Here is a 72,089-nt window from a genome sequence, read left to right as displayed (position 1 = left end):
TAAATTCCATTGTGTATTATTTTGTCTGCTATCAACTTAAAGCAATATGAGCTGTATTTTTCAGAATTTTATTTTGCTGCAAAAACCTGCTAGTATGATAAGTCTGCATGTAAAATAAACTCTTATGATAAATAAGATTTTAAAGAATCATTAATTTTTGTCAGAAAAAAGATTTTGTTTTAAAGGAATATATAGCAGATATATAGCAGATCAATTTTTGTACAGGATTTCAGTTTTGCTTCATTTAAGGCTTCTTTATGGCTTTTCCAATAAAAATGTGGCCAACAGAACTTTAAAAACTATGATATTTTTGTAATTTTAGTAGAAGAAAACATTTTTCGTAAAACAAATTTCAGCATGAAAATTGCAGCTCCTATTGCTTTAATTCTTTAATTGTTGTACATGTACATGTATAAGGACTCCTTTGGAAATAAGCCTTAAACAAACTTAAATTTATGCTATCCTTAGGTAATATTTATCGTTTGTATGTCATATAATCTACAAATATTAATTGAACAAATTGATCACTGTGAAGTTGCATATAGAGAAAAGTTTAAAAAGTGAGGTGCCTATGTATGAAATTGAGGAGCATAAATGAGAGAAGAATCACGTACATGTATGATGTACATGCCCCGGTACTACCTTTCTTCGGCTACTTCCGAAGATAACGTTAACACTTTTACAAAAATCAAACTGTACACTCTCTGTTAAAAACAAAATCTGCGCTCGGCCGAACGGCTACGCCGAAAGGCGTTTTTAAATATGCTATGTAAATACATGTAACTAGATGATATATATGATTTCTATAGCTGTCTGTATTCTATAACTAAAGAAATTCAGATAAAAGAAAAACAATCCTGAGAGAGGTATCCCTTTTAAACTTTTATGCGTACATCATTTATCCATACAATAGCAATCGCAACTTCCCGAGAAGTTGCAGTTGACAGTATATAGACGTAGTATGCATTTATCTGTTCATTAATGTTTAAAGTGTACAACCAATCTGTCGTGGGATAAAAAAGTATGAATTCAAATTAAAACACGCTAGGTTATGCTTTAATATCCATTTGCATGCATATTTTAATCCAAAATTGTCAGATTAAAAGTAGCTGGTCAAAGCCGATGGTTATTTCGCCGTACACTTTCCGCCAAGATGTCAATTGGTCAACCCGTTTCTAGGCACCCCGTTCTAGAAAGTTCTTTCCATTCTGGCATGTAGCATCGTTTATGAAAGGGGGGGGGGGGGAAAACTCATCCAAAAAATCTTGAAAATCCTAACGGGGGGGGGGGGGGGGGAGTTTTCCTTTAACATCAATTACATTCTTTATTTCCTTGTTTTTAATTCAATATTTACATGGCCACATCAAAGTGTGTGTGTGTGTGTGTGTGTGTGGGGAGGACTCCTTGTTCATTTAATTTTTAAATGTTAATTTTAAAAAAATCTACCCAAAAATATAAAGAGGAGGGGAGGGGGGAGGGGAAGGGGAAGGGGGAGGTAGACCCCCTGCAAAAATTACAAGACATTTATCAAATTAATCAAATTTTTATGAAGCAATATTTATACTCCTCCTTTCCCTATTCCTCCAAGCCAACCTCTGCCATGGATTAATTTTGTTCAAATTAAAATGAATTGTATGGACTATTACAGTTCATTACGATATGTTTTTGATGTTTAAGGGTATATGTTCTTTGGATAGAAAATTTCTCTTTCTCTCTTTAAAGCCTGTTTACAGAGGTGAATGTACATGTAAAATAATTTAAATAGAATGACTAGGACAAATGTAAACTTTAGAATTAGTTCATTAGCATCATTTGAAATTAATAACATTCCAAGTGCCTAAAATTGAATAAGGGTTTTCTTTTCTAAAAGAGCAGATTTGGAACACAAATTTAAAAACAACCCCAAGAATTATATCACAGTTTATTCAACCTAGTACTTGATTAATATATCAATTTATATTTCAAATTTCAATTTGTTTTTTTTTATTAAACCATTGAAATATAATGGTACATGAGGTAAAAAATTGTGTATAAAATTTATTCAAAGGTAAAATAAGATATATGTACAAATGAATGTAATTATATTGTAATATAACATAGTAATACATGTGTCAATAAACATAGGTAAAAAAATGTAATACATGTAATACAATCATAAAAAGTGTATAAAAATACAAAAAAGTGGACGATCATGTAGAATACCGAATTTGATTGACATTTAGTACATGAATAATAATGAAAAGTACTTATTTGAGTGAGGCTGGATGTTTGAAATAATTATGTTTAGATAAAGAAAGAAAACTCTTGCTGATTGAAGCAGTAATGTATGTGCAACAAAATACTAAACTGGACAAAAAAAGCACCGCTTCATTATGTTTTGTAATAAGAATTTACAATGTATATAACTATATATTATTTTCATATGCATTAAATATTTTCAATTTTATGCTGCGATAGTAATTTTGCTTTTCTAAGTTTTCTTTTTATTATGATTAGACACATTATCAAATTAAAAAAGAAATCTAGCAGCGCTTCATCACTTCAACTTTGTTTCATTTGAATCTAATGATAAAAAATATTGGATGAAAATCGTAATAAATTCCTTTTTTCTTTTTTTTTTCTTCTTTTTTTTTTTATAGAAAATACGAGTATATGGTAAATTAAAAACAGAGGGACATTACATCTTGTATACATTTACCCGTCATATCTAAATATACAGACAAAACCCCATGGACGACTACATTTACACATTGGGTGGCCAAAAGACACATCATTTTACATATATGCTCAATTTTATCGAGCGCGGCAACGGCCAATCAGTCTTTATATTGATACTATTAAAAGCGGGTATCCTGAACATTTTCCCAGGGAGTTCCGAAGAATAATTTTGGGAGGGGGGGGGGTTCGATGCCTTTTTTCGGTAATTTTTCTATGTAGAATTTTTACGCCCCCCCCCTCCCGATAAAAGACTACTCTATGTATTTCGATGTTAAAAATCCCAAATTGAATTCTTCTTGTAAAAGTGGTTTAAATATTCAATGAAACTACATAAATAAATCCGAGTCTGACTCTTAAAAACGTTTGGGTTTGGTCTTAATTGTTATTCAAGAATAATTGCGTATTTGAATATCATTCGGTTAAGCACGTGGAACAAACTTATTCGTATATATGTGTATTTTCATCTACCTATTGCCTCATCGCTCATTCATGCATTTTGTATGACTTAGGATTTCAACGATGTCGACCGGTACATATATCGATGAAAACAGCATATTTTCCTAATCGAAATACATCAACCTTCTTGATTGATGTGTTATGTTGTTTTGAATGCCCTCGTCAAGGAGAAGATCTTTTTTCAAATATTAAGTAATGGGAATACCGGCAACTTAAAATAAGTAATAAAAAAACAACCAGTTAGTCTCGGTGAGTATTCGTTCATCCTGCTTAAGCGTAAGAAAAAATTGCAATATTCAAGAAATTGTCTGGCTCTCATTGACCATGTCAAATTAAATTTGTTTCAAGTAGGCAGTTGTTCACAACAGCAAGGATTCCCCTCTTAGATAAAGACAGTAGTCGGTCACATTTTTCAGTTTAATCCTTTTAGTTACAATTCATTTAATAGCCTAATAAAATTTGATATGAAGTCCCAACATAAAACTCTTCATTGCGTTATAAAAACGAAACGCAACATGGAAAAAAAAATTACAGTGCATTCTTTCAATTATATATTTTTTGATCTGCGACGGCTTTATTAAAAAAAACTGTTAAAAGTTGCTAAGGCAAAAGTGCAAAGATACAAAGGCAAAGGAGCAAAAGTGCGATTATAGTTTTAAATGCTCTGAATTTTGAAACTTTAATGTTATTAATTTATATCCGTTGTAAAACGTTTTAAATACAGTAGTAAATCCTAACGCACAAATTCGTCTTGAAACCCCCCCCCCCCCTTAAGTCGTGACAGGTACATAACAATCTACTACAAGACTCCAGCCAATAATAGGTGCCTTTGGAAAGTGGTTTGTTTATTTGTGTCAAAGTACGGATGCTTTGCCTCTATTTCCCCCCTAATTTTAAGGGTTTGATAAGATTGCACGGCTGTGAAGGGGTTTACAACAAAGTAATTTTGTTTTTTTTTCTCTCTTCAAATTCTTAGAAAGTGTCTCATAGAAAAAAACCCCCCAAAGTTTACATGTGTGATAATTATACTTTGACAATTTTTGACAAAAATTCAGTCCAGGAATAATCGCAATCAATACTAACCAATATTTTTGATGGGTGATTTTAACATTTATATGTTAGCTGATGGCAACCATGTATTTAAGCATATGCTCCAAAACTTTTCCCTTACAAATGTTATAACCCAATTAACTAATTATACCACCAGAAGGGGTACTTGTATAGATCTTATTATTACTAACGCTGTAGAAAGAATAAAGAACATAGATGTATTAACCCCATTTTGTAGTACACACGGTCCAGTAACCCTTGACATTTATTTTAAAACCTACAAACAAAGAGCATACAGAAGAATACTTACAGACTACGCACATGCTGACTACACCTCACTAAATAGTGATCTACTACAGGTCAATTGGGACAGGGATGTATTTAACTCTACAAATATTAAGGATGTCTATAGAAACTTCCCAGATGTATTCACACATCATGTAAAAAGAAGTTGCCATTCGCCCTTCTGATAAACCATTCATGACCAATGCCATAAGACGTAAAATGCGCCAACGTAATAAGATCAATTATAAAGCCAAAAAAACTAATAGTGACTACCAATGGAACAAATATCGTTGTTTAAGAAATCAGGTCATTGACATGGTTCGTACTGAAAAAAAACCCAAGTATAAGCAGAAACTTACATCACAAATACTAGATAAATCAATTCCTCCTGGTAAATGGTGGCGAATAGTTAAATCATTATCAAAGTGTAACAATAAAAAAAAAGTACCACCTCCAATAAAATCAAATGGAAAAATATATATACACCCAGTAGATAAATCATCAGAACTTAACAAACATGTTGCAAGGATATCACATATAGAAACAACTAATGAACCCAGGCTTCCACCTCAGGGCCCAGGGCCCCCTCACAACATAGAAAGGATTAACATCACAGCACAAAATGTTGTTGATCAATTATCAAATCTAAATATCACCAAACCTCCAGGCCCAGACGGTATCTCACCTAAGATTCTTAAAAATATCATACCTTCAATCAAGCATCCAATCGCTAAATTATTTAACCTTACACTTCAAAATCAAGAAATACCTTTTATATGGAAATTGTCACATATTACACTTGTATATAAGAACAAGGACAACCCAGAGGACCCCTCAAACTATAGACCAATTGCACTCACATGCACCTTATGCAAAATACTGGAAAAAAATCTTTTCAAAAACCTGCACAATTATATGAAGGACCACAATCTTTTATTTTAAAACCAATCAGGATTTCAGCCCTCTTATTCCACCATAAATCAGCTTACTGAAATTTATAATATTATAATATCTAACCTTGATAAAGGTAAAGATATTATGTTCATATTTTGTGACATATCAAAAGCATTTGATAAGGTCTGGCATAAAGGTCTCATCTATAAATTACAAAAATATGGAATCAGAGGAGAAATCCTTGGATGGATAGAAAACTATATTACTGATAGAACACAAAAGGTTGTCATCGAGGGCTATTCCTCAGGAATTGAAACCACTAATGCAGGAGTACCCCAGGGGTCAGTGTTAGGACCCTTCCTCTTTCTTATTTACATTATTGATATTGTTGAAAATAAATGCAACCAAATAAGACTCTTTGCAGATGACACATCACTTTTGGTAGTAGTTGATGATAATGATAATAATTCAGCTAAATCATTAACAGCTGATCTTGAAAAAAAAAAAACAGTTGTCTAATCAATGGTTGGTGGATTTTAATCCAAACAAAACAATAAATGTTAACTTTTCTAGAAAGAAAAAAACCCATCCCCATGTCTCTTTTGGTAACACTTTAAACAATATAATCCAAAAAAATAATCATTGTCACTTAGGACTTACTTTGCAATCAAATGGGGGATGGTCACATCATATATCAAATATCTACGAAAAAGCATGCCAAAGATTGAACATGCTACACATTTTTAAATTTAAAATAAATAGGGAATCATTGATTAAAATTTACTTTGCCTTTATTCGCCCTGTGTTAGAGTATGGTGATGTAGTCTGGGACAATTGTACAGATGAACAAAGTAATTTATTGGAAAGTATACAGATTGAAGCTGCACGAATAATTACTGGTCTTAGACGAAACTCTTCTAAACAATACCTATATCGGGAATTAGGCTGGGAAACACTTACGAAACGTAGAAATAACCATAAATTAATATCATTGTTCAAAATATTAAACAATTAAACCCCTGAATACTTATCTAATATTGTTGGTGAATGTCTACCCCCACATAATACCTACAATCTTCGTAACAATTTCATCTATCGTACTCCTGTTGCAAGAACAACATCTTACTTCAATAGTTTTATACCATCTACAATTATATTGTGGAACAATCTACCTCAGAATACAAAAAAATATAACTACAGTTTCAGCATTTAAGAACAGCCTCAAAATATTAATAGAAAAAAACCTGAATATGCATAAATTATTTTACCATGGCAAAAGATTAGAAAATATTTGGCATGGTCAGTTGAGAAGTAACAGTAGTAACTTAAATGCTGACCTTTACTCACACCACCTTATTGCTTCTCTACTATGTCAGAAGTGCTTTCTTGAAGTGGAAGACTCTTAACATTATTTCTTACACTGTCCATTATATGCCTCCCAAAGAAAATCTCTATTTGATTATATGAACGACAATTTTATACCAATCACAATTAAGAATCTACTTTTTGGAAGTGATAAACTAACATTTCAAAATAACTTACTATTTTTTGATAAAATTCATTTTTACATAAAAAGTACAAACAAATTTTAGTAAGTCAATAGGTAAAAATGTACACATTGTATAAAAATGTATCAAAATGGGTACCACTGACTTTGCTTACACTACCTCTTTTCATTTTTTATTGCTTATTTGTTCTCCTCCTCCCCCTCCCACCCCCCCCCCCCCAAACTTTCCATTTTTTCCTACTCTGTTATCAATTTTTGTTTTGTTTTTATTACATGTTTTTTTCTTTTCTTTCTCATTTTTTTCTCTACACTATATATACTTTTTTTTATTTTCAACCTTAGCAATTAACCATTATTTTTCAATTTTTTTGATTTTCATTTTCCTATCATAAGCTATTTGTTTTGTTTATTTATTTGCAGTGTACCTCCTTCCAATGCTATTCATAATATTAATCTATAATACAAAATTCAGTTGCAATATATATGTATATATATATCTTATATAAAATTATATAATTACTCATATTATACCTTGACTACATGAGAGAACATAAATAGACATTATGCCTGCTGTTCAATCCATTTCAATGTATCTATATACTTGAATAAAATACTTCTTAAATTAATGCTAATTTAACCACTACATGATGCAATGCAATTTACTTACTATTTTAAAATTCTTATGTTTAGGATTTTAAAATATATCATTATCACTTTCATTTTCAATATTTTGTTTAGAAATTATCAACTGACATTTAAGGTATGTTGTTTCAAATAAACAAACAAATGTTTTTGTTATCTCTTTGTTGTCATCAATGTCATTTTTATTAGAACCATTTCAACAGGAGCTTGGACTTTCGGTATTCGTGTCAAACAGCAATGTGACGTAGGCCTGTCTATTTCATTGCTGGCCACTCAGCCATGGCTCTTTTGAATTCAACAAGATTTGTCCTGCATTTTAGTTTAGACCACGCAATTGGTGTATATTTCGCTTGAAACCATAATCATTATCAAATTATTAAACTGGTTCTAATTATTAGAATAACGGTCAAAAGGAATCCTTAACATAGAAGAATGTGTACAATGTAATTGATCAGGCAATAGATTGGTATGGTATTTCGTGTAAAACACAGGGAAGCGATACTGTATACCTACATTTTACTGTATGCTGTGGAACATTTAATTTCGTGGGGGGCAGTTTTCGTGGATTGTGGGTTTTTTTGCTTATTCGTGGGGATGATATTTCGTGGATGAGTCAGTTTTCAGTTTCCTTTATAACCTTTTATAATTTGGTTTCGTTTAGGATGTGAATTCATTGGCGAGGGTTACCCGCGAACACCCCCAGAATTGGGCAATCACGTATTGTAATGATTCCACAGTCAAAAACTTATTTTTAAAAATAATTCAGATGAAAAATGATACCAAACTGTTTTCTGTAATCCTTTAGCCGTTAAGTGAGCGTACAGAATAGTTTAACAGCCAATTATAAAAATGAAGCAATGGGATTGTGCGAAGGAAAGTCTTATCTTTCATTTGTTTATGTTTCCGTGGTGCAAACCTTAAAATAAAAACCTCTTAATATTCAAATTTACATTTAAATCACCTTTTTATAAACTTTAACTTTTAAAATTAAGTTTTTAAAAAATGTTACAATGTTAGTTGTGTCTTTCATTAAAAAAGTAAAATATAGAAATAAGACTGTTAATAAACTAGTAAACAGACTTAATACCCAAAGAGAATAATTTATATTTTTTTCTTCTAAAAAGATTTTCCTTAATTTTACAAAATTCAATGGCCATTTACTCAAATAGTAGGTCATTGAAAGTGAAAACATACACTACAATCAAAGGTCTATAACATACAATAGATGTTTTTTTTATTATCTTAAGTGGATTTTTTTTTCATTCTTAGTTAACGTCATCCTTAAGAATATCAGAAAAAAATGCTATAGGAATCTCTCATGCTAAACTTTGATTTTCCATGAAAATAAGAAATTCCAAATCTAATCGACAAACGTCTCTTTTCATTAAATTTATGTGTTTAATAATTAAAGTAATATAAACACGTCAATATAGACAATGATAAACAAGAAACATTGGGTTCCATTATAAATGCCGTCACGGGAAAAAAAGATTCAAATCCCAAGATTTCAATATGAATTCGCATCCATACACCCATCATAACCAACAAAAGCTCCTTTAACAAAAAGTTGAGATCATCTGTTTATCTTTTTTATTTTAATATTTTTACAATATATTTACACATTTATTCATACGTTGGTCTCAAACATTGTACAAAGAACGACAATAAGGACAGAGAATGGTTTTACAAAATATTATCACTTGACCGACCCGTATTAATCTCCCATCATAATTAATTATTATCTGATAAGTCTTTGATTAAGTAAACTGTCGTCTTATAATCACTAACAACTCAACAAAAGACACAGTTGACATTCCAGCATCAATTGGCATGTTTTATCATCTCGATTGTTAAAAATATTGATCACTTGCCTTTTAATCCCAATTCATACAAACACATTTAAAAAAAATAATAAACAGCATTTATCATTTTTGACACAAACTGTTTGTCAATTTAACATCCATGACATATTAAACAAGAAAAGAGTAACTGCTGTATTTTCAACAATAAAAAGGCAATCGTGATTTTGTAAGGATCAGTCTTTCGTCATGGATCCGTTATGACGTCATAATTGAATTGGTATTAGTATGCCGAAGCTCAAATGTTGATATACAGCAACCATTGAGAGTTTATATGGAATGCAATATAAATATATCATGCATATATTTTATATGCTGGTTTAAGAGAAGCTAGGCATTCTAGATTAATTCCTTTCATCAAAACGCTGGAGATACCCCTCCCCCTTGCCCAAACCCTCAGAGATTTGTAGCTGATTTCTTTCATTTTTCCTTAAAAAGAGGCGGCATTACAAAGAAACAAAGGTACGTCAATGACGTTTTAGATAAATATACCGATAGTGGTAGAACAAATATCAAAAGTTTTAGGGGATCACCGCAATCTCCATCCCAGTGTAGAAAAGTTGAAATTGTCGGAAATTGATCAAATCAAATCCCGTTAGGGGGGAGACTAAAGCTTTTATTTTCAAACTGGGAGAAAATAACAAATTATTGTTCAATTCTGACCGAATTGAGGGGATACAAAATAGATTTTTTTGAAAACATCAGTAGATCCCATTCTTCTATCCCCACAGAAGGACCTCCTTCTGGCATCCTCTGATAACCAATGGGACGCTAAAATTAGTGGTCTGGAAAATTTCAGGCGAAACAAAGAAATGCATGGGTTATCAGCAAACACTTCCAAATTACTCGCAGCATCATGGAGGAAGGGAACTCAGTCAGCTTACAACAGCTGCTGGAAACACTGGGCTAGCTGGTGTGGTAGCAGACAAGTTGATCCCTTTTCCTCCTCTTTGGAACATAAAGCAATTTTTTTGTCAGAGTTGTTTCAAAAAGGGTACGAATATAAGTCTATAAACAGTTACAGATCTGCAATTTCAGCATTTCATCCTAAAATTAATGGTATAAAAGTAGGTCAAAGCAACCTTATAAAGGAGGTTATGTCTGGAGTGTTTAATTCCAGGCCACCTATGCCTAGATACAATCACACTTGGGATGTAGATATTGTACTCAAATATCTAATTTTCTTAGGGCCTTGTGAAAATCTTTGTGTTATAGATCAAAAGCCCGAACAAAAAAACTACGTCAGATGCATGCTGTGTTTACTTTGGGTTTACTCTTGGATAACTTTTTGAAAATTTGGGTCCACTCGGAGTTTACTTTGTGTTTTGGATGGCACAGTGGAATTGCCAATTGTCATTATGCAATTCACATTTGGTGGCATATTTTATTTTTGAGGTGCCATCTTTTTGCTGGTTTTGTATATATTGTATATAATTTTGAACAAAATATTGTTTTTCTGTATTTTAAGGGGATCAGCATATTGATAAGTTATTTAACAATTTGTGTGAACAGCTTTGGGTCTGAAATATGTCATTTATTAAAAATGACGAAAGTAAAGAAAAATATAAACAACATAGTAGGGGATCAGACCAAAAGCTGTTCACACAAAATGTTAAATAACTTATCAATATGCTGATCCCCTTAAAATACAGAAAAACAATATTTTGTTCAAAATTATATACAATATATACAAAACCAGCAAAAAGATCGTATGGTTTTCTTATACAATTATATTTGTTAAAATTAACGTCTTAAACAATGTCAAGTGCTAAACACAATGAACTGAGTTAAATCTTTAAAGCAGAATTAGCTTACTGAATTTTTTTAATTGTGCTTTACACACGTGCTCGGACGACATTTCCGTATAAAATCGCTTCGTATGGTCATTAAAACAAAAAGATATTCAAACTATGACGAATTCTGACTAATTATTTATATCTTGTGTACTATTTGCTTCCTGTGTATAGTGATTAGCAGGCGTTCACGATCTCAGGTAGACTTCCAGCCCCGGAGGCTTTCACACCTCTAGAAATTAAGCCCTGCCCTCACCTGAGATTTACCACCCGGTAAAAAAGTTCGGCCTTTAAAACGATCTTTCATTTTTTCTTCTGTTTTTTTTTCTTCATTTACTGAAACCCGTATATTGTATCATAGCAAACATTTCAAAACTTCTATAAAATCTCTCTCTCTCTCTCTCTCTCTCTCTCCATGCTAACGTACGAATATTTTAGTATTTAAATAAAGTACTACCGGTAACATGTAGTAATGTTGACAGCGGCTAAATCTACATATTGGCATTAAAAAAATTAAAGTATGTATTTATCTTTAGCTTCGGGATAATGTCCACTGATTCAAATGATTTGAAGTTCGTTATTCAATGATTGTCTTAAAAATTCTTAATGATTGAAAGTCAAGCTAAAAAGTAATATTTTATATCGACAGTGTCCTGTCTCCTTCTTTGTGTATGTCTACAGAAAAAAATCTTTTGTCTGTCAGGGAACAACGAAAAACCCGGAACTAACAGAAAGGCTCAGACTATACACACGGCCGGGTGACTGTGTCAAGGTGTGAAAACTGACCACCTGTGTATATGTGTTGGGGCCTAGAAATAAATAGATGCAAACGTCGGGGAAATGCACTGTTAAAGCAAAAAATCTGAATTTTCATTTTTGATTTAAAAAAATCATTATGGTTGCCGGGTGCATTGGGATCATAATTATTTAAAAGCTGTCTTAAAAGATTATTATAATTTACTTACATGTAGGACTAGTTTCATGTAATGTTTGCACAAAAGTGGGATTTATCATATCTATTTAATAGTGATTACACATCGAGGTCAAAATTTAAAAAAAATGCATTAATTTTTATAACCGATTGCTTAACATGAATCGTTTCTACATAACACAGTACTGAAAGGGGTATCAAGTTGATTCGGGAGGAAAAAGGGAAGGGTTGGTATTACCAATATAATTACATTTCATTTTTCGACTTAAAGTTTGCAGATATTTTTCTAAAACCACGGAGTTAGTTGGCAAAAATAAACGTAAGACATAAAAGAAAAATAATCGATATGTAAAAGAATCAGATTAATAGACAATCAATTTCTTATTATTCTAATCGATTTCTGATAAATGAAAATCTCTCTCTCTCTCTCTCTCTCTCTCTCTCTCTCTCTCTCTCTCTCTCTCTCTCTCATGACTTTTCTTGTGCTAAAACTTGAGCCCCCGATTCAGAAAGGTATAAGCACGTTAAAATCCCCTTCCGTTCGGCATCACAACCGCCACTTCCAACATAGATTTTATTGTGAACTTGTGTACGCTTGCAAATGACACCAATACAATATTGTCAGAAAGTGATATACCTCTCTCTCTCTCTCTCTCTCTCTCTCTCTCATTATACAAAAAAGTGTGTAGCGTAGGGCATTTTACATATATTATATCTTAAACATTTAAAAGTAAATCATATATTAAGAAAACTGTACAGCTACGCATATTACAACATGTTACAACCTTACTTGATTTAAATCCTTCCTTTTATTTCTTGCTGAAATTAATGATACAGTTAATTACCGCTTAATATGTAACTGATTATGTTTAAAATTTATAATGTATTACGCAGTAGGTGTTATTTTGTAAAATTAAAACCCGACATTTGCAATGTATATTTAAAAATTTCAATCAAACGAAATCAATTAACAAATGAGCTAGAAACTCGCACGCTATCTTCAAAATGTACCTGTGTAGTCAAGCGGGCATTAATGATATTTTGACATGTGTACAAAAAAAACAAGCATGTATATATTTTGTGGATTCTGTGTTTAATTGACTGTTTTTAGTGGCTAAAACACAGCTTATGAGACACAGAGAATTAACAACCTGATCATTTAAACGAGGGCGTGTCATATATCATCAATAAGAAATGATTATGTAACCTTGCTGATGGGGGGGGGGGGGGGGGGTATTTTCGAATGACTGGCAGAATGATCATAATGACATGTACTTTTTAAATAATCAGATTCAACATGTAAAATTCAATACTTTCACCTTATAGCTTGGGAAATTATCATAATTTTATGATCGTAACATTCAATAACAATAGACATTTATTAATAAAGAAAACGTATTAAATAAATTTAACGACCTGTTGCATTTTTCTGTCAAATTATCTGTTTACATAATGATAATGCTATATACAGCATAATAAAAATAAAAATCGAAGAAAAAAAAGTATACTGAAGATTTAAAAATCGGATTTTTTTCTCAAATAATAGTACAGTGCCGTACAGTGGGGTACAGTGATGGTCAGTGCCCGGTACAGTGGCGTACAGTGGGGTACAGTGCTGGTCAGTGCCCTGTACAGTGGCATACAGTGGGGTACAGTGGAAGTCAGTAGGACTGTACAGTGGTGTACAGTGGAATACAGTGCTGTTCAGTAGAAATGTACAGAGGGGTACAGTGGGGTACAGTGGAAGTCAGTGAAATGTACAGTGAGGTACAGTCAATGTACAGTGGATGTCAGACAATGTCAGTCAATATTTGGGAATATCAGTGGATTTTGAATTCAGTAGTGTACACTTTTAAGGTACGGCACTTCATGTATCTGGACACAATCATTGGCAGGAATTTACCTCGAGCCTTGGGTTATGGCTATAAAGGTTAGACGATCTAACTTATGAAATAAATATTCGTTTTGTGAAAGTGAGACTGAGATCAAAAGTAGACTTGTCTAACTTTTCTGGCCCCGGAGCCTGCTCCAAGACAGTAAGGTCATATGAAGAGAAATCTTCGTCATGAAAATTTCTCTTCATATGATCTTACTATTGCTTAATAAACTTGGTATCGTCTGAATAGTCAGTAAATAGGTATTTTGTTATAGATATAACAAACCTTTATTTGTCGGCTATGCATATTTTCGTGATGGTAATCAAATTTGAGTTATTGAACTTTAAATTTAACGCAGCGACTCGGATTTCTTCAGAGGTTCTCCGATTATAAAAACGAGGGAAATCGAATTCCTCCAAGCAATTTGAACTGGAGACATAAATCAACAATACCATGTGCTTGCCATGCTTATTTTGATCATGTGAGAGATTATGTCTTCGGCGTTGACAGAGGTGCAAGCGAAGCTTGCGAAGCACGACCTTTGGTGAAAGAACGGACTATTTGCCATGATGAATAGCACGGAAACTAAGTTACGGTTAGATAGAATAGCATGATTATTCGCAGTTTAACATAGAAAATTTTGACATTGATGTTGTCGTTGATATAAAGAATACCAATGTCGTGGAATTGTTTTAAAAGCGCTTAACATAGCTCAGCGCTTCATTGTCGTTTGACTTCTACTTCCAGTGCAGCGAAGAACTGTCCCTATGAGCAGAAATATACATCATTTAAACTGGTTGCAGAACCAGTTTCGGGGGTTATCGCACATAACTGCACGGGCTATTGTGAATCTAATGTACATGGCTTACGTACACCATTGCAGGAGCTGCTACGCAGTGATTAGTCAGCCCGCGGGCTGATTTATTATGTTGTGATGAAACTTCAAATGCGCTTGTAATGAAACTGGTCTTTTTTTTTTGGGGGGGGGGGGGTCAAACTGCGCAATGTCGCATTGTATACGTGTACACTATTACCCACTTGTCTCCTCACATACAGTTATAAAAATATATGTACATCTGCATATCATTATTGAAATTATTTACGAGGATTGTCCAAAAAGTTGCGACAATTGCGTTTTTGTCATTTTAAATGGGTTAATATATTCATCTTTATATCTAACTTTTTGTCATGGTACTTCAAATCAAACGAAAGTGGTTTTGAATGTTTTCCACAGAGATAAACAGAAGTTTTTATGTATCAAAGGGCGTGGAAAGTATGCACGGCCCTGTGTAAAAATTGTCCAATTTTTATAATTGAGTTTTTAGATATGAATGTTTATAGTTTTCATTAAAAAAATTCAAAACTTCATATTCTTCCATGTAATGTAGTTTGTTTGGTGTATGTCATTTTCATACGTCATATGAAGCTATTTCCAAACTACCATAAGACTTTTAAAAGATATCACGACAAGAACATGTTTTTAAAATCGTCTGAAAAAGCGACGTCAGATGACCATACGGAGCAGCGCGCCATCATAAAATTGTTTCGACTGAGGTAAAACACCGATAGAAACAAAACAAACTATGGGAGAAACATGAAAACATCAAAATAGTTCGAGAGTACTTATCCACAAGTGGCACAAGCGATATATTGATAGAGTATGCGTTTGGTCTCCTAACGGTGAATGCGGCATATTTCTCTCAGGGATACCCAGAATTACGACGTTATGAAAACGTCGTTATGACTCAACGTAAGACTAGACCGTGCGGCCTGTTTAAGCAATGTATATATATGATTATAACTCCAATACAAAAATGTACATTGCTCTGGTCTTTATACATATACAATATTATAACCTCTATTAAAATCTTATAATACTTTCCTCATAATGAAGACGTATTTTGAATAAAATTACATATGTCCACAAAATTTTTGGACTACCTTCGTATATCTTGTATTTTTATAGATTGTGTAGTCTTTTGTAACCTAAAATTTATATTCCACTGGCTGACTTTCTTAGCTTTTAAAAAAGCAAACCTTGTGAGGAAATATAGTGCGCAAACAGAAGATGAAACGTAGAAAAATCCAAACGACTTGTAAACAGCCACATGTAGTTCTTGGTGTTCGCCGCTCTCCTCACAGCACATATAAATGAAACTGACTAAACACTTCAAGTTTGCATAGTAGATCTCATCTGTATGGACGTACATTTTACGTCGCTTACATTTGTTACTTAGACGCAGCAACTAACGACCTAAAGAAGATTGAGAACATCAATTATAATGGTCAATGCAATACATTTATAAAGAAAATGCACGTATAACAACACTATAAAAGGGCAAACATTAGACAAACAAACGTATTTAACACGTCGCACACAAGGTCATGATGTGAAATAGAGTGTAACAAAATCAAATGCTTTTATTATTACTTATTAGGTTAGTTACTGACTCACTACGGAAATATACCGGTATTGGGTTTTTCAATCTCACAGATGGCAAGGCGAAGCCGAGCCGTCTATGAGATTGATCATACCAATTTATTTCCTTAGTGTGTCAGTAACTAACCTAATAAGTGTTTTGTTTTCCCCAGGACTATCAAGAGACATACCCGGTATTTATTCACAAATGGCGATGATCTTAGCAAAGCCATGTACAAGAACCCTAACATCACGTCCAATTTAACTCATTGAAACTCTTCAAAATTTTCAATCTCACCTTTCAAATACTCTTTAAAAATCTTTGCTTTACCCATGTTTACAGTACCGATCAGACCCAACCTAACACCAGAGTAAACCCAAACTAAACCCCGGGTTTAATTTTTGGGTTTACTTTGGGTTTACTCTGGGTTTACTTTATGAAAATTTGGGTCCACTCGGGGTTTACTCGGGGTTTACTTTGGAATTACTTGGGTTTTTCTTTTGAGGTCAACAGTACGCACTGAAGTGTGAAGCAGACCCGTCTTTTAGCTTACCATCCTACTGCTTGTAATTGCTGCCCCTTGTATATCCGAATACACAGTAAGCGTCTGTTTTAAGGGGTATACTTCTAACTGGGTTTACTCTGTGTCCACTCTGGGTTTACTTTGGGTTAACTCTGGGTCCACTCCAGTAAACCCAAAGTAAACCCAGAAAGTAAACCCAGGGTTTAGTTGGGGTTTACTTTCTGTTAGGTTGGGTCTGATCGGTACTGTACTTACAACGTTTTGTAGCTATTTGATTTTTTCTCCCTTTCCTCTGCAGAGAATTGAGTAAATTTCGACGCTGCTATTTTGTTCTGCTCCAGATAAAACAATGTGACGTCAATATTCTAAGGGAAACTACTATAATTTCCCTGAATTTCAAAGGGCAACTACTCCAAATACTTTAAAAACTTACGGCATGCAATTTATGTATTAAGAGCCATTCTCTGATAGCATTTAAACTTTTTCGGCACGCATAGAAACGGATTTTGCCGAAAATTTTCCAGAATGTAGACCTTATTAAATATCTAAAATGCACATGCCAAATTGTCTATACACTGACCAGTTTCCATGGAAACTCGACCCAAACTTCATTTTTTATCAAAATAGGTCATTTTTACTGCAGTGTTATAAAGAAATGCGGCAAGCTCAATGTTTAACAAGCATAGAATTAAAATCATCAATATGCCTTCATCTACCTAAAAATGTAAAAACATGATGGGGAAGCTATCCTTATTGATGTGAAATAATAAGTTCAAAAATGATTACATTTTTGGAAAATGAATTCTCTCCCTTTGCAATTTAGAACTCATTTGTGCTGAGAGTTCAAAAAGAGAAGTGTTAAAACAGCATGTCAACAAAGTGTTTTTTTCCCAAAATCTTTTTTTTTTGTTAAGACCAATAGATATTGTCACTACACCTCTAAAATGAACCTCTATTAGTGTTTCTGAAATCCCATCCAATGCCTTATCATGTTTATGTAGTGCAGTTGGATTTAATGGATCTTTGTTACTTCAGGTATGTTATGCATATGAATTGCTGAGAAAAATCATAAATTACAAATAAAAATACCAGTTATATTAATTACAATACCACTGGAACTTATTTTACATACATGTGTTATTAATGTTTCTTTCAATCTCAAATATTTTAGTTGTTTCCCCTTTTAGTACCTTCAATCCCTGCATGAAAGCAAACAAGAAAATCAATGCACACAAGAAAACCAAACTATTAATTAAATCTGTAAGCAAAAAAAAACTGTGTGCAAAGATATAATAGCCATTACTATACATATTCTGGTATTCTATTATTAATATGAAAATTATCCCCTCCCTCACCACAAAAGCTTGGAAAATACACACCAAATGATTAATCACATATGTATCATTTGAAAGTTAGAAAATTGATCGTTAAAACCAAATACTTTTCACATATGCTTATATGTACATGTATTCATTTTTTAAAATACATGTATTACAACTGTTTGTTGCATGTACATTTATGTAGAATGCATTCATATACATGTTTGTATGGGATACAATCAACAGTCAGAGATAGTTTGGAGTAGAGAAGTTTGTTACTTTCTTATAAGTTTCCTGTTTGCTATTAAGAAAGTTGAAACACATTACCAAACTAACTGTTAACTAGTACTGTTTGATGGAATTATTTTTCCAACCGTACTCACATCAATGAATAAAAATGCATTTAGGTAATGTATTGATAGGTATTGTTTTAAATTGGCTTGTGCTGGTCTTTATGCCAGAAATTGTCATTGGGATATAAGAATAGGACTGTAAATATCAGATTTAACTTTTTATTTCTTCAAAAATTTGAGTATAAATAATTTGCCATTACACACACTAATCAAAAATAGGGGTGTCGGGAGTCAAGGTCACTTCCCCTGTTGTATTTAGAATTACAAATTTCATAAAGAGAACTAAAAATGACAATGAATCCGGCCTACCCAGTAAAACACTTAAAAATCATGTTTATTAAAATGTATTGTGGGGTTCATTGTATTATGATATGAGCTACTTAATTTACTTTTATTATCTAATGAAGTTCACATATCTAAGATTTATAATTATCATAAACTTTTGAAATCAGCATCAAATTTTATGACACTTGGGAGAGGTAATGAATTTATAGCTTACTTGATGAAGGTAATATTTTTTTTCTGCTGAGAAATTATATTTCATGCATTACTCCTATGCTGAGTTCTATATAAATGAGCCATTCTGATTCAGCCAAAACTGTTAATTGGTATGAAACAATGAAAGGAATGGAATATTATGCGTTAGGAATGTAAACATAACTTTAAATACAAAATTGCTATTTGGATGAACATGTTTAAAAATTCTCTGCATTGGTAAATTGCAGGAATTGTATTTTTGTAAATAATGCATGTAAATTAATAGTTATAACATCATATCGGGTACTTGTATAATATAGACTGTGAAGTTTTTAAGAAGATAATTTGAAAATTCCTGATCCTTGATTACAGTTAAACAGGAAATATGGAATGAAATTAGCAGCCATGCAAATACTTTGATCTAAGGGGAATAGAGTGTTTTAAATACAGTTCTACTACAAGGACTTAATATTTGGTATTAAAAGTGTATATCTGGTAACTGAAAAATAACATTGTATGCTGAGTAATAGTTTCCAGATAAATTTTTAAGAATTCTTTAAACTTTTCTTCAAACTGCATGGTTTGATATAAGCATATAGGTTCATCCATGAATTAAAAATTCAAGTTGTCTGAGTGAGTGAATTGGCATTTTAAGCAATGGAGAAATGGAAACTACAACAATTGGGATTCTGACCAGCATATTTATAATTAGAAGTACTTTTATTTTTATTTTGCAGCTAAGAAAAATACAAGCACTCATAAACATAGTATATACTTAATCAACACATGGATCATTATATATATATATATATATATATATATATATATATATATATATATATTTATTTCATACGTGTGGTGTATATTACCCGTGTGAAAATCCTTTGCTATATCAAACGGGTGATGCTTTATCAAATACTTCCGGTCCGAACTATTTTTGACACAGCCCCTCGTTTCAACGCTTCAGTGACCTATTTTCGAAGATTTGCTAGTACTTTTAACATAACTATATCTTCTACAAAATTTGATTTAAAATGGATTTTGTCAAAGATTGAAATTACAAATATGGAAGAAAACACATAAGTGCGTAGCATAGACGTCGGAACCAGGGGCTATTGTGGGGAGGGGGGGGGGGGTAGCCCCCCCCCCCTTTTTTTTGCAAAGTTATACAGAACCGTAACCACAAGACCCTTTTTCCTTTTTTTGTCAAGATTTTTGATAAGTTTAGCCCCCTTTCAACTTTCAATTTGCTTGGTGAAGTTTATAAAACGGAACTGCAAATTACGCTAACTATTAAGGAGTGCATCCTGACGACGCAATGAAAACAGAGTGCTCTGGTTGTGTTCATATACAAGACCTTACCAAAATAATGTTTCATAATACTTTTATTCCACCACCAGTAAGCATCCTTATTCACTATTTTCAATTTCGAATCATGAGGCTAGTGTTTGTTTTATAAATCATCAACAACTGTTCCTCGTTCGAGTCAATTCAAACTAACGAGCATTCGCAACTTTGTGTATGTCAAAAAACTTGATTATTCAAGTTTTCTGATCAGTATTTCCATTGAATGAAATGAATAAGCTCTAAGAAAAATTATTTAGAGCTAAAAATTTATTTTAAGGTTTATTTCAGTGAAACTTTATATTAAAACAGTTAGATTTATCTCAGAAATGACGTACTAAATTGTATTGCGCAAGGTCACAATAACCGCATAACACAACTTTGCATCACCGTTTTTAATCTTTGAAAAAAACCCAATTTTGGTCATATAATGGACTGTCTCAAAAGCTTCATAATATAAATCAAATTGTATGAAACAAATAGAACATCTATCATTTGGTGATTTTATATTTGCTTTATCCAACTCGTTGAAATGGTTATATTCGCTCGGCAAGCCTCGCGAATATATACACCATTTCAACTCGTTGGATAAAGCAAATATAAAATCACAGAATATAGATATCCCTCTCTCTCTCTCTCTCTCTCTCTCTCTCTCTCTCTCTCTCTCTCTCTCTCTCTCTCTCTCTCTCTCTCTCTCTCCACTTGATTTTAAAAATTAATTAATTTCAGCATTCTCATCTTTATGCATATTTTAATTCATTAAAGTTATAATTAAATTAGATACAGATGTATGATTTTATTAGTGCTGCAACAATTACTTGAGGGACTGAAAAAGAAGATGGCTAAGGATGTCATGATAATTCATATCAGAATATTATTTATATAAATTGGTATGAGTTATAATTACCATGATAATATATTTCGATACCTTAATCATTGAATTATTTGAATGAAAATTTAACATCAAGGAAGAAGTCAACTGTTTTTTTCGCACTAAATGAATACATGTACATGTAGCATTATGATCTTTCTTACCATATAATAAAATATTACCAAAGCAATCAGTTATGCAAACAAGAGGCCTGAGGGCCTCATGGCTCACCTTATTTACTGTAGCCATAACTCTGATGAAATTAGAACACTGTATCTTGACAAGTTAGTAAAGTAATTCTTGTTTAGAAAAGATCTTTAAAATTTTCTGCGAATAATCTCATTTTAAACGTCAATTTTTTTTTCTTCGAGAAGAACATTTTGAATTTTTTCTTTTTATTTCTATTTGAAAATTCACCCCCTCTGATTGTGGGCTCACTCTACTCCCAGGAATCATAATTTGAACAAATTTGAGTCTACGTTACCCAAGGATGCTTCCACATAAGTTTAAGCTTTTTTGGCGAAATGATTTTTGAGAAGATTTTTAAAGAATGCCAACAGATTTTTAATAATTATAAATAAGAGTCATGCTCTGAATGTGACCTAAAGTGATCTGTTTGTCTGTACATTCATCCATCCAAACATCTGTCCATCTAATGAAGGTCATATCAGATTACTCTAAAGAAAATTCTAAGCATATACACCCTCCTTTAAGCTCTGTGTGGCTCATACTTTTCATAAACAGAACTTTTTATGTAAAAAGTGTGCAGTGACCTTGAACCAATTTAAATGTTAGATCGTAGCAGATGCTTAGTCCTTTATCACTCCCCCCTGAAAGAAGGTGTTACCCTTATTCTAACAAATTTGAACCCCCTAAACTTCTCGATGATTTGTGCTAAGTTTGGTTAGAATTGGCTTAGTGGTTCTGGAGAAAAAGCTAAAATGTGGAAAGTTCACAGATGGATGGACAGACAAAGACGGATGCCCTCCAAAAAGCTTTCAGCTCAGATGAGCTAAAAACATAAGTTTGATAAAACATGTTTTCCTTATTTTCATCAAAATTTGGTATTCGTTACATAATGAAATGAGATACAAAGCATAAACTGTCTATTATACATAGAATTGAACTAAATTATTTATCATGTTTCCATGGTAACGATTGTTTATATATCTTACCTAGATTCGATAATTTGTAAACCAATATTACAAACACTCTCAATTTATTGCATATTTAAATATTTACATTTTTTTCTGAAAAGGACATAATTTACACATATTTATGAGCCATAGTAAGGGTTTTATGAAGTTTGAGAGTTGTAAAATATACACTTTTGTTTCCATGGAAACAACAACTTTTAGGTAACTTCCCCATCATGTTTTGATTGTTTCTGATAACAGAAGACCCAGTTAATTCAGGATTGGTGTCGGTTTGCATCAACCTGTCCGCATAAATTTACAGGGCATCACCAAAAATGCCTCATTTCTAGGTTTTTTTTACAAAGTCGTTAACCAAGTACTTTTAAGCCCTTGGTACAATAAAGAAAAATAAATACTTTGATTTGATTAATGTATTATTCAATAGTTAAGATGTGATGCTTTGAGAGTTTGATGAAGATTTATCACAAACTAATCTAATTGAAATAAATATTTAAGCTGAAAAAGTGTGTTTTTCAGTAAAAATCAAGACCATTTTGTGCTATGAATGATGGGTATGTGTATCCATGGTAACAGAGTTGTCTAGCAACCAACTTTTGGTGTTTTAATGATACGTATATGATAATATGCGTCATATTTAAATTTGAGAAAAATCGGTGACTATGCCTGTCGAACCTCCTATACAAGTGTTTTTAAGCTTAAAGAGAATGAATCTTAAATACTATGAAATGTCGAAATGTGTAAGCGAAGCGTCGGCCAATGACGACCATATTGCCTAATATTATTTCTCACCTGACAAATATAGAGATATATGAGGCAATCGCGTGCTTTGTTTGAACCAATGAAACTGTGACATTTCAGTCCAAGGGAAAACAAATAATCGACTGCCGTCATGAGAAAAGGGCCCTTAAGGTCAAATTTTCACAAACTCACTTTTTTGTAAATTCTGATTGGTCAACTCTTACTGAATACACATATACAAAGATATCCAAGATCTTGTGTGTTTTAAGCATTTTATGACAATTTAAGTAAGAGATGTTAACACGACTTTGACGTAGCTCGTCGAAAACGTCACGACGTCACGAACGTCAATTTTTTTTGGCTTTAATTTTTTTCTCCTATACTTCCTTTCATCGTCTGTTATTGTTTGAAGTAGAATTAATTAATAATTTTGTACAATTCTAGATTTCTTACAATTTTAACAAAAGAGATTAAAACATTTTGAATATCCAGAAAAAGTTAAAGTTCTGCACACTTCTGATGACTCCACGTGCACTTAAAGTTCTACACACTGCTGATGACTCCACGTTCACTAACCCCCCCCCCCCCGAACATAAGATAGATAGATAAAGGATATCTAAGGAAAACAAATATCAAACTTCTCCCCAACCTTTAAATACATCAAAGTTATTTAAGCTGCCGAGAAGCAAATTAAATAAGCAAACATGTAACAAACATAAAGATGGTCAAATTTGATTCCTATGTTTCCATAATTTCGGGGCATTGTCAAATTGCATATTGCATACACGAATTTATTTTCAAGCAAAGAAATATTTATCCTTTTTAATTAACCTTTTGCACGGAAATTTTTTCGCAGTTTTACTGATATTAATTTTTAAGTATCTTCATAGTTCTTAAGCAAGTTTAAAATCAATTACATCGGATTTTATGGTGTTAAATTATTGTCATGATTTCTCTTCTCTTTTATACGTTATCAAAACTTGATTCTTATAAAATTACCGATGGAAAAAATCGGCTTTGACTGTCTCACTGAAAAATAAATGTTGACAGTTGATTTGAGAGAAAAGATTTGAACAAAAATGGCATCTCATATTTATAGATTAAAATTTGCATCCACTAAGTACGATTCCCTTTATTTCTTACGAAAATTGATTGTAATTCAAAGCTCTATAGAAACAGACAGGACTGAAATCAACTCGGCCCAGTTCTAACCATGCAGTTTACCGATCGGTCGAAATCTTCAGCAACCTAAGAAAAATCACGGAGTGCACGAACTATATAATCACGATGATGCCAAACCCAAATTACCATATAAGACGCTTTGGCTACAGCTTTCATCTATCGTCCTGGTGTACATTAGCAATAATTTAATGACCTATACTTACTTTTTACGATAAATTCAATTCATTAGTTTATTTTAAAAAGAAAGGTGTACATATAAACAATAAAATGCTTTCTTCGGTGATACATGCGGGCTATAAAAATAGCCACATTACAGTTACGTTAATTTTTTCGGTATTAATCGCTACTTTTTGTTTGTGTTTATTATTTAAATATACTCATACACACCTAATTAAATATATCAAATACGACAGACCAACAAAATACAAAATCCACCAACGTCCTGAATCTACACTTCCATTCAGTCGCTTTGTAAGTTCACGCATACCGTTGTATTTTTTGTGATGTGATTTTTTATAAACCATAATTGAAACAATTAGTTATAAATATAAGCATTGTTCACTTTTTTTTCAAAATGCAATATTGCAAGTAAATTTCAATAAGACTTCTGCATTAAATATGTCCATTCGTTTACACTTATTGGTAGCTATAGTACAGTGCCGATAGACGTAGATTATACTCAGTGAGAAGTAACATTTTTACATGTTGACTAAATTTAATTTTCTTATTATCGATGTTACACGATGAATGTCACAAGATAGACGTTTATAGAGTGCATAAAGTTGCATACGGTATTCCAAAGTTTTAAGGAAAATCGCGATTATCGGATTTTTTTTATTGCTGTACATTGTAACAAATACACATAAACGTTGACTTCAGTATCATCGAAATGAGTTCCTTGTATAAAAAAGAAAAGATGAGATACCATCATCTATGAAGGTGAATTGTACGGCCATGCATGTTATTAATTGTAAATGTAGTGTTTATATTTATCGATAAATATAAATTGATTTATAAAACGGCAATTTTATCGACTTGAGATCAAACGTAATGTAGTATAATGATTGCGTTTACAAACCTGTTTAATTTAGGGAATTTTGAATCACGACGTAACTGATTTGAGATGAATATAATCATATAATATGCCATAAATCCATGAAAAAGTGGTGAGTTTTCAGGCATGTTATGACTGATTTTTTATGTACGTTAGCTCAAAAAGTACACAGAACATGTGGATTTGGGTTGTTGAATTGCACAAGAAAACAAAATGTGTTGCGCTCAAATAATAAACAAGTTTTTCAATCGTACAGGTATATATACTTTTATGTTGTTTCATTAAAGGCACTTTACATGAAAATGTCACTAAGAATAAGATTTTTCTATGAAATTTAATGCGATATATCAGAGTAGATTTTTACGCTGTCAAAATAGACATAGCCGCTTCTCTTGTGTTCCTTCCGACTAATTTAAAAAGTTTAGAATCGCCTCCCGTGAGGTGAACTTTCAAACTTATAATCGAAATATTTGAAATTACTTCACAAATAACTGTTAAATTTGAACAATACTGCTCTTCATCGATTCGGTATGTCTCAGCCTTCAACCCCTCTTATCAACAACGAGTGTCCAGTGTATTTTGTTTTTAATCTATTGAATCATACATGTATTGCTCATGCAAACTTAAGTTGTATAATTTTACTCAGATTACTATATATAAGGAATAAGGAATCATTCTTTGAGTATTATGAGGTGATAATTTTGGTCGGGGCGTGATCAAATCCAATAAAGCCCGAAGGGGTTTATGATAGATTTGATCATGCCCCGACCGAAATTATCACCTCATAATATTCAAAGAATGATTCCTTATTCCTTATATTTATATAATTTTAAGCCATCGCACGATTAAATATTTAAATATAAATAAGCAAACCCCGCTGGCGCCTCAATTTGGCGTCATTTGTATTATGGGTTATATAGTACAAAATCGATACGTAGTGTCATCACAGGCAAAGACACTGGAAAATGTAAATATAAATAAATCATCATCGGAAATCCACGACCAGTCTCGCATTCAATTATACGCGTATGCAAGACGGGTCTTTGGTTTCTAACAATGATTTATAAAAAAAAAAGTGATTTCCCAATTAGAGCATATTTTCATCCAACACAAGAATGTAAAATGTGGTGTTTAAATTTCATAGCGGATGCAAAAGCAGCAATTTTATGACGTCTCAGCAGCAACTTGGGTGCAATATTACGCGTTCGAAATGTGTGATATTGACGTTACATGTGTATATTTCATTTATCAAATTTTATAATGTTTATTTTTTAAATCAACATGTAATATTTGACTGAAAAAAATATGAATCGCGGTATTAACACAAGGTCAGACTCTAATTATACAGAAAACACAACACAGACGCAAAAAAAAAAAAAAAAAATAGAAACAGAAAATTAAAAAAACCCTGCGTTTACAATGCCGCAACTTTGACGTCGTTTTCTGAGCATTATGACGTCAAAAGATAAGGGCCCTTTTCTCATGACGGCAGTCAATCATGATTCAGGCAAGTGTCAATTTACATGTCGTGTTCAGCTGTGATTTAAATTAACTTAAGTGTATATGATCAATCATAATATACATGCATATTAAAAGGAAACGTAAATTTGGATGAGTACAACTTCAACGCCATTTTGACCCTTCTAGCATTGGATACCTTCAATTGATATTAATTAACATTATGTCAATAAGTCTCATTCTAACTAAGCTTGCACAAAGTAAATTTCCTTTAGAACCAAGCTAGGTTAGCATTTTTCAGTACTTTCAGTACTTTGATTTAATAAAGCTTCAACCAAAGTACCATGACTATTTATAAAGTAATGATTTGGAGACCCTCTCCACTAAGTGTGAATAACAGAATGAACAGAGTTTAATGTATGTAGGCACAGGCAGAAGACAATTTTAGTATATTTTGCGTAAAATTGTTAGAATAAATAAGATCACGTTTGAATCTTGCTTGGAAAACCTGCGAATTTTAAAAGGTTTAAAGAAACACTTGCATGTCCTAGAAGTTTAGCTGATTCAAAAGATAAACCGTTTCTTTGTAATATTTTTACCTTAACATTGCTGCAATTACATTATAGAACACCGCCATTTTGGTCATCTAAGCTTTTGGTCAGTCGAGCTTCAATGTAGATGCTTTTAACAAACAAATTGCTAGCCACAAATAACTTTATCAAGGGTTATCAAATTATTCGAAATTAATCGGAATTTTAATTGATTCTCAATATACATCTTTCATTGGTTTTATTTACAGTTACATGAGTAGTATAAGGCGCCTAGATAGGGGGGTCAAGTGAGGTCAAATCCAAAATGGCGTCGAATATTATTTAGGTCAAATCCAAAATGGCGTCTGAATAAAGGTAAACAAAGGCAGTATAAAGTGAAAACGAATTTATTGAATGAAAACATGCAATTAGAACAAGAAAATAATGATAAACGGTTAAAGTTAAAGTTATTAAACGTATTTACATTGAAGAAATAATCCTTTTCTTTAACGGATTTCGGTTTTTAATCGAGGTCGGGTTCCTCCACGAACATGTTTTGATTGTTGATTCTCTTCATTCGTCCCGGTATTTTTTGTTCGATTTTCATTTCCTCGTCCCAGTCTTCTTTTTTAGGTTTTTTGGTTGGTTTTTTTCTCTCTTTTTTGATTTTCTTGGGTGGTTCATTATCTTCAATATCGGAAGTTTGAATGACTTCTTCGATTTTTGGGCAGTCCTTGGTCCAATGGCCTGTTTCTCCGCAAGTATAGCAAGCGCTTCTTTTTTGTGCTGTTGTTTTCTTTTTCTGTTTTTCGTGTGGGCATTTATTAGCCCAGTGTCCTTCTTCCCCGCAATTGAAGCATTCGTTGGATTTAGTTGGTGCTGGTTTTCCTTTTTCTTTTTCAGGACAGTTGGTAGAATAATGTCCTTGTTCTCCGCAAGTGAAGCAGGTAAATTTTGGTTTGATTTCTTCGGCGCTGTTAGTTTTTTTCTTTTTCTTTTGGTATTCTTCTTTGTGAGGGCATTCGGGTGAAAAGTGTCCTTCCTCTCCGCAGGTATAGCATTTATAAACGGTAGTCATTCCTCCTTTTTTTTGCTGTATTTCTTGAATTTTTTTCAAGATGAGATCGGTATGAGTACTAATTTCACTGGTCATGACTTCGAGGATATCCAGAATTCCTTTTTGAAGTTTTTTCAAGATGACGTCGGTATGATTAGCAATTTCATTGCTCATGACTTGCATGGTATTCAGAATTCCTTCTTGAGTGGTAGTTATAATTCCGAAGTCTTCCTTGCTCATGTATGAGGGATCCTCTTGATCATATGCAGCCATTTCTAAGGCTACGGGATCCTGCGACTGGGTCAAGAGAGATGGATCATAGTTCATGATTTTTTATAGAATGATTTTATTTAATAAAAAGGCCTGTCTTATATACCCTCGTTGTTTACGTGACTGAAGTTGTTATTGTTAAAATTTCTGCAGCTGTTTGACCTAAAAAAACAAGTGAGTTTGACGTAAACACCTGCAGGTGTGTAGTGGCCTTGAGAAAAAGTTCGTAAACATGTTTGTCTGAGGGTATATAATAGAGGGTTTTTTATCATTTCAAAAAGAGTATGATACTAGAGCAAATATGGATATTGCTTGTTTTTCCTTTGAAGGGTATTTGTTGGTGACGAAATGGAACGCGTTGGCGACCGGGGAGAAACGACAGAGATTGAAACAGATCGTGGAGATGAGCAAACAAATCGACAACCTGAGATGGCTTCAGAAAGTACTGATAATGATTGCGGAAAACGCGAATACCGGAAGATTGCCGACGATTTATTGGACAGCCGAGGGAGCCAAACCAGGGTTGCTGCTGAAATTAACCGGGGTGACTCTAAAAGAATATCAGGAATGGAATTGTATGAAGAGAATGTTTACCCGAAAAGGACGAGAATGTTCTCACATAATTCGGCAGATCGATCAAATGAAAATTGCGGCTTTAGAGTTTGCCTACATGAAACTAAAGAGAAATCTGGACATGCCTCAATGTTTGATTGTAGAGGACGACAGCGAGGACGCTCAGCCCATGGACGAAGAAGCCATTGTCCCCGACGTGGATGTGTTAAAACAAGAAAGCCAAGAAACCCAATAAAAAAAGTAAGATTTGATCCTGAATTGAAAATTTACGAAGTTCCTAACGAGGATCGGACGAGTGAATGGATGACCGCTGCAGCAGACCGGATTCGATTTGAACGGCGTATTGAAGAGATGAGCCATCTCCTTGATCCGCTTTTAAGAAAACGCTATGAATTGTATACCTGGTTTTGGCGTACTCCTTACAACGGTTACGAACTTTTTAGTGTGCCTGGACATTTGATTAAAAAATTGTATAAGTTGATTTAATATGTTTTGTGTTCTGAGTTAAAATGTGTTTTTTTATTTGAGTTATTATGTTAATAAAAATTGATTTACCAAAAAAATTTTTTTCTATGGTGTATCTTGAGTGCAAAAGAGTTAAAACCAATGATATGACGTCATAGCCACAGCGCGTGCTGAAACTGTCGATTTCAAGGTACTTGAACTATTGTGAACTCTGATTTCCTAGACAACTGTCATTTAGTTGGGTTGAAACTCCGCCCCTTTTGTTAAGCTCCGCCTTCTTATCGTAAATAGCGGCGTTTTCTATCCCCGCACTTCACTAGTTACCTAGTATTTGCAACAATCACGCTTAAAGATGGAATCTACCACAACAGTACATGTTAGCCATAGCTACCCGCGGTTATTCACCAGGCAGGTGATAGAACTCTGGGATTACCAGTGGAACCCGGTTCGGCAGCAGTACGAACGGGTGTGTTTTAGGCCGCTACACCTTTTCGAGGATGAGGCGAATCCCCAGGACCCCTCGGATGGAGAGTTTTTTCGACCTAACCCCATCATGGTGAGTGAGCTGCCTGAGAACGTCCAGCGGAGGATGCCGGATGCTACTAGACCGGCAGCTATTGTGCCCCCAGCCAGACCGCCGCCACCCAACTTTGGAGAAGCAGGACCCGCCATTATTCCTGTTCCGGTGAGCCAGCCAGCGGTGAGACAGCCAGCGGCGAGACAGGCAGCCGTGATTGAGTCGCCAGCCAGTCCAGATCCGTCGGAGCCCTATTCTCCTACGGATACGCCTACGAAAAGGATACCTCCCTCCCCGCCGCCATTTTCTCCGAACCGGCTCCACTGCGACCGGTCTTACTTTGTGGCCCGCCAAGATCACCAGTTTGGTTTGCCAGTGTCCTGTCCTGACAATCAGCCAGTAAGACCAGCGGGGCCCTTTTCCCCGGCGAATCCGCCCCTCCAGCCCGCTCCGCAGCCTAGGACCCCATTCCGGAGGAGAGCGCCATCGCCCCCATCGCCCCCCCGAGCTATCGGACGTGGAAGAGGAGGGCCGTATCCTGTTGGGCGAGGAAGACCCCGTCCCAGCAACCCTTTGGCGGATACGAGGCCCCGTGGACTCACTCCTTCCCAGCAGTCCGCCTTTGTTCGGGCCAGGAATCTGTTCCGGGATTTTATCCCGAACATTGAGCCACCCATGGTGAGAACCTTCCCGGGACCTTCGGTGCAGCCTCCCAGGACCCCGTCTCCGCCTGAGCCTCCCAGGACCCCGTCTCCGCCTGAGCCTCCCAGGACCCCGTCTCCGCCTCTTCTTGCCGTTCCGGTATCCAGGACCCCGTCTCCAGATATATTTCTGGAGTTGTATCAGCACGGGCGCCACCCCATCGATGACCGCAGCCACCTTACCATCATTCCGAGCTGGGCGGTCAAGGCTGAGAAAGAACTGACTGGAGAATGTGTCATCTGCTACGGGGAGCGGGAGCATCTCCAGATTCGCTGCCAGAACTGTGGGACGATGCGGGTGTGTTGCATATGCGTGGTAGGGGTCTACCAATCCATTAACCCTTGCCCCATGTGCAGATACCGGGGAGAGTTTTGAGAGCCCAGCAGCAGCACCATCCATCAGTTTTCCAGGCAGGCTAATTCCATCTAGCCCCAACGGCCCTTTTCAGGGCCACCCATATTTTTCGAAAAGATGCTATCTAGTACAGTACAATAGAAACAAAATATGAAATAAAACATGAAACACCAGTCACATTTCCCTCATACCCAATCATGTATTCTTACGATTCACTCTCTCCTTTTCAATTGAAACACGAATTTACTATGGTGGTAGCGGGTCCTTCAAAATCGGGGAAAACAGAATTTGTAAAAAACTTAATATTAAATAAACATTGGATCTCCCCTCCCCCAGACAGAATAGTTTGGTGTTATCGAGAATGGCAACCTGCCTATGAAAGTTTAAAAGATCAAGTTAAGTTTATTCGCGATATACCAGAAAACGACGAGGAATTAGTGAGTGATTTTAGCCTACGCCACCTTTTAATTTTTGATGATATGATGGGGGGGGGAAAGCCATCGAATCTATTGTCGATTGGTTTACTCGCAAAGCTCATCACCGTAACACCAGTGTGATTTACATTACTCAAAATGTATTTGATCGAGCCGTTCAACACCGGACGATTAGTTTGAATACTCATTACATGGTGTTGTTTAAAAATCCCAGAGACAAATCTCAAATCACGGTTTTGAGTCGACAAATAGATATGCCTAATTTAATGTCAGCTTATTTAGATGCTACTCGCATGCCTCACGGATATCTGTTAGTAGATTTGAGTCCACAGACTCCCGATGAATTGAGATTGAGAAGTCAAATGTTTGAGAATTTAGTGGTGTATATGCCAAGAGAAATATAAATAAAAGGTCACGTACGATTTATATCATTTTGACTTGGAACATCATGGCAGGACAAAAGAAAATTTTGAGACTCCTGAAACTTTTGCAGGGAGAAAGAGATCCAGAAAAGAGACAAGAGATCATCGAGTTAAGTCGTAAGACTTTATTGAAATGGTTTTTGATTGGGGCTAAGAATTTGCTGAAAGGGACTATTCCTATCGATAAGCAAACTCAACGTTTTATCGATAAACATCGAGAAGATTTGAGCGTCATTGCTAATAAACATGTCAATGATGATAATAGATTAAAAGCGATTTTGAAACGAGGAGGTGCTGGATTTTTAGGCGGGGTGATCATTCGTCACTTGTTGAAATGGAATCTGAGTAAAGAGAGAATTGCTAAACCTAGAAAGAGTAAAGCAAAGAGTAAATCAAAGAAGAAAATAACACAGAAATTAAATATAAAAGATTTTGTAAAAACTCCTCCTCTGAGAAAAGACTTACCTGATTGGATTCAGGAGCAAGTAGATTTACATCGACAAGATCAAACAGGTCAAAATCAAGATCTGATAGATCAGATAGATGAATATCAAGAGGTAGCCCCTCCTGAGCCTAAGAAAAAGAAAAGGGGAAAGAGAGAGAAATTGATTGTTAAATTTCCTTTTAAGAAAAGAATGCCTAAAATTCCTTTGGATAAAATAACTAGAACTCCTGGGGGTAAGATGCAATTGATGGTTAGATTGCCTTATCAGAACCCCACCCCTGGAAGCCCTGCAAGTCTTGTAACCCCTAATGTATCTTATCAAGATGAAGATTTAGATGCTACTCTCCCTTACGTGGACGATAAAGCCGTTCAGATAATGGATAGGGCTATGACAGGACCCATAGGAGCTGCTAGAACCAGTGACAATATATTGACGTCTACCCCCACAAGATCTTCTCCGTCACCCTCATTATTTCATCAGATTCTTCCGTTCTCCCCTTTAACGGGACCTGTATCTCCTGAAGTGCCTGTTGCCTCTAGCCCTAAGCGTAGACCCTCTCTGAAATTGAAAAAAGCCAAAGATCCTTTTGCGGGGTTAAAAAAACCATGGGAGAAAGTTTATGATCCTGATCCGGTGAATAAAGGATTGAAAGGTTTAAAATATGTTTGCCCTCACGATGGTGTTGGATTCCGATTGAAAGAAAATTACGATCGTCATATGGCTACTGCTCATCTTCCTTCTATCAGTACCTTTTTGAATAGATAAAAAAAAATTCCCTATAAAAGACGTTTAAAAAAGAGATTTTTATCAGTTTTTCATCATGGCTTCAGATATGAAGAAGAAAAAGAAGAATACGTCTTGTGAATGCCGGTTGAGACCTCACATGCCTATGTTTCAAGTCTTAGTGTCTCCTGAAACCTCAGGGAAATTAAGAAATGAAGTGTTAAAAAATTGCAGTGGTGATTGCATTCATAAAATTTGTGAGGTTGTTTATAACCTATTAAAAGGTAACATTCCTTTGTCCCCTTCTCAGAAGCAAGAACTCTCTACTAAGAAGCACATCTTGAGAAAACTAGTCAAACCTCAGAGTAATAAAAAAAGAAGACAATTGTTGTTGAAACAAAAAGGAGGGTCTCTTCTTAATTTAGTTTTAAGGAAACTTTTACAAATTGTACCAAAATGAGTCGTAAAATGGTATTGGTTCCCGAGAGTATGTTATTGGAATTAAAAGGTAAATTACCTAAACCTCCCGAATTTGCTGCTGCTATTGGGTTAGGACAACAATTAGATCAGATTGAATCGAGAACAGATTTGACCCCTGAAGAAAAAGCAGCTCTGTATGGGCAACAATTATACCGGTATCGAAATTATTTAGCTCAAGCTCGTATTCAACAAAATCCTCTTGCTGCTGTCGCTGCTGCCGCTGCTGCTACCCCTACCCCTACTGCTGCCCCTGCTGATGGTGCCCCTGCTGCTGCTGCTGCTGCTGATGGAGCTGCTGCCCCCGATGATGCTACCCCTGCTGTTGCTGTTCCTAAAACCAGGGAAATGGATTCGCAAGTAATCAGAAGTGTTTCTAGTAAAATGCAAAGAAAAGCAGGGCTTCTTTTAGATCACCTTAAAAAATCTAATGTCATACAATGGAACGACGATGGAGAAATTAGTTATCGAGGAGAACCCATCCCTGGTTCTAATATCGTAGATTTAGTTACCAATACAATGAAAATTAAATCTAGTAGTAGGTTACCTCCACCGGCAGGTTCTAATGAATTTGCTCAAGCTTTGAAAGAAACCAAAGTCCCTAGAGAATATGTGGTAAATCCTAACGTTATAAAAGCTATGGAAAGACCGGGAAAAATCAGTACCCCTAGAACACCTAGAGCCCTTGCTCCCTTAAAAGAATATGATGATGAGGATGATGACACTGGATTTCACGATGCCTCTAGTATTACCCCTAGTAGTACTTTTATGACTCCTAAAAGAAAGAAAAAAAAAGTGACGACTTAGACTACGGTTTTTCTCCTGAACCCTCTGGTATTAGATGGGACGTCTTAAGAAAATAAAAAAAGGAGAGAATATTGACTCTGTGTTAGAAGATATTTATTATGATCCTAAAACAGGGTATGGCGGAGTACAGTCATTATATCGCCAATTACGGGCCAAAGGCTATTCTATTTCTTTATCTGAAATTAGAAAATGGCTCAAAGAACAAGAAGCTTATACTCTGCATAAACCCATAAAAAGAAAATTCATAAGAGGACAAACGAGAGTGACCGGTATCGACGAACAATGGCAATTAGATTTAGCAGATGTCTCTCAATTAAAAAAAGACAATGACGGTTATACTTTTTTATTGTGTGCTATTGATGTGTTATCTAAATATGCCTGGGTAGTACCCATAAAACAGAAATCGGGAAAAGAAATGATTCGGGGATTAAAGGAAATTATTAAACAAGACGGCAGACAACCTCTTCGCATTCAATCAGATCAAGGACGGGAATTTACCAACAAGGAATTTATAAGTGCTTTTAAATCCATTCATTTTTTTACTACCCGAAATGCAGAAACTAAAGCCAGTATCGTAGAACGATTTCAACGTACTCTGAAAGGAAGAATGTGGCGGTATTTCACTCGTCAAAAAACTCGACGTTATGTGGATATTTTACCCGATTTAGTATATGCTTATAATCACAGTTACCATCGAAGTATCAAGAGAGCTCCTGCTGAGGTCAATTCCTCCAATGTGTTAGAAGTGTGGAAAACATTGTACGATAAGAAAATAAGTCTTAAAAAACCTAAGTTTAAAGACGGAGATCGAGTGAGAATCAGTAAAGCTAAACGTACCTTTGAAAAAGGTTATTTACCGAATTGGACTCGAGAGATATTTAAAGTATCTCGTTTAATCCAGGAATCTGTACCTTATAGATATAAGGTAAAAGATTTTAACGGAGAAGAATTAGAAGGCACTTTTTACGAATCTGAATTACAGAAAGTGACTAAAAAAGACGAAGTCTATGAAGTGGATGAAATTTTAGGCTATAAAAAGGGACGGGTCGGAAAAAAATCCATTTCTCTTGTCAAAGTGAGTTGGAAGGGATATCCTTCCAGTTTTGATTCATGGATACCCCAATCGGATCTCATTCTTCCAAAATAGAACATTGGAAACTATGCTGTGGAAAAATACCTAGAGCTGAAATTATCTTTTTTGCTCAATTATTGATTTGTATTACTTTAATTATTGCCTCTATTGCAATGTTAGCCTTACACGATACGAATCGAGATTTCTGGATGGTTATTCTTAGCTCGGTCATGGGGTACATTATGCCCAGTCCCAGCCCTCCCAAGTCTAAACAGGAGCTACCATAACAATAACAACAACAAACAACACCTGACACCTGGGGTCCCTTATTGACGTCATTTAACCTTGAAAAAACCTCCATATAAAGAACACTCTGAGCTGTTATCGGCATACTGACCAAAATGAGTCGAAGATATCAATATCGCTGGAAAATTGAATGTGCCTACCACGGAAGAACAGACAAGAAGCCTTCTCACAAGGGAGAATGGCTACCTTCCAAGAGGGCCTGTTACAAAGATTTTTTAAAGGGGCGTGATTTAATGGAAGAGCATGATCAGGCTTATTTGTACAAGAGAGTCGTATTGCCTAAACACTTTCTGGTCTTTGGAAAAACCCAGTATAACCAGTACAAGTACAAAATAAAAGCAGCCTTTTACCGTCAGGACCCAATGTGGACCATGTACGAATCGAAATGGGGAAACCGACTGGGGAAAACTTTAATGGAATTGAAAAAATTTAGAAGAGCTGGATACTCTTATGTGGATTGTTGTGACCCTGTCGAGTACCTGTATATGAGAAAACCTTTTCCCCTTGAAAATCTTCCTCCCTTTGAACCCGCAGTCCAAAAAGAAGAAGAAGAAGAAAAGAATTTTCCCGAGATTGATGAAAAAGCCGCCCAGAAAATGGCGAGGGTCATGGAAGAGAAAAATGAAGACATGGATACGAAGTGAATGTTAAAAAACTTTCTCATGTTTAAAAAACTTTTTTTCTGAATTTGTGTTGTATGTTTGAATTAAAATTTGTTCATATATAAATAAACTTGTAATTTTATTTTTTATTCATTTTGAATTGATCATGGATGCAGGAGAAGGTTTTTTCATGACTTTACCCAGTGATGGGTCCCATAAAACATTTCCAGAAAATACTCTGGCCCAATTTAAAACGTTATTACCTCAAACCGTAGATTTAACGGCTGGTGAATGGGAAGTGGGTCTCACTGAAGTTCAATATGCCAGTAGTATTGAAAACATTTCAGAAAGCGAGGCCTATGTAGATGTACTCTTTGAAAACAAATATCAAAACATGATAGATAATCCAGACCAAGGCAAAACTGAGCGATTTAGAGAGGAACAATTAACGGCTGTAAATCTGAAAAATATCTTACCTATGACCGACTGGAAGGACTCTTTTTATAATAATAATTTTAAGAAAAGCGATGATAATAAAAAAATCCCACCCGAGGATACGAAAATGACCATTCATAGAATTTTTTTTAAAAGTGGAGAGTATGCTAATGTTGACGAACTGATTAATGAAATCAATCTGGGTCTGCAACGAACGTTTAGAAGACTGTGGATACAGTGTGGTGGCGGTGTTCCACAACAAAGATTGACAAAAGATCAGCTATTAAATTTAAGTGCAGACGAGGCAAGAAAAACATTAGCTAAACAAACAGAAAAAATAGAAGAGAGAATACTATCTAACAATAACCTGCAGTTGTTTCACGACAAGACTTTTGACCGATTAGAGTATCATATCAATGGAAGGAAATTACGTGAAGAATGCCTTTTTGCCATTCGTTTTCCTATCTCCTTAGCTTATAAATTTGGATTTGATGATGCTGCTCTTTTTCTTGAAAGTAACCATGACGTTGGCAAATTTATTGCTTTAGCTACAATGTACAATCATGCTGATGGAAAGAAAGATGTAGAGTTAGGGGCTGGTCATACCAAATGGATCAACGTGGCTTATCATCCTCGTTACAGCCTTGACTTATCAGTAAACCTGAAACAATTATTCATTTACTGCGACATCGTAGAACCCCAGATCGTAGGATCTAATCAATTAAAATTGCTGAGAGTGGTCCCCATCAACGCAAGTTACCCCCCAAGTTGGGATCAATACCAATTTACGTGGGAACCCAGAAGAGTAGAATATTTGAAATTGAGTAAGAAACATTTTGACACGATTGAAATTCAGATCAGAACTCCTTTAGGAGCCGTATTTCCTTTTTTAAGTGGAAGAACGGTGGTAAAACTTCATTTTAAAAAAGCCTTTTAAACATGGAGCTGTGGATTCTGATTGTTACTCTAACAGTATCGACAATTTTGATATTTAGTTGGTGTATTGAATGTATCAGACGATACTGAGAGTATATAAATAGAGAGATATTTATGATTTGACCTCATTATCAATCAACATGGCCTATAGACATAGACGAAGAAGAAGGAGGGGTCAGAAAGGAGGATTTGTACAATTTATGCCAGCTCTAATGAGTGCTCTTGCCCCCACGGTAGCAGGAATGGCACTTTCTAGAATTTCTTCATTACTCCCTCAACGAGGGAGAGGAAGAAGAATAGTAGCAAGAAGATACAGACATAGAAACAGACCCTAATTCAAAATGATATAAAAAGAGAAATCACTAAGTATATTTTTCAGTCTTGATGGATGTTTATAGCGGCTTATTACACCAAAGAGGTCACGGAGGCTTAGGTACTCTCCTTAAATTAGGAGGGTCCGTAGCGGCCAGTGCCTTAGCACCTCTCGTCGGAGATTTTGTTGGAGGTTTGATAAGAAAGAAAAAAAACAAACAAACGGGCCAAGGTTTCGTGACTGATGCCCTAAAACAAGGTTTTAACGTCAGTAAAAATGCTTTTTTACGTGGGGTAGGAGTCAGAGATGCCATAGCTCAAGGCCTGAACACCAGTAAAAATACCATTTTACATAATTTAAGAGTCAGGAGTAGTAATAGACTTAAAAATATTGCTATTCCTTTAGCCGATAGTCTTCTAAGACAAAAACTTCCCCTTATGGGATCTCCTATCATAGGTTCATTGCTTAGTAGTAAAGTGATACCAATGATAAAAAATAAGCTAGACTCAGCTATTGAGCGAAGAGTTAATCTCTTAATGCCAAATCAATGGGGTAGTGGAACAAGAAGAAGAAGAAGAAGAAGAAAACAAAGAGGCGAAGGAGTAGTCAGTGACCTAGTCAAAGGAGGAATTAAACAACTCCCTAAATTATTAAAAAAGGGGACTCAAGCCCTATTGAAAAGAGGAATTAAAAAAGGAATAAAAAAAGGAATTCAAAGAGGCGCTCAAAAAATCATTAAAGAAGGAACTAAACAAGCGATACAGACTGCTGCTAAAACAGGCATAGATGTCCTGAAAGGAAAAAATATCAAAGAAGCGGGTGTTGCCCGAGCCATAGAAGGCATTCAAAAAGCAGAAAAAAATTTAGAGAAAACAATTCTAGCGAAGGGAGGACCTACTAAAAAAAGAAAAAGAACAATAAAAGTGGGAACAGGTAAAAAAGCAAGACTCATGGATATTTTTGACTGACCAATGCCCCCCCTATAAAAAGAGAGTCAGACCCCTCACCCTAGACAGTCGAGTACCTTAATTCAAAAGTCACACACACACTTTTTTAAGCTTCAAAAATGATGCACAGAGAGTCATGCATGTGTGGGATGGACAATTTAGAATTGTTCCAGGTTCCCCCCACCAACATAGCCTTGGAAGAATCGAAATGGATGGAATATTATCCCATTTCCAGTACCCTCGATTCCGATACAGCTCCCATTGAATTCGATATTCAGGGACAGGGAGACGAATACATAGATCTCTCACAGACTTATTTACAAATAGTTTGTAAATTCACGAAAGCCGATGGCGGTAATTTAACGGGAGTAAATGGAATATCCACTCCCGTGAATAACATCATACATTCTTTGTTCTCAGAAATCGATCTCACTCTGAATGGTAAAATCGTTACCCCAGGAACAGATACCTATCCTTACAAAGCCTATTTAGAGAAATTACTTTCTTACAGACCCGAAACCTTAGACTCTCAAATGTCTGCTTGCAGTCTGTGGGAAAAAGACACGGCAGGAAAAATGGATGATTTAGATATAGCGAATGCAGGTCTAGGTAAAAATGAATATACTGTGGCTGGTGACAAAATCACCATAACTGCTGCAAATATGGCACTGACCTATCCAGCCGGTTCTGAAAACGACGGGTTGAGAAAGCGCCACAATGTCATCAACGACGGCAAAAAGATTACTTTAATCGATCGTCTGTATCTAGATCTCTTTCAACAGGACAAATTCATTCCCAACGGAGTAGATATTCGTTTGAGATTTAACCGAACAAAGTCTGATTTTTACATGATGACTAAGGCAGGGAGTACAGGAAAAATAAAACTTCTGAACGTGTTACTGTGGGTCAGAAAAGTCAGACCTACTGCAGCCGTGTTGAATACTATCAACGAGAGGTTGAACGTAGAAACGGCCAAGTATCCCCTAAGACGGGTAGACGTTAAAACGTTCACCATTCCTACAGGAACCCAATCCAAAATCAGCGATCATCTGTTTCAAGGGCAAATGCCAAAACGAATCGTTTTGGGTCTGGTAGCTAATGACGCTTTCAATGGCACTAGTACTAAAAACCCGTTCAATTTCAAAAACGCCAAAGTCAAAAGATTAGATGTCACCATCAACGGAGAAACCATCAGTACCCGACCCTATGAGCCGGATTTCGCTAACGACTTGTATCTCAGATCTTACTTGAGTCTGTATCAAGGACTGGGAAAATTCGGTGCCGATTGGGCCCCAGGAATTAGTTTCGACGAGTATAAAGACGGCTACACCTTGTGGTGTATAGATTTCACCAAAGATCAGGAGGCACAGCTAGACAAGTTTCATCTGATTGAAACAGGAAATTTGAGAATCGAAATTCAATTTGCAGAAAACACGACAGAAACTCTGAATTGTTTAGTCTACGCTGAATTTGATAACGTGCTAGAAATCAACAAACAAAGAGAAGTCAGCACTGATTATTAATGGATACCTATCAATTGAAAAAAGTCTTAAAGGCAGATTTAGGATCTTCTTTTGCAGGTGTCTATGCTCTTGATATCATTCCTAAACATTTAAATTTTAAAGAAAAAGCCATGGTCATAAACACAGATCCTCAAGATCAACCGGGAGCTCATTGGGTGTGTTTATATTTAGACGGAGATACGATCGAATATTTCGATTCTTATGGATTTCCCCCCTTGTATAAGGAAATTCAAGAATTTATTGAAAGAAACAGTCATCACATGATATATAATGGAAGGCGTTATCAAGATTTTACAAGTAAAGTGTGCGGGGAATATTGTGTCTATTTTTTACATCATCGTCATAGAAGAGGCCGTAAAGTATTAAAACAATTATTTCCTAAACACTGGACACCAAAACAAACAGATCGCTACGTGAGACAATGGTTCAATGAAAACTATAAAAAGCCTAAAACGCACAAAGGTCAATGCTGTAAGAGTTACGATCAGACTTGGCAAGAGAGGGCACCTAGTTCAGCTCGTGAATGAAACACCTGGCTGTGACACGTCACGTAGTCCAGTACCGAGAAACAAACTACTTTCGTTATTGAGAGGATATAAAAAGACAGCTCAAATCATTATTCGTCACAATTTTCATGGGGAAGTGCCACAGTAAAGTAAAACGCAACAATAAAATGGAAGGAGAGATAAGAGCTATAATCGCGGTACCCTTAGCGGACGGCGGTGTTGGATACATGATGCCAAAAGTCGAATGTCCTCCCTCAATATTTGAACCGATGGAAGTAGAGAAGATGGAACCAGAGAAACTTTATTTGATAAAAAAGGAGGAAGAAAAAGAGAAAGAAGGAGAGAAGGAAGAAGAGAAGGAGGAAGAAAGAGAGAAAGAAGAAGAAGAAGAAGAAAAGAAAGAAGGAGAAGAAAGAGAGAAAGAAGAAGAAGAAACAGAGAAAGAAGAAGAAACAGATGAGGAGGAAATAGAAGAAGAAGGAAAAGAGGCGGAGACAGAAATTTTCCTGGTGAGCAGTAAAATGGAGGAGGGAACTGATCAAACCCCCTTAGAAGTGGTCGCATCCGATTTCCAAGAAATATTAAATGATCTCACTGGTACTGAAGAGGACGGTGACTGGAACGAGATGCAATGGATGGGAGAAGAAATCGACACGGACAAATTGGTAGAGAACATGAGTCAACAGGAGCTGGAGGAAATCGAGGGAGCCAAAGCAGACAAAGTAAGCGGGGTTTACAAAATTTGTACGGATTACGGGAAAGCCAAAGAAGAATTGACGGGATTATGGCTGAATTGCGAAACATACAGCAAAATGGTCAACCGTTTGGCAGGAGAGAAAAGAAAAAGAGAAGAGGAAATTGAAGAAGAAGAAAGAAGTAGGAAAAAACTACGAATTGCTAAAAAACAATTACTCTACCAGTCTTACCTGAAAATGAAAATGCTTGGGAACAACAAAGAACTCCTGAAACTGCTCCAAGTCTGCAGAGTCATGGAAAGAATTAAAAATATGTGAAATCCGTGTGAAATCCGTGTGAGAAAAAAAATCAATCTGTGTATATATGTGAAGTTTTTTTGGATTCTTTAATCATTAATGGTAAATATGTTTTTTTCTCATTACTAAATGTCTTTCAAAAAAATCATGTAAATATGTTGTATGTTTGTTTGCTGAGTTTTCCAATTAAAAGTTTTTTTGCATTTGAAATCCATTGTTTATTATTTTATCATATATAAAGAGGACTCTGGTCCTAAGAAAAAAACAAGAGGTGATATTTTTTCATATATTTTATTCGAACAAACAAGTTTAATAACCAAAAGGAAGAGTCTTAAAATCATCAATGATCTGCCGTTTATCATATACAATTTGATATTTCTTAGTAAAATGTTTGGTCAATAATTCATGTCTCTTGGTTCTCTGGATTTTATGAGGATAAGTGACCGTCACTTCATCCAATTCTTTAAAAATCATTTTCTCTAAAGCCTTCATGGTTACGATTTGAGAAGCTCGATGATTCAAAGTAAGGCCTTTGACTTTTTGCACGCTTTTTCCAGTATCTGTTTCAAACGCATAATTCTTAGGGCCACCAGACATGAATTTGGTAATATGACCTCCCTCCAATTCGTCGGTCCATCCTCCTAAACTATTGACTATAGTAGGATTATACAACCCTTCTACGTGTTGATAAATAATACTGTCGGTATCGAAATAAAGAACCCGATCTCCTAATTTTTCTAAGGTGTCGTATAAATGTAAACGAGCATGAGCAGTAGTAAAAGCAGCTAACACCACGTTTCCAAAGGGGCAGTCTTCGATGAAATCTTGTTTTTCCAGATAATTAATCAAAATCAAATCTCGTTCGGGTTGTTCTAAGTTGTTTAATAACTCAACTCCTTTGATTTCAAGAGTGCTGTCCTGTAACATTCTCGTCAATTGTTCTTCTTCTTTCAAATATTCAATTTTAGGTAATTGAAGGCGCTGAGCAAATTTTCCCCACAAGCAATTCAAAAATAACTTGGCAATAGTTCGTTTCACGGGATTTTTCTCGATTTCTATAGGGTTCAACATCAATTTCTCTCGATCAAATATGTCGCGGATGTAAGCTACCCGTTGTTCCTCGGTCTCGCAATCGGGGGGATATCCAGAGGCTTCCTGTTTGATTTTCAAAAACGTGTCAATGTAACTGCGAAAGAGATCCTGACTTTTTTCTGGAAAATGCCACACTTCGTAAATTTTCTTTAACTGGTATCCGCATTCTAAGGCTTTTTGAAGTTCGCTAGTCACCCAAGTTCCGGTGATACAGCGTTCAGAATCTGTATGCTGACAGCGATACTGAGGATCTTGACAAAGTTTTTGGGCACAAGTACGACATAAGGGAAACAATAATTTTCCTCCGGTACGATAGGGTAAAACGGGATGATAGAGACCCCGAGGGGGTAAAACCTGACATTGAATCAACCCGAAATAATTAGAAATCTCCTCAAAATTCTCCGTGATGATTTCTGGATGACCCATGGGAAAAGGTCTATGTTTCAAAACAAAAGGATATAAAGAACAAACGTCTACATATCTCATGTCTCCCTCGGTACAAAATAAACGCGTGGCATTGGTGCGCCCCCCATACAAAGCTTCCCTAGGATTCAAAGGATCTTGAAAATTTAAATTGCCCACAAACTCTTGCAATTCAAAATTATTTTTCATTTCCAAATCAAAATCGTGTTCCCAAATAGAAACTACTTTATACCCCTGTTCTCTCAAATGATGTTCTCTAATTAAAGTCTGTTCGTACAACGTCCCGTAAGTACAATCGACTCGATGAGGATGATTTTCATTCTGTAAATCAGAATGACATTGAGGGCAACCGTGCCAGTAACATCCATGAAATTCGTACACGGTATTCGATTCTGGATCGTACCCGTCTACGGTATAGGGCCCTAAATTTATTTCTCCCCCATTTTTAGCATGATAAATCCTCCGCCCGTCTCGACTCATCCAAGCTAACCATCGACAAGCTTTCATTGAAAATTGTCGGGCTGGGTCGTATCCCAAATTCGGTATGATGGCAATACTGTCTTCCGGCATGAATCCTCTTCGATAGGCTAAATTAGCAGTACTGGCAAAAGTAATGGCTTCTTGAAAAGGATTGACTTGTACCAAACTCTGTATGGTCTTTCTAAATTGAGCGCAACATCGTTGTAAAATGTCTACGTCAGAGATACAGTTATCTACGAATTCTTTTTGAAAATCAAACAATTTGCCTTCTTGTTGCCGATACCAATCATAAAACGCTTTTCGTCCAGAACAAGTCATGTCGTCAGGATTGTAATAAGAAGCGGGGGGATAGGGACCCACATAATTCTGATTTTGCTCCGTATTAAAAAAATGGGGAAAATATCCTTTCTTCATTTCCTCAAATCCAAAAGCCGAAGGCATTTTTGATAAAGCAAAAGGCAAATAATTATAAGAATCTATAAATTTCAAACCAAGAACTTCCATCGATAAAATCTTAGTTCCGTTCATGATCACCGAGGGAGTTATGCATGCAGTATGCACCAAATAATTCAAAATAAATTGCCCATCGTATCCCTTGAAATTGTGAGCTATGACAATGGCCCCTTCGTGCAAAAGCTGAGATTGACTTTTTTGTGTAGCGTGAGGCTGGGCCTGAAAAAGCCATTCCATGAATTGTTTCAAAGTTTCAGAACCACGAAACAAATGGCGTCGAGGGCCTAAATGTTCACAGTGAGAACAGGGCTGATCTACCTTTAAATGATCACAATACTGACACACACGATGAGCTACACATAAATTAGGGACGTGAGTTCCATTTTCTTGAGTACATTCAAAATCAAAATAAATGTACATTTGAAGTTTTTTCCCTCTCTCTTTCAGAGTAGGTTTGACTTGAACAAAACATTGGTGATCTTTCTCGACCGTTTCTCTACAAATCTTACACCATTTTCCGTCCCCACATTTGTGATAAGGGAGTAACTTTTTACTCATCCATTTTTGACAGTGAGAACATCGATCCATTAAACTGCATACACTAGTTTCAGAGTTTTTACTGTAAGACTCTAAATGTCTCTGATAACAAATCTTGCTTTTAAAATACCCCTTACAATCAGAACAAACAATGCTACTCCCATCGGAAATACATGGGGTGTCCCCCAAACAAAAAGAACAAAGGTAAGGACATTTGACTCTATGATCTTCAATGTGACTATATCCTACATCGCAATAATCGCAGTAATATTGCTTTTCGGTCAATCCAGGCATAGACAAAATAGTATCATAGTGTTCATCATTCAACAAAACATTCAAACATTTTCCATTTCCTTTTCCTTTGTAAATAGCCTCTAATTTCAGTCGAGAAGAGACCGTTTTAAATTGAAATATTTTCAATCGATATTCAGGAAGCAATACTTCTTGTAACTTGTTCCATTCCAAGGGACCGCAGGGCAAATTAGCATCACAATGAGCTTTTTTCATCAACTCTAAAGCTTCTTTTTTCTGCTGGGGGGAAAGAATATCATTCCTTTTAATACGATCCCACTGTTTTTTCCAACGGGGCAATTCCAAGGGATCCGAGGGGCGCTGGCTGTGTAACCGAGCTACAACAATAGCTCGAGGGAGACAGAGATGATCACCTACATTTTTAATTTTCAATACAGATCTTTTTCCTTTTTTAAACTTCTCTTTATTAGCATGTAGATGTCTGACTTTTTGACCTCCGCTTCCCTGAGGATATTTGACGTGAAACAATTCAAATTCAGCAGATCCGTCCGTAATAGTAAAATCTTTTTTCGATTGCTGCACTGCCTGAACTTTATTCAAAATAGTAGCTTCGTTCAAATTCTTTGATTGAGTAAATTCATACCAAATCTCAGAATCTAAAGAGGGATGGCGCAAATTCAATCTCAAATAATCGTTAGGATTACATTGCATGCGCTCTTTCACTTCTTTCAACATGTCGCTCAATAAACGTTTCACAAAACCGCTATCTGATTTCTGAGGGAAAGGTCGAAAGCTGACCGTATATACATTTTGTTTCACTTTAAATTTGCGAGATTGTCGCCCCCTGTCTAATCTAACGTTGTAAAAGTCAGAAACCACTTTTTTCTTAACAGCTTTTCTGACCGCTTTTTTTTTCTTTAAAAGTTTTAAATTTTCATCAATCAATCGCTTTCTCTTATATCTCAACAAACGAGATTTATTCAACAAAATGCTTTCGTCTACATTCATCTCTCTCGCTTTCAAGGGATGGATCCAAAATGAAAAAATATTTAATAATGCTATAGTTATATTCATCAAAACATGTTTACGAACTCATATCAAGGTCGCTAGACAGCTACGTCAGAGTATTATAATCTAGGTCACACAGCTGTCTAGGTCACACAGCTGTTGTTTACGTCGCAGCTACATTGACTCCAAACACGTACACAGAGCTAGCGAGGTCACACAGGTGTTGTTTACGTCGCAGCTGCATTGACTCAAGTCACGTACACGGAGGGTATATAACACAGCGTTTCTCTTCAGTTCCTCACACCATTGAATGGACATCCTTCAGAACCTTATCGTAGAAAAAATCAGAGAAGTGGTTCAGATTGAACCAGACAGGCAGTTTTTGGGATTCTCATTCGCCGGGAAAAAAGAAAAAGAAGAAGAAAAACCAGATTTTCTTCTAAAGCCTCCCAGAAATGATGGCGGAGAAACTTACTTAGACATACTGAAAAGAGAAAAGCAGGAAGACAAGGAATTCTACAAAATGATTGTCATCCAGGAAAAAAGAAGACTGGCTAAGAACCCTCACTTAGTGACAGGAACCTTTGGACCCGGAACAGGCACAAAATCCCTCTATGACAAAATACAAGACCTGCTCAAGGATTACTATTACCCAGAAAACGAGTTCAACAGGCTGAAATTGGACGTCATTCTAGCAGAAAAAATGAAGGAAGAGGCTGAAGCAGAACTACAACAGAAAATAGACGTGGAAACGGAACTGCAGATCACCAAAGAAGAACTACAAAAGGTCATCAAAGAAAATCAAAAAGCCACTAAGAAAATTCAGGATTTGAAAGAAGAAATCGCAGAGCAAGAAAAAGAAATTGAAGAACAAGAAAAAGAAAATGACGAACAGGATAAAGAAATAGACAAACTGGAAGAAGAAGTCGAAAACCTGCAAGAAAAAATCCACAAACTAGAAAAAGCTCCTCCCCTATTCTTCTCCGAGGAAGAGTACAAAAAACTAAAAACCTTCAATTGGATAATAGAAAACGAACTAGAGAGAGCAGAAATGAAAAAAGCTGAACTGGAAGAAAAACTGACCGAAAAAGAAAACGAACTGCAGGAATTGAAGGACAATCTCCAAGAAAACAGAGAAATAATGAAACGAATGGAATGCGAAATGGAAACTTGGATCGACTTCGATTACGTACAAAAATCCAAGGAATTGGAGAAAAAACTGGCTGAAAAAGAAAAAGAACTCGAACAAAAGGATGACATGATAACTCGCATGGAAGCCAATTTGTTCACTTATATGGACGGCAATGCTAAAAAATTCCAAGATAAAGAAACAGTCCTGGATAAAAAAATGACAGAAAAAGAAAAAGAGCTCCAAGAATACAAAGAACATGTCAAAGAAATGGAAAATATCAACCAGAAAATGAAAGATGAAGTACAAGCCACTCCCTTATACGATACCTCAGAAGCCGCAACTTTCATCCGAGAAATTCAACGGAAAGCTGATGAACAAATCCAAAAAGCTAAAGAAAAATTAGCCCTCATGGAAAGAGAAGTCGACGCACTCAAGATGGACAACAAAGAAAACGTCAAAATATTCGCAGAAATACTGGACCAAATCCTCCCCCACATCAAGGATATGACAGAAACTTTCAACGAAGCCGACGAATGGGTGAAAGCAGCAGCCACAGGAGAAGCAAGAGAAGCATGGAGCATCTATGTCGAACCCAAAATCGCCACGGAAGAAAAATTCAAAAGTCTCAAGGAACTCTTCACCGAACATTGCAAAAAATTCTGCTTCGTCAGAAACGGAAGAACCCACAATATCAGCGGGGAAATTCAGCTGAAAAAACCACTCAACATCAAAGAACTCAACAAACTCCTGGGACCAAACATCTATCTGAACGGAGGACCGAAGGAACAAGCCACTGAAAAATGGTCCATGGCCGCGAAGTTCAACGACAATGATTATTTCTCGATCTTCTTCACGGATCAAACCCTCAAAGGCGGAGACACAACATGTGAAATCAGGAAATAAACGTTTCCGAGTGAAAAAATTCGTTTCCGAGTGAAAAAATTTGTTCTTTATTAACATTTTTCTCCTTTAAACACTGTATATATGTTCATTTGTTCACTTATTTGCTTTGAATTCAATAAAATTTGACTTTGTTCTGTCTATACTGCCTTTGTTTACCTTTATTCAGACGCCATTTTGGATTTGACCTAAATAATATTCGACGCCATTTTGGATTTGACCTCACTTGACCCCCCTATCTAGGCGCCTTATACTACTTACATGTTTACAGCTACACAAACTACAATAATTTCTGTCACCATTAAATTTGACAAATAAAAGAATATGAATGAATCATCAACGAAAAACAGGCTAAAACGAACTTAATCTAGCCAATCAAGTGCTACCAAATTGTTTTACTTCACTGAACCGCCTATCTCTGTCTATGTTACCCGTAATAACCATGGTTCTCTCCATCAATCCGTTATACTTGTGTAACTAAAATCACCGAAACGGTTTGTGTGTCAAAAGGGACAGTAAGTACTTGCTCTCATAAATCAATATGAAGCAATACGACATATACATGACCCTTCGTCCTTGGTATTGTAAAAATTTTGTTTTGGCATTTAAAGATCACCCAGAATAAAAGTTTACTTACGTATTCATATAACATTTTATTTAACAAAACATTTCTTCTTCACAAATGTAAAAAAAAAAAAAACACCCCATAGGTCAAAATGTACTCAATGGTCAAAATCATGCAAACATAACCTTACTTGAAGGGTGACATGCACCTAAACCATCGCCAAAAGATGATAGAAACCCACCTCAATGGATCATTTGGTTTGTTAATCAAATGCTTACTGATTTACTCTAAGCTATATTTTTATTCGTGTACGATTTTTTTCACGAGAGCATCGGCGTCGCAAATACTTTTCGCCGGAAACCAGTCCTTAAATATCTTTGGTATTTATATTTCAGATTATTAACCACTTTATTGCAAAAATTAATCGCCGATAACCAGTTTGTTTCTGGTACATTACCAAATAAAGTCGTTGCGAATAAATTTAAAATCTCTGATGATTTGGGATTTTTCTGTTTTTCATTCCCAAGCCTTTGACCTGGGGATTGAAAACACAACGAATTAGATGTAAATCATATACCATTGCAAATCATGAGATATTCTTTCTATCACGTTGTACCCAGTCTTTAAAGTAAAATTCGAATTTTTCCATACCATAAATTATCGTCGTGAGCCGCAAAACACATTTACTACGAAATGTCAACAATATTCTGCATGAAAAAGGTTCAATGACTGTACCCTTATCTAAATAACAGCAAAGTTCTCTGTATGGGGTTCACAAATAGCAATTAGACAAATTTAAGTCTGCAGTGATAAATATCGTGATATTGTCCTCCATTCATTAGCTGAAATATAGTTCATATAGTTACTGATGCAAGACATGGACATAGAATTTATGATATTTCTTTCCTTAGTGTAGAAAAACATTGATACAAACACAAGTATTACAGATGTATTCTTTCTCTAATAACTAAGTAGAATAGATGAAAAAGCATATGTTTCACTGATATTTCTTTGAAATAAAAGTGTGTGTGTTTGGATAAAAATGAACTGGCATTATATATTATATAAATATATTTGTATTGCTTACTAAAACGTACTTTGCTTCAGTAAGGTCATTTTATAGAAGTGTAGCAATAAGCTCATAGGTCTATAATTTTGTCAATTATTTGCAAATACAATAACGTTATTTTTTCAATTGTAATAATTACTCTCAATTACTTTGCCAAATCAAATACATCTCAATTACCTTATTGTTTTTTTTTTAAATATTTAAAACCTTTTCTAAACTGAACTTAATTCGTTTTGTTTTTCTGTATGAGAGAGGTTCACAGCTGAACAAAATTGTATCTTTACATATTGCCCGGGACAGTGTGTTTTACTGCATAAACAAACTACAAACATCATGAGACATTTAAATTATGGCACTAACACAAGACCATGTCAATCAGAAAAGCAAAATATACATCATTATCACACACCCTTTTAACCTTTGACTTGAAAAAGAAGGTAATTAAAATGTAATTAAAAGAAATTGAAAATACATGGAACCTTTTGGAATGCATTTGTTATTGATATATTTAATTAGTTGTACTTGAAGACGGGCTCAATAACAAGTAACTTCCAATTTCTTTGCAAAAAGTAATTATTTATGCTTAATTACATTTGCTTTTTTTTTTATTACCCCATCCCTGGTTCTGTGATAAAACCACGCGGAACAATATGTCAGGAAATTAAACATGTCAGGAATAGAACACAACAATTTTTACAGGGGACTATTATTTCAAAATTTATTGATTTAATCGAAACAAAGTGATAATAAGTAGCATGTAAACAATTGCATATATATCGATGAATTTTGCGTGAAACGTACTAGAATATTTCCCAAGTTAAACTTTAAAAAAAATTAGTGGTTTGTTATCAACGAAGAAGAAAACTCTAAATCTCCCTATATTTATGTACCAAATTGAATAATATAATAATTTGTTTTTGTTGTCTGTTAAGTAGTTTGAGAGGCGCTCTTCATCAAGCCGTCAAAATGGTTTGCGTTTCAAATGGGGCTGTCCTTATAAATCACTGTGCAATATGACGCAATAAAGTCCGTAATACATGACCCTTCACCCGTGGTGATGTATGTGTAGCCATACTTTCTGCTCAAATAAAAGCTGATACTAAACAGTTCATTAAGGTACTTTAAAATTATCTTTCAGATAGTGAGATTGGGTAAGACAACTTCGCCACCTCACGCGTACGTTGCGTTGTTTCAGTATTCCCTGGCTTGTACATGTATGTAAACACCCTGCAACTCTCACTAGATTTCAGTTGTTTCCTCAGATTTCTTCAGTGATCTCTTCTGTAGTCTTTTATTTGTTAATAAATAATGTCCAAAGCTTTAGTTTGTATTGCTTTTATTTCCAATTACTTTAATATAAAAGAAAACGCAGTGTTCCCATTTTTTATATTGTTTTATATTGATAAAATGTGTTCTTGTCCGCTTCTCATCTCTTTCATCGCGTAAGTAATTTTGTATATCATACATTGCAGTATTTATCCAAAAAAATGTGTAGCACTCTCATGGTGTTTCTATTATTAAAATGTAATCATCAAAGAATTAAAGGCTAATCATTCTTATGAGAATTACTTCAATATAAGTTGTTACATGTAACAATATACTCTGATTGCCATTAGGATGTGTTTCTTTTAGAACTCATAATTGATATGAATAAAAAAGTGTATGTTATGAGAATCACTTAATACCATTACAGCTATCTTAGGTAGCTCAACTGAGGAGATCTAAAAACACAAAATTTACAATAATCAAACGTAAGCACCAAAACCACGGGAATTTTCTTCATTATTAAATCTATGACACCAGTCTACTGTGCCTAGCAAAATTTAATAAAGACCATAAGATTTATTTCCCTTTGACTTTAATATATGATTTTCTATGATCTATGATCTATTAGCAAGTCTTTGATGAACAGCTAATTTACAGCTATCTTAGGTAACTCAGCTGAGGAGATCTTAAAACACAAAATTTACAATAATCAAATGTTAGCACTATAACCACGGGAATTTTCTTCATTATTAAATCTATGACACCAGTCTACTGTGCCTGACAAAATTATATAAAAGAACAGGAACGTAGCATCGTTGTGTGTGTGTGTGTGTGTGTGTGTAGGGAGGGGGCAAACTCAACCAAAAGGCTGCTTCCAAAATTCTCCGGGAAGGGGGGGGGGGCAAACGAAGTATACCTTTAACTTCAATTTCACTGTTTATTTTCTTGTTTTCAACTCAAGTTTTAACGTGGTCCCATAAAAGTGGGAGAGGGAGGGGGGATTCCATGTTAATTCATTTTTAATATGTAAATCTAAGAAAGTTCTTTCAGGTGCCAAAGAGGGGCCTGCATAAGATTAATTCCCCTTTGACTTTAATCTATGATTATCTCTGATGTACAGCTAACATAATCATATGATTGTACTTATCTAACATTATTCATGATTCTGGAAACAGTAAGAAGCATTAATATAATCTTAATTTTAATACTCAGAAATAGAAAATTCAATTCGCGATTTATAAAAAGCTATTAACTAACCCAAAGTATGATATTCTTGTATAAGATAAGTAGAAATACATTTAGATAGAGATTCTATAAATAATAACCCTGTTAGATTTTAACAAGGGTAATTGTGACGTCATACAAAGTAAAATTTTCCGGATTTTTTCTGAAATGAAGCGACAATATCAATTTTTTCATGAGTTTTTCTAATAGAAAACTGTGTCTGCAACCCATTTCTTTGTGAGAAATGTGACATGTTGTAAATTTTTAAATTACTGGGTGGATATAAAATTTACTACATGACAACCAGTTGATACAAAATTTACAACATGACAACTGGCTGCGGGCACATTTTCCTGTTCGAAAAACTATGAGAAAATGTGCAAATTTTCCTCATTTTTGACTACATCTTAAGAACATGACATATTATTGAAGTCATTATTTCCTTTTTAAATTAAAATAAAATAATTGTATACTTTTACACACACTTGTTTAAGATGCAATATGTGTATTTTCATCAGATTTAAACAACATTTAATTTTAGAGCATGCATTGAAAAGAAACTTTACTTTTTTCCTTGTTTCTTTTAAATTGACTGATTATAGGTTCAAATGCTCGGAAAACCATGCTTAGTATTTTTCAAGTTTTTAAACAGGAGTAAAACAGATAATATGCAATTTTTATATTCTTCAATTACAATTTTAAATACATGTACAAACAGCTAAATTATAATTATTCTTACAAGAATATCTTTTCGTTATTTACATGTTGATAAATAGGCTTTGCAAAATGATAATCATTTATTACCGCACTTTAAAAATGGGACAAAAATTGACATGTGTCCGAGTCACATTCAAATTTAGATTATTGTAACAACTGTTTTTTTTTTAAAACAAGTATCTAATCAATATCACTATATTGAGATACGTTTTAAAACAGTCGCTTTAATCTTCTCATAAATGGTTGTGTTACTGTGGTTTCATCAATATTCGCGGAAATACCAATTTTCGTGGATTTCGTTGTTGAGTTGATCCACGAAATTAAATGTTCATTGAAGTGCAATTTTTATTAACATTTTGTATTGATAGGGTCATTGGCCACGAATTTACGTATCCTTGAAACTGTGATTTTCACTTTACCCACGAAAATTGATGACCTTGAATATTAATAAAACCACAGTATTTCACAAGATATTGATCGTAAATGCTTATTTATACTGTGGTTTATTCAATTTACGTTGAATACCAATTAGCGGTGATTTCCGTCTAGAGGTGATCCATTGTGATCATAATAAAGTCATTTGCGTACAAAATTACATAATATTATGCTCAAAACATTCATTTTAATTTAGTCCACAAAAATTGATGCCTACAAAAATGAATATGTATGAAACCACAGTATAAGAATATTTAATTTATAAATCTGAATATGATGTTTTAAGTTCTTTGATCAATGAATTATAATTTTCTTAAATATATACTCATATTAAATAAAGAAACATTCAAAATATAGTAGCTTTAAGATTCAAACATTTTTTTATATCTTCATATCAAATTCTTCTTCTCCAAGACCATCCAGTCCTATCAATTGCCATTCGCCTTTATTCTAATAAATAAAAGTTAAACGTTAGATTATTTTAGAAACATTTTTTTCTCTAACAATGCCGATTCTATTTCAAACTGAGAAAAATAAGAAAAAAATCATGTTGTAATTTAAGGCACGAATTTGTTCGTATAATTAGACCTTAATATTTTTGTGTTTCGCACTGATTGGCAATAAAATCATCAAAATTATTAAAAAACATAACGTACTGAATAAAGCCTGAACGTTTTTCAAAATGTAGGATTTGACAAATTTGTTAAGAAAAAATGTTAATAAAGAGCCGTGATTTGAAATTGATATAAAAACTTGATTTGAAATTTTTGTTTCGGACATGTAACCATACACTGTTAATATTATAAATATCAAACCTAAGCAAGTAACAAATGTTATAAAGGTAGTAGGAAATAAGAAAACACAGCTCTTTATTAATACATTCAGATTTTGATTAAGTCATTTTCATGTGTTGGTGTCAATGCCTATCACGAAGGAATATTAATAGGAGTTTGCGCATTAATATTATTGTTGCAACTTCACCGTTTTTATGCTTTATGGACTCATATTGATGCACAGATGTTACCAATTGATTAATTCATATTTGCTTTGTGTTTAGTAAAATATTTAGAGATGTATTCTATGCGTATTTGTAACAGATATCTTTTATTGCAATTTTTCAATCTGGAAATTAACAAAACACTGATTTTCTTTGTTAATTGTTTACAAAGATAAAGACTGAGTCTAAAGTTTGGGCAATTTTCATTTTGTTCATTTCTATCCAATTACATTATTTCTTCTTTTGTATAGCAAGACCAACAAAATCAGCATTTGCTCTTAACCAATCGAATTCTGATCGCTCCTTTACAATAAAAATATTCATAATGTTACTTGCATATGGTCGTTGCATGCATATTTGATGGTATGTGAAATATATTTAAAAAATTCAAAGTAAAGTCTGTCTACTTATATTTTGCACTTGTAATTGACACAAACAGATGTCGTTACACAGTGCATGTACATGTAACACAATTTTATTAAAATCACGAACTTTTATTGTTTTTATTACAACTACATGTAACGGGAGAATATATATTTGTTTTTAGAGATAAGGGTTCACTATTCGTATCTTGAAAAAAGGAAAGTAAAAGTCAGGAATCCACGAGAGGAATCGGTTTGTAAGACAGAAGACCACAAGAGGCATCATTATGGTATCACAAATACACCAATATTTTTAAAGATCTAGATCTTGAAATGAGAGGAACCTTCAAGTTTATTGGTGTTTGATAACAATTGCTTGGTTGTCCGAGCTTTAAATTTAGTTAAACGCGGGGGAAAATTGAGTTTTTAGTAAAGAAGGCTCGGTGATTAACAAACAACCAATCAAATTAAACTTAAAATTATAAATATGATATTTTAGGTCACTGTGGTTTAGTTAAGAAAACACTACAAATATTTCAGCTGTAGAATTCGATTATTTTTTTTATCTTAATACAGGGGTCCGACATATGTAGTCGTCTTAAATATATGTTTATCCAAAATGCGTAGCCACCTGAACGACGATACTTATATTATTACTTATTAGGTTTGTTACTGACTGGTTACAGAAATGTGTGGGGTCGGTAAAGCCTATGGAAGGCGAGGGAGAGCCGAGCCTTTTATGGACTTTACCGACACAATAAAAATAAAAAATAATAAAATTCTACACCCATTGGTCATTGGATTTGACCTTCTTACCCAGGCGCAGGGCGGCAGGCTTTTGCAATTCCGTTAGCAGAATCTAGATCTCCGCACCGAACTGCTTTGGTATACTAAAAGGAATGTTCTGCCGATTTATGTTTTACACCAAAAATTTCTAGCTCACATGGGTAGAAGTTGGAGAGGACATCTTGGGCACCGCAGGACGTGGTAAGATGTTTTTGTGGTTGATAATGCGGGCAGGTCTCATCTCCGGGTGAATGGCCAAGGGTCTTACACACCTTACAACAAGCATCATTTGTACATGCAGACCTATTATGATCGGTTTTACAGCAATTTGTACATAGCAAGTTGATATTTTGTTGTGGTTGACCATAGTGAAACAGTTTGCACTGAATACCGCAGCAGTAATTAACTCTGGGAAGATGCTTTCCTGTAGGAAGCGGTTCTATGTACATGAACCTAGCCCCGTTTAGGATGCTTGTCATGCGCTTTGTATCGGGGTGGCGGATTTTTTCGTATAGAATTTTACTTGTTAAATTAACGTCTAATTTGCCAAGTAATTCATGTACGGCGGAATCAGCCACGAAAAGGGGGAGACCACAAATCCGTAATTTGAGGGTTTTCTGAGATGTCGATGTAGCGCCAGAAGTGTACGGGTTGGTGTCATAGAACTGGTGAGACCCATTATTGATGTCAATACCCTGTGTAAGAAGCTGAAGCCTACTTTTTGTTGGACTTTTCAGATAAATTCTCCATAGGTTACTGTCCAGTTGAACACACATAAGATCATTACCAATAACCAGTTTGATTTGGTCTATTAGATCAAAATCAGTGATTTGTTTATCACTGGAGCCGCGGAGATCATTATTCTTTAAGTATAACGGCTTGGATGTTCTGTCAACCGTATCAACCGTCCGCCATCTCCAGGGGCCCGTTTCACAAAGCATACTAAGGACTAAGTTGTATCTTAGGAAAGAAATTTTTCCTAAGTTCATTACTTATCCGTTTCACCATTCCAATCTTATCTTATGAATTTCCTAAGTTATGTCTTAACTTTAAGACAGGTATATGGATGTCTTAGGAACAAACTAAACATGGCTATCTTAATGAATTATATGCATATTAAAGTTGAACAAAAATACTAGAATACACGTATCATTAAAGGGCGTTTATCAAGATTTTTAATCTTTTCAAAAAGATTCAATATATGTTTCTTATAATGTAAAAATTAATGACTGGCCCTAAAATGCAAGATTTATATGGTCCAAATTATTCATTTCAAAGCTCCAGCGATAGAGATACATTACTCTAAACTGAAAACTTAAAAATGACTATATATGATAAGGGCCTAAAATGGCCCCCTAAAATGAACATCATCATTTTACTATCATTCTTTGTTTTCTTAGTACAAATATGTATGTGATGTGTTTACATAAAATTCATTTTGGTTCAAGTGCCCACAATTTAGATATATGACATTGTAAAGACAACCTTTTCCCGCCATTTTTGCATTTTTAGCATAAAACAGCTGGTTTTCAAGCAGTTTTTCCTTCCGAAAACATAGAGCGCATTCTTGAACAAATAAAATATTTTAATCAGAGATGTATCTGGCCAAGACTAATAAGTGACAAAAAAAATTTCTCTGTTCAAGCATGCGCTCTATATTTCCCATTCGTAAATAGATAAGAAAAATGTCAATTTTTGGCTGATTTTGATTAAATTATAGAAATGGCGTCACTTCTGACGTCAAATACTGCCAGTGAGTGCAAATAAATCAAATAAATAGATGAAAAATATGTTTTATATCAACTCTTCTAAAAAATTAGTTAACATTTTATTGTACCCGAAACACTTAAAAAATGGCGAATTATGGGGGCCAAATTTAACTCTTATCATATATATTTCTTTCAAAATATACCTATATTCCTTCATGATCAGTTAATTTTTTGGTGTAGACTTCTAATTTTTACATTTTTTTATAGATTATCTGATCACACACGCAGATTGATAGCGGGTACAGTTATAGCTAGTGCCCTGATGTTAATTAAATTATTCACGCCCTGGAATCACTGATCTATTTTTTTTGGGGGGGGGGGTGTTAATTGATTTTTTTGTTGGGGGATGGGGGTAGGAATGACCGGGAAGTGTTTTAGGAATGTCGACGCTAAATCCTCCATAGGAATGCTGTTTTATACAGTAATTGAAAATCTTGCCTTATATCCTCGTTTCTTCTATCAGCCGAGATGCATTTATTTGCGAAATTCGATTTTTTCTTTTTGTAAAAACAAAACAAAACACACCATTTTGTATAAATCATTACAAGAAAACTAGCGTTATAAAAAACTTAGTTTAAAAGTTCCACATCTGTCCATTCCAAATCCTACTTGTCACTGCATTTAATTATTGTATTCCATTTTGAACATACCGTATGAAACAGTAAAATCATCTGGATATTTCAACGATCGTTTTTAGATTTAGGAATTAGCATATCAGCTAGTATACGTTGACACATGCCATGCTATTTAAAAAAGACCAACTAGACAAAAGAAAACCACACTCGAACATTTATTAAAAAAAAACCCAGAAATTATAGCAGTGACCAATGTTTTCCATTAATGTATGCTGTCCAAAAAATAATATTAAAATATAAATAACGAAATATATATAGCTAAAAAAAATATAGTATGATCTATCCATTCTTTCAAATTAAAAAAAAATAACTATACGAATTCATTACGTAATTTTGATCTACTCTTGTATGCATGTGAATGTAAAAATATCATACAAAATTTTAGTACATGTACATAGACATAGACATAGACATGTACTTTGTTAACATTCTATTTACACGTTTTACTTTTTTACTAAGATTTTTTTTTTACATTCATTAAAAAAGTTTACATTCGTGTCATATTGAAATTTAAAGAATTTAAATAAATGGTATCAATTTAGAATTACCAATATGATATGAAAGTGGCTTACATTGTATCTTCAGATAAGTCAACTGCGATACGCTAAGAAAGTTTTGTGAAACAGTTATGACAAATCTTAGGAACTTCCTGAGCTATAACTTGGGCATATCTTAAGTTCTATCTTAGGAAACATCTGAGGAAATCTTTGTGAAACGGGCCCCAGGTAAATAAATCCAAGGGTAAAGGAGTGAACAGAAATCACAGCACAAATGAAATCACAACATATATACACACAAAACCAAACTTATTTACACAAAATATACGGTCACAAAACTTCATGTTATGATTGTACATAACAGTGTAAAGATCCCAAAAGCAAAATTTCGAAAAATGAACTTTGTTTCAGGGAAACAAAGGTCAAAAACACAGAGCGTCGAACAGGCACATCCACCCGTATCTGTGTCACGTGACGTACCCTATTACGCAACATATGGTTTAAATATGGTATTGTATGGATAAAAAGCTGTACATTGAACATTTTTGTCTCTATTACTCATAGCAAATTATTCCTAATTATTTGAAGCTCTCTAAGCCCTTATTTTTAGGGGCCAGTCCCTTTTTCTTTATATCAAAGTCCTATTAAATCTGAACAACTTTTGCATTGTATGTTATAAATATTTAAAGCTAATGTAGAAAATGTGCGAAAATTTCGTGAAAAAAAATTGCGCAAATTTTTTAGCTCAGTCTTCGGCGCCTTGCACATTTTCAAAATTATATCAATTAATAAGATCATCTTCAGACATTCATCTACTATCCCTGAAAGTTTCACGTTTCTATTACAATAAGTTTTGAGAAGAAGTGTGGACAAAGCGGCCCTTAAAAATTCACTTAATCCTCAAAATATCAAACTGGAAGTGACGTAATCCACCAAAATTTTTTACAAAATCAAGTAAGATTGATGTTCTATACGTTCTGTTAATTTCATGCAAATCGGTCAAGTATTTCCCTTGAAATAGCGTTCGGAAAAATCAGAAAAAAAAATTGAAAATAATAATAATAAAAAAACAAAAAACGATAGAATTACAAAAGGGTCTTCCGTCGGAAACGGAAGACCCTAAAAAAATAGTAAAATTTACATCCAAGGATTTGTTAAAAACCTATAAAAATTATTGTTCCTTAATTATCCCCCATAAAATTAGTCCGTGAAAAATACGCTCCTCTTATAATAAATTAAGCAACTAAAAATGGCAGTATTAAATTAGAGAAAATATAGACATACGAGAAAATGCCCTACTGCATTTTTAGCTCTCCTTTTATTCTGACCTTAGAAAAAGTTGGAAATCGTTTGTACATGTGTCATTCATTTACGTTTGAGTTGTCATCGACCTCATACTAAGCCACGTGTATCTAGCGCACGTGTACGTGGTTCAGGTGTGTGGCAACCACACCAACATTTAAAAAATCAGGAATTTGATTTCTTCATCAAACTATAATATATATAAGCAACCTCAGTAATTTAAGGTTTTTTTTTTTTTTTAAACAATTGCTATATTTTCAGTTTGACTGGATGTTACATATTTTTTGGGGTAATCAGTTTACTTAGAATACGTTTTGTTATACGACCGAATTCAAAATATCTGTTTCGTAACTGAACTCTTTTAAGATATATTTATACAATGGTTTACGTAAATGGCTTAGGTAAATTTGCAGTGGCATGTTATTAGATGAAACTTTTTTTATCATTTGGTATTTAGATTCTAATATTCCTTTCAAGGAAGTGCATTTTGTCAAAATTCAGAATAAAATGGATTATTAACTTTTTCAAAGGTACTAGTACATTTAAACACTAGTTTAGATCAATTCTTTAAAGAGATCTCTGAACATTATAAAAATGTATTAATTTATCAACTTTTTATCAATTCTAAAACTCTAAGAAAATGAATTTATTCATTAACTTTGTGATACATGTACGTTAACATGCCAACATTAGTTATTTTTTTTTTCATTCATGTGATACCAGAAAAAGATTACATTTGACCAAATTTTGAAAAATTACCTTATTAGAATCAAATTATCTTAGTTTATAAATACTTTGATGGATTAAATTTTCGCTCGATCATTGTATTCTTATTGTAGCTTCTGATATGTTTACATGTATCCATGCAAAATCATCATTGACATTAAAATGATTTTTAAAAAATATAAAAAATATAATTATGTTAAACACCTTATTTCAAGGTGTTTGCATTTTATGTTTGTTTACGTGATTCTCGTACCAAACAATTAAAAAGAACATGAATTCAGAAGTGGAGTGACGTTTGGTCGTTGATTGCAATTAATCATGCAGAGAGCAAGGAAATTATCATATTGAAAGAGCTTATTTTGCATGGTATTGAAATTATTTTATAACCAAGTTAATATGGATTTTAAGTAAATAATATAACCTTCAAATATATGCATATCGTCACATGAGGTTCACACATAAGTACATATAACTGTTCAATATTTTTTATGCCACGTTCTTTAATAATGTTTTACAGTGTCATAAAATGATTCCTGCTGCATTGCAAATTTTCATTTGATTGATGCACTATTATGGTCATTTTGGTTAGTTATGAAGCTTTAAATTTTAAATTGTAAATCATGTTAGAGATGAGATTTAACGTTAAAACATCTGAGATATCATTATTTAAAACAAAACATAAAATGATTTGATTTTGAATTTTTTTAATTTCTATTTCATAACTATCATCGCTTGTTTAAACTAAAAACATATGATGACTTAAAAGTTTTAAACACAACTATGTATCCTTTTAAAAAAAAATAGATCTTTTAAAAAAATCTTCTTTGGATACAGAGGGGAAAATTACAAAGAGATAAGATAATGAAGCTGGTATGTAGTATTTGAGAGTTTATGTAACGTAGATGCAATATTACATGAACCGTAAATTGCTATATCTATGCAAAGTTTTGCATTGTTGATGTTATTTTTCTAACAATTTTTTTTCATAATCTAAGAATCATAATCTCTATGGCTTTAGAAAAACGCGGGCATACTAAGAATAATTTTTTTTTAATACAAAACAGTTCATGATGATTTAAAATTTTGGACATCATTTTTTAAATTAAATTTTGATGCAGCATTATATATATATATATATATATATATATATATATATATATATATATATATATATATATATATATATATATATATATATATCATAACAACTGTTTAGCACCATTTAGTAAGAAAGAAATCCAAACATTTAAACTTTGAAATGTGATCGTTTCCCTATATACTTTCACAGAGTTTTCTTTCTTACAGAAATTATAATACGCTGTTCGAGCCCTTATAAAACAGTATGTTTTTTGCATTAGGTAGTTGTTCTATAGTTGCGTAAATCATTACATGCAGAGAGCGTACAATGCACTATTTGCAATTTATGGGACAAGCATGCTCTAGATGTTATTTCCATACTTGTACAAAATTGTCTTAAAGGTCACGATTTTGGTCAAAAAATATTTTTCCGATTTTAATGTGCACGGTGCTTCAGTAAGGCATTTTCAATAGGCAACCAAAATTTGAGTATCATTTCTTGAGTTATAAGCGAGTTACAGAGCTTACAATTTTTCGCTATGTAAACAATGCTTTTGTTAACATTTTGAAAGTTGAAGTGAAAATTCCCGTTTAAGACCTACAATGAATGTGTTAATCGTAAGGAACTGTTTATTTATGCTTAAAATGAATAAGAAAATGGACAAATCAGCTTGAAAAAGAATTTTTACTGGTATATTGAACCTATGTAAACAAAAACAGGGCAGGAGCCTTGCTTACATGACGAAGAATTGTGAGCCCTGTATCTTGCTTAAAACTCATCGACTGGCACCCACATTTCATTTGATCATTAGGAATGCATTTCCAAAACATTGTAAATAATAAAAGCAGAAAAAAAATTGACCAAAATCGTGACTATGCCCCTTTAATGTCTTAATGCAAAATCCTGCCGAGGTCATTTCCTATTATATCAGGTCGTAATCCGGCTTGAAGTCGCGAGGAGAGTCACTGATGTTCTTTGAGAAATACTGAATGTATTCATATAATATATCTTATCGAAAAGAATAATCTACTTTGGATATAGAGAAGAAAATTACAAAAAAGATTAGATAATGAAGCTGGTATGTAATATTTGAGAGTTTATGTAACGTAGAAGCAATATTACATGAACTTAAAATTGCTATATCGTTGCAAAGTTTTGCATTGTTGATGTTATTTTTCTGACAATAAGAATTATAATCTATGTGATTATAGAAAAACGCGCGCATAATAAGAATAACCTTATTTTTCAAATACAAAACAGTTCATGATGAATTAAAAATTTGGACATCATAAAACAGTATGCTTTTGCATTAGGTAGTGGTTCTATAGTTGCGTAAATCATTACATGCAGAGAGCCTACAATGCACTATTTGCAATTTATGGGACAAGCATGCTCTAGATGTTATTTCCATACTTGTACAAAATTGTCTTAATGCAAAATGCAAAATCCTGCCGAGGTCATATCCTGCAGTTTAGTATTCATGACACAGTATAATTCAAGGTATATTAAGAAAAAGTCATCTACTGGTCATTCTAGCAACGCTTGATAATTTTGATGGATCAATGTCCTTGGATTTATTACGTTGTGCATTTTGACTGTGTCGTACAACCATTTAAAACAACTATTTTAGTACAATGTTTATGTACAAAGCGTTAGTTTAACATTTCTTGGTTAAAGTCGTACAATATACAATTAATAATTATTTGTCAATAATATATATCATAAACTTTATCTAAAATATCAAAATATATTTTTCTAAATTGTAGGCTTTGCATTTGAGGTGTTTAAGTTACAAAAAAAAATCTGATTTTCTGCCATCAAAATTCACAAAAATTGATGTTCAACAAAGTTAACTCAAAGATCAAACTTTAGAAAAAGAATAACTTTAGGAGAGTTGGATGGTGGTGGCCATTTTTAGACTGTTACATTCATCTCCTTGCGATTAAGAGTTTTGTATAAGGATATTGGAGAATATTCATACTTGGAAATTTTCTTCGTACTTTATTTCAGTTTATAGCAAAAAAAAAAAAAAATCCAAACAAACAAACAAAAAAACCCCATACCCCCCCCCCCCAAAAAAAAAACAACAATCAAACAAACATCTAAAAATTAGATCTGATGAGTAATTTACTGTCCACCCAGCTTCCCTAAAGTACTTATATTTTAACCTTATCTACGATTGTGTATTTTTGCCTGGATGACTGTTATAACATGCTAAAATTTAGGAATTTGTTTGAAATTTAGTAAAGACAGAAATTAAAATTCCTTTTTTTGTAATCGCATTAAGGTCGGGATCTATAAAACTTATACTTGCAAATAAGTTGTCGTGATTGTAGATAAATATCTATTATAACATGTTTTTGGACTTATATTACATTGAATAGTGGTATTTTATTAAAATTATGTATGGTCATCAGATATCATTAAAAATCAATTGTTACACAAGAAACTTTTATTAGTAAGATCTTCGTGTAGTATATAAAGAGAAACAATGTCTTTTTTATTGTTTCACAAATACGAGCTGAAGAATAAAATCTTACTAAATTACGAATTTGAAGTTTTACTTCATCAAGCTTTTAAAGATTGTTATTTTTCTTAATCACATAATACATTAGAAACATAATAAGACAGCATACTAATAAAAAAATATAAGACACCTGCAAATATGTTTTAATAATTAATAACCGGAGTATAAAATGTCCACTTCACATCAACAGGATAAACTTACATTGGAAACTGGGTTGTCAACAAATTACCAATAAGATCTATTTTAAATTTTTAGATATGATTCTCTTAGCTATAAACTATCATTCTGTGAATAATCATTGCAAATATTTAAGTTTTAAAATTTAAACATTTTCTTTTATCTTTATAAAGAGCATTCTTTAAAAGAAGATTAATATAGTCTAAAAATTGTTAACGACCATTTACCCCTCTGAAATGCCATTCGCAGTGATTACCAATCAACAAATTTTTAAAGTTTTGTCGCTTCAAAAATATGATTTTTTTTAAATACAAGACCAATTAAAAAAAAAGAAATCATCTGTTGAAATTTATGGCACGTATTTTCTATTTTTGAACTAACAATTCAATAATAAGACATTCACATTTTTTTTGTCTTTCTTACTGATTAGCAATAAAAATCACACAAAAAGGTATAAAATACATAAAGTTCTGAATAAATGTTATTCAAAATGTAGGATTTGACAAATTTGTTTTGAAAATAAAATATTTTAAAAAGGTTAATTTAATATTTGTAACCATACACTGGTGAAACATGATTTATAAATACAAAATTTCAACCAGTAAAAATGTTTTAAATGTAGCTAGGATGAAATGAGAAAAAAAATCATTATTTATTTATTCCAATTTTGATCAATTAATTTTCATTTAATTGCGTCATAGCCCAACACTAAAAAACGAAAGCAGAATTTATGTGCATTTATTCTATTGTTGTAACTTCGCCATTTTTATGTAATATGAACTTCATATAAGTGCAAAAATGTCACCAATGTGGTCTAATTATTTGCTATGTTATTGGCGAAGTAATATTTGGAGAATGATGATTTTATTGCATATTACAAATATACTTTATTTACTTTTTTCAGCTGAAAGTTTACAAAACACAGATTTGTCTTTGATATCTAATTTTACAATAGCAGAGAGCAATATTTTTCCATTGATGTCAAAAATGTTGACATATAAATAATCATAGTTTAGGCCCGATCCATTTTGATCCTTTCTACCCCATTATATCATCATTTGCTCTGTTGCATAACAAGACGACAAGGAACAGCCTTTGTTTGAAACCAATTGAATTTCAGTGGCTATATACATGTACAAACATGATATTATCCAGAATGTATAGATACACGCACATGCTTGTTGTTTTATTTACGGATAGGGTTTACCTGGGGCATGCGCAGCGGGGGTTTATACGTAAGTGATTTTTATCTATTTATAGGTAGTCACACTTTACAGAGCTGTATTTTATTGTTGAAATGAAGGTCAATGCATTATCTCACGGAAATATTTGAAATATAATGTAAAGTCCGTTAAATCACTGATATACCAGTAACTGATTTAAAAAAAGTTCAGTTACATGAAGCTATACTGAATTTGTTAAATAAAAAAACTACCAAGCGTTACTGCTTCTAAAACAAATACTTGTGAAGTGAAATTATCACAGGTTTTCGTTAAAAGATATGGGATTTTCGTTACTATTTTTTTGCTGCTATAAATTTTGAAATTTTTACAAGAAAAGACGTCAACATTATCCTACTAAAGTTTAATAAAATGTAATCGTTTCTTGAAAAAAGAAAGTCAAAGTCAGAGAATCCACGTAACGACATGTTTTATGGGCTAATATTTACATATTTTTTGCTTGCGAAGCTTGTTGAAAGCTGCGGCAGTTATAACACTGTAATGCACAAAGGGTACTCAAAGGTTAAAATGACGTCACAAACGCTGAACGCCGTAAACTGCAACGTCACAAGCGAAAATCAAAAGTTCACGCTTGTGGCTGTTACTGTGGCTCTTCCATAAAATTAATATGAACTTACCCTTAGGATAAGATAGGAATGTTTTGGTATAAATCACATTTTCAGACTAGGCGTGAAGTTAAACAAATGTAAATATAAGCATTAAATCATGATTTTTTGAAGTATTCAGTCTCATAACTGCAGCGATGTGTGCATACAAATTTTCATAATGCGCATACAAATTGAATAACGCGCGCTAGTGCGTTATGAAAATTTGTTTGCACACACCGTTGCATGATACCACATCTTTCGAAAAATAATGATTCAATGCTTATATTCACGTTTTTTAATATTTTTCCCTTTCCGCAAATATAGTTTATTTTTAAAAAATATCTGCCTTATTCAACGAGTAATGTGCAATGAACGGAAAAGCCAATGGAACAGTGGAATTATGCTGACAAAAATATCCCATAGCGTTTAAAGCATTGTCACACTATTTTACTTTTCATTCTGTAATTTGATGAATTTACTTTTGGTATACATTTACTAAAAAAATAATCAACTGAAGTCATTTAACTGTTAGAAAATATTCACAACAATGAAATATTAATCAGCGTAAGTATAATATCAGGTCGTAATCCGGTTTGAAGTCGCGAGGAGAGTCACTGATGTTCTTTGAGAAATACTGAATGTAGTCATATAATATATCTTATAGTAAAGAATAATCTACTTTGGATATAGAGAAGAAAATTACAAAAGAGATAAGATAATGAAGCTGGTTAGTAGTATTTGAGAGTTTATGTAACGTAGAAGCAATATTACATGAACTTAAAATTGCTATATCGATGCAAAGTTTTGCATTGTTGATGTTATTTTTCTGACAATAAGAATTATAATCTATATGACTATAGAAAAACGCGCGCATAATAAGAATAACCTTATTTTTCAAATACAAAACAGTTCATGATGAATTAAAAATTTGGAAATCATAAAACAGTATGCTTTTGCATTAGGTAGTGGTTCTATAGTTGCGTAAATCATTACATGCAGAGAGCCTACAATGCACTATTTGCAATTTATGGGACAAGCATGCTCTAGATGTTATTTCCATACTTGTACAAAATTGTCTTAATGCAAAATGCAAAATCCTGCCGAGGTCATATCCTGCAGTTTGGTATTCATGACTCAGTATAATTCAATGTATATTAAGAAAAAGTCACCCACTGGTCATTCTAGCAACGCTTAATAACTTTAATGGACCAATGTCCTTGGATTTATTACGTTGTGCATTTTGTCTGTGTCGTACAACCATTTAAAACAACTATTTTTGTACAATGTTTATGTACAAAGCGTTAGTTTAACATTTCTTGGTTAAAGTCATACAATATACAAATAATAATTATTTGTCAATAATATATATTATAAACTTTATCTTAAATATAAAAATATATTTTTCTAAATAGTAGGCTTTGCATTTGAGGTGTTTAAGTTACAAAAATCTGAATTTCTGCCATCAAAATCCACAAAAATTGATGTTCAACAAAGTTAACTCAAAGATCAAACTTTAGAAAAAGAATGACTTTAGGAGGGTTGGATGGTGATGGGCATTTTTAGACTGTTATATTCATCTCCTTGCGATAAAGAGTTTTGTATAAGGATATAGGAGAATATTCATACTTGGAAATTTTCTTCGTACATTATCTCAGTTTATAGCAAAAGAAACCAAAAAACCAAAAAAAAAGAAAAAAGAACGAAACCCCCCCCCCCAAAAAAAAACCCCACAATCATACAAACATCTAAAAATTAGATCTGATGAGTAATTTACTATCCATCCAGCCTCCTTAAAGTACTTATATTTTAACCTTATTTATGATTGTGTATTTTTGCCTGGATGATTGTTATAAAATGTTATAATTTAGGAATTTGTTTGAAATTTAGGTAAAACAGAAGGTCGATCGGGCTATGACGTAATCTTGCCTATATGGAGGTTTATTACAGGCCACATTCCCAATAATTCTTTACAACCACTGTCAGTTCGTTTGATCTCTTTTGACGTTATATTGGTTAATATACCGGACTGGCGAGAGGTCGACCGGGCTATGACGTAATCTTGCCCGTAAAGAGGTTTATCACTGGCCAGAAGAAGGCGGTGATTTATATGTCTTGAAATGAAAAAAAAGTATATAATGAACGTGTACATCAACAAAACACTTTGTCTATGCAACATAGTTTTCGTCAGGTAGAGTATGTAGTTAAATAATACCAGTCATGAAAAAAGAAGAAAAAAAAGTAAGCTGTCTAAATGAAACAAATGTTGTGTTTTTCTTTCATTTCATTCATTTTCAACAATAGGCGGATGTTCACAACTTTATACATGTCTATGGGTGGATTTCTTATGTATCGATATTTTATTTCAGAAAAATAGTTTGCCGCCATGCTTGCGTGAATATTTTTACTTGTATGCATTATGTTTACCATTCAAGTTGGAAAAACGTTGGAAGGTTTAGCTATTTTTAAGCATTATAGAGGACATTATTTATAGCAAAGCTGGTTCTTATTTTTATCTTATTTATGGTACCTCAATAATTTTTAAATTATAAATTGCACGTAAGTTATGAAAATATACGTGTTTGTTAACTGAACAGGAGGGCTAGATGCATTCGTTTTTAAAACATATTAATTTAAATAGAAAGTTTATCAGGCATGGGCTCAATTACAATAAAAGGCAATCGATTTATAATTGATCACTTAGGAAAAAAAGAAAGGAATTATAACAGTTGCTTTGAATTACACAATATATGCCTTTGATTACCTTGTCTAATTTTCAGGAGATCACTTCATCATTTTTCAGAGAGAAATTTTACACCTAATGGCCCTTAATACAATAATTAGGAGAGTATTAATAAGTTATGAGCCTGATGAAACCATGCGTCATTTGCGCGAGAGAAATCTTGAAGAAGCAACACTTTTATTTTGAGAATAGATATATGTACACAGGTCCCCAGGTCCACACCCCCCCCCCCCAAAAAAAAAAAGAATTAAAGAAAATTTAAAAATCCCAAACAAAACACGATGGTTATCTATTATCTAGTCTTTTATTTTTCATGGAATTTCACTATAAAAGGCATCTTAGTTCTACTCAGAAATGCTTGAAATCTGCCATTGGCATTGTACAACATAACTGTATAAGCAGCAAGAAGTTGATAGAACACTTCTTCAGTTCCTGTATACGGTAAGGGATTCCCATCGTCAGACACCCACGGTGACGATACAGAAGTACTTGATCCTTGTATTAAAACGAGTCGTACGCCCTCTTTCCCTAGTAGAAAACAAGTTTCTTTAGGATACGCTTTTCAAGAAATAGCTTCTAAAAGTATTGAGATCTGAAAATTAAATACAGTACATAATCATACTTGCTTTACAGGCCAATCCATCAATTTAAGTTTCAAAATACATTACTGAAAAACTTTTATAAAGAAAATGACATGATCTAAATTGAAGGACGTTGGATCCTACGATCAAAAATCCTTAAGTTTTTCCTACAGTATTTTTTTAAAAATGTGCACACATAGATAAACCAAAATTGATAATAAAATGTTGGGGTCAATTTCTTATCGGAATGAACCATGCTATCAAATACAACTTTACATTATTTAAGATAATTAATTAAAACTAACATAAAGAAAAAAAATTCTTTCATCGTCCTCATTTCTTCATTTAATTGATATGTTCACCTTTTTGCACGGATAAAACGCTATTTTTAGCCTTTTAAGATTCAACATTTAATGAAATTATTTAAAGATCTCAATTTTTTCTCAAATTATAATTGACTTGTCAGAAAAATCTTTTCAATTCAGAAAATAAAACCAAAAGTATGCGTCCATGATGTAAAATTTAAGATATTGCTAGCCGATTTTATGCAAAAATTGGAATTCATTTTTTCTTGCCTTTATGAAATATCAATTTAATATGTCAATATAATATATTATGTCGATAGAGATATTGAAAAATTGTTGAAATATGTATTTCGGAACAATTCGAAGATATACCAAGGCACAAACTATATCTGGAAATTTGGTCTGCATTGAAAATAAGGAAGCTTAAGTTACGGTACTCTCATGCAAACATCTAAGTTATAAAAAATGTTCATTTTCTTCTCTAAAACCTTCTGCCACAATATATAGTCCCCAACTTAAGTATATAAATATAAATTTTCCCTTATTTATTTCATTCAAAATAATTTATTTAATTTGGCATTGTAAAATATTAATTTACAAGTAGAATGCGATAGAAATATATGATGCATAATTTCCAGACTAGAGGTGACCCAAAATGGCTACCCAAAAACAGAGGAACAAACCTCTTTAAGAAATGTTACTCTATTTTAACAATTTGTCTTCTGTTCTACTCTTTGCCTGTTAGAAATGCGTTTACCGAGTAATGCTCCTAGTGCTTTAGCCTCTACCTCCGAGTTAACCAACAGTAGCCGACCGCCATCTTTTGCACAGTATTGATTTGCATCAGGATGCGAGAGACCACCAGGGGATTTGAAAAGTTGATAGCACCCCAACAAAAGATCATACGTGTACCCTGGGGTCGTACACGAGGGTCCTAGCAAATGTAAACAGGCTCAATATTTTCATCAATATGTGGTTTCTTCAATATTGGTTGGATACCCATTCGTGGATTACATTGTTGAGTTGATCCACGAAATTAATTGCTCATTGAAGTGAATTTATTTTATAACATATAAGATCATTGGCAACGAATATTGATAATACACTAGTACTTATGCAGTAATCTTTAAATATCGTGATACGTCAAATGTTAAAAAAATTTACAAAACTTTTGAAAATTTTTTTATACAGAAAACAGTTATGATATTGTTGAATATATTCCCCCCCCCCCCCAAAAAAAAAAAACCAACAAAAAAAACCCCGACAACTGAAACCTACAAAACATATAATAATAAGTTGAACGATAGAAAGGAAATAACAGGGGGAAACTAATATAAGTGTTAAACTATTTAACATTAATTTTTCATATCAGCTAGCCATTGGTTCAATAATTTTATTTATTACCCTCCGCTTTCTGCGGTTGTCTAGGAGCGTTCAAGACAAGAAGAGCAGTCATCAATGTTGCCATCTCTAATGGACTAAAGTTGTAAACCCCATCTAAAAAAAAATAAAATAAAAGAGGGAAGAAAACTTAATTTCCAAAATCCTGAAAATCCTAATCGGGGGAGGGGGGGGGGAGGGGGGGGGGGGTTGTTTCTAAGCTCACGCTTAGAAGACGAATTTGGAAAGGAAACTATAAATAAAATAATAATTAATTTTAGTGTTTATTTTGATAATTAATGCGTCGCAACATGGAGGTGTCCAATACCACCTTAATATTCTTTATGTCAAAATCTGTAATAATCTTTTACACTGTCATAAGATTGTTATTGCTGTGTTGCAAATTTTCATGTGATTGATGCACTTATGGTCATTATGTTAAGTTATGTGGCTTAAAATATAAAATTGCAGATCATGTTACAGGTTTAATGTTAATACATTCTAACATTTTACTACAATTTTTTGTTAC

At 33.8% G+C, this 72,089-nt stretch overlaps 3 protein-coding genes across 3 annotated transcripts; all 3 read left to right on the top strand.

Annotated features, from left to right (window-relative positions):
* Positions 1 to 39,436: 39,436 nt before the first annotated feature.
* Positions 39,437 to 40,819, top strand: LOC117689031 (uncharacterized protein F54H12.2-like). Its single transcript, XM_034468613.2, has one exon. It carries the CDS (start codon positions 39,437 to 39,439, stop codon positions 40,817 to 40,819), a length of 1,383 nt encoding a protein of 460 aa, XP_034324504.2.
* LOC117686302 (uncharacterized) lies at positions 40,596 to 42,430 on the top strand. Its single transcript, XM_066073709.1, has one exon. The coding sequence runs from the start codon at positions 41,454 to 41,456 to the stop codon at positions 42,336 to 42,338; it is 885 nt and encodes a 294-aa protein (XP_065929781.1). The 5' UTR covers positions 40,596 to 41,453; the 3' UTR covers positions 42,339 to 42,430.
* A 4,442-nt stretch (positions 42,431 to 46,872) lies between these two features.
* Positions 46,873 to 48,597, top strand: LOC117689060 (golgin subfamily A member 6-like protein 1). The gene has a single exon (XM_034468728.2). It carries the CDS (start codon positions 46,873 to 46,875, stop codon positions 48,595 to 48,597), a length of 1,725 nt encoding a protein of 574 aa, XP_034324619.2.
* Positions 48,598 to 72,089: the final 23,492 nt, after the last annotated feature.

Source organism: Magallana gigas, chromosome 10, assembly GCF_963853765.1.
Source record: "Magallana gigas chromosome 10, xbMagGiga1.1, whole genome shotgun sequence".
Taxonomy (NCBI): domain Eukaryota; kingdom Metazoa; phylum Mollusca; class Bivalvia; order Ostreida; family Ostreidae; genus Magallana; species Magallana gigas.
This window is presented reverse-complemented; position numbering and strand designations above follow the sequence as displayed.

Excerpts from the sequence above, each read along its gene's own strand:
- LOC117689031 (XM_034468613.2), top strand. The coding sequence starts at position 39,437 with ATGTGTGGGATGGACAATTTAGAATTGTTCCAGGTTCCCCCCACCAAC.
- LOC117686302 (XM_066073709.1), top strand. The coding sequence starts at position 41,454 with ATGGGGAAGTGCCACAGTAAAGTAAAACGCAACAATAAAATGGAAGGA.
- LOC117689060 (XM_034468728.2), top strand. The coding sequence starts at position 46,873 with ATGGACATCCTTCAGAACCTTATCGTAGAAAAAATCAGAGAAGTGGTT.